This window comes from Chiloscyllium plagiosum, unplaced genomic scaffold (assembly GCF_037043375.1).
Source record: "Chiloscyllium plagiosum isolate Xiang-an unplaced genomic scaffold, Cpla_swu_hap1 HiC_scaffold_11, whole genome shotgun sequence".
NCBI lineage: Eukaryota > Metazoa > Chordata > Chondrichthyes > Orectolobiformes > Hemiscylliidae > Chiloscyllium > Chiloscyllium plagiosum.
Window position 1 is genome coordinate 19183463 of NW_028270149.1, and position 60948 is coordinate 19244410.

At 42.9% G+C, this 60948-nt stretch overlaps 1 protein-coding gene across 1 annotated transcript; it reads left to right on the plus strand.

The window, feature by feature from the left end:
* Positions 1–19197: 19197 nt before the first annotated feature.
* Positions 19198–60320, plus strand: zbtb33 (zinc finger and BTB domain containing 33). The gene is made up of 3 exons (XM_043705075.2): positions 19198–19267; positions 53877–53919; positions 56218–60320. Exon 3 carries the CDS (start codon positions 56220–56222, stop codon positions 58068–58070), a length of 1851 nt encoding a protein of 616 aa, XP_043561010.2. The 5' UTR covers positions 19198–19267; positions 53877–53919; positions 56218–56219; the 3' UTR covers positions 58071–60320.
* The last annotated feature ends 628 nt before the right edge of the window (positions 60321–60948 follow it).

Sequence of the window (60948 nt, forward strand, 5' to 3'; positions counted from 1 at the left end):
TTTCCATGCTGTACATCTCTATGACTCTATGTTGTGTTGTAAGATCTTTCTCTCCTTGCCTCATTCTGTTTGTTCTGATTTGTATCTGTGAACTGATTGAGTGAATCAGCTAGTCAGCGAATCAGATTGCTGCTCTGACTGCTACCTCAGGGGCATCAACATCTACTTGACCTCAGCTGGAAAAGCACAGCAGGTCAGTCAGCATCCGAGGAGCAGGAAAATCGACGTGAGAGCCTCAGGGTAGCTGGGAAGAGCGCTTCACAATTGGGAGACTGGACAACTTCTCACAGACTGCTTCAGAGAACATATCCGGGACACCCGCACGAATCAACCCCACCGCCTCGTGGCCGAACATTTCAACTCCCCCTCCCACTCTGCTGAGGACATGCAGGTTCTGGGCCTCCTTCATCGCCAGTCCCTCACCACTCGATGGATGGAGGAAGAATGCCTCATCTTTCGCCTTGGGACCCTTCAACCCCCGGCATCAATGTGGATTCACCAGTTTCCTCATTTCCCCTCCCCCGACCTTACCCCAGTTCCAACCTTCCAGCTCAGCACCGTCTTCATGACCTGTCCCACCTGTCCATCTTCCTTCCCACCTATCCGCTCCACCCTCCTCTCCAACCTATCACCTTTACTCCCACCTCCATCCACCTATTGCACTCTCAGCTACCTTCTCCCCAGCTCCACCCCGCTTCCATTTATCTCTCCACCACCAAGGCTTCCAGCCTCATTCCTGATGAAGGGCTTTTGCCCGAAACATCGATTTTTCTGTTCCTTGGATGCTGCCTGACCTGCTGTGCTTTTCTAGCACCACTCTAATCTTGACTCTAATCTCTAGCATCTGCAGTACCCACTCCAGCTACTTGACCTGTCAGCTGGGCAGTAAATATTCAGTATCTATTGACTTATTGCTTCATTGGTTCTTGGTCTGGCAAAGCTTTAGTTTTAGCATTTTTATTCTCATCCTTGTCTTCCACTCTTTCCCTGGTCCTTGCTGTTTTTTCTTTCTGTAACATCTTCATATTAAAATCTCTTCATGGCGTCATCTCTCCCTATGTCTGTCATTCACTGGTTCTTATCCTTGTGTTCAGATTTCTCCATGACACTCCTCCTACACCATTGGGGTGGCACGGTGGCTCAGTGGTGAGCACTGCAGCCTCACAGCGCCAGGGACCCGGTTTCGATTCCTGCCTCGGGTGACTGTCTGTGTGGAGTTTGCATGTTCTCCCTGTGTCTGCATGGGTTTCCTCCGGATGCTCCAGTTGCCTCCCACAATCCAAAGATGTGCAGGTCAGGTGAATTGGCAATGCTAAATTGCCCATAACCCCACCCCCACGCCAATCTCCCTCCCCGCCCCTACGCCCAACCCCGCCCCCACTCCCAGCTCCAGCCTCACACCAGGTCCTAGCTCCCAGCCCTGCCGTGTTTTCACCATCCCTCCAGAACTACCCCTTTCTGAGGATAATAGATCAATCCTCAGCAGAGGCCTCACCTTCATTCCCCTACGCTCTCGGATTAACGAGTTCAACACGTGGCGTGACATCGAACAATTCTTCCGCCGCCTTCGCCTCCGCGCCTATTTCTTCAACCAGGATTCTCGCCCATCCTCTGACAACCCCTTCTCCCACTTCCAACACACTCCATCCACCTGGACACCCCATGCTGGCCTCTTACCTGCCCTCGATCTCTTCATAGCCAACTGCCACTGCGACATTAATGCCTCAACCTCTCCATCCCTCTCACCCACTCCAACCTCTCACCCTCTGAACGTGCAGCCCTCCACTCCCTCCTTTCCAACCTCAACCTCACTATCAAACCAGCAGACAAGGGAGGCGCAGTAGTAGTTTGGCGCACCGACCTTTACACCGCTGAGGCTAAACGCCATCTCGCGGACACCTCCTCCTACTGCCCCCTTGACCATGACCCCACCTCCCACCACCAAACCATCATCTCCCAGACCATCCATAACCTCATCACCTCAGGGGATCTCCCATCCACCGCCTCCAACCTCATAGTCCCACATCCCCTCACCGCCCGTTTCTACCTCCTGCCCAAAATCCACAAACCTGACTGCCCCAGCCGACCCATTGTCTCAGCCTGCTCCTGCCCCACCGAACTCATCTCTGCATACCTCGACACGGTCCTGTCCCCCTTAGCCAAGAACTCCCCACCTACGGTCGGGACACCACCCACGCCCTCCACCGCCTCCATGATTTCCGCTTCCCTGGTCCCCAACGCCTTATCTTCACCATGGACATCCAGTCCCTGTATACCTCCATCCCCCATCACGAAGGACTCAAAGCCCTCCGCTTCTTCCTTTCCCGCCGTACCAACCAGTACCCTTCCACTGACACCCTCTTTCGACTGACTGAACTGGTCCTCACCCTGAACAACTTCTCTTTCCAATCCTCCCACTTCCTCCAAACCAAAGGAGTAGCCATAGGCACTGCATGGGCCCCAGTTATGCCTGCCTCTTCGTAGGATATGTGGAACAGTCCATTTTCTGCAGTTACACTGGCTCCACCCCCCACCTTTTCCTCCGCTACATCGATGACTGTATCGGCGCTGCCTCATGCTCCCACGAGGAGGTTGAACAGTTCATCCACTTTACCAACACCTTCCACCCCGACCTCAAAAACCGTCTCAGACTCCTCCCTCCCCTTCCTAGACCTTTCCATTTCTATCTCGGGCGACCAAATCAACACGGACATTTACTATAAACCGACCGACTCCCACAGCTACCTAGACTACACCTCCTCCCACCCTGCCCCCTGTAAAAACACCATCCCATATTCCCAATTCCTTTGTCTCCGCCGCATCTGCTCCCAGGAGGACCAGTTCCAATACCGTACAACTCAGATGGCCTCCTTCTTCAAAGACCGCAATTTCCGCCCAGACGTGATCGATGATGCCCTCCACCGCATCTCCTCCACTTCCCGCTCCTCCGCCCTTGAGCCCCGCCCCTCCAATCGCCACCAGGACAGAACCCCACTGGTCCTCACCTACCACCCCACCAACCTCCATATACATCGTATCATCCGTCGTTATTTCCGCCACCTCCAAACGGACCCCACCACCAGGGATATATTTCCCTCCCCTCCCCTATCAGCGTTCCGAAAAGACCACTCCCTCCGTGACTCCCTCATCAGGTCCACAACCCCACCAACCCAACATCCACTCCTGGCACCTTCCCCTGCAACCGCAAGAAATGCAAAACTTGAGCCCACACCTCCCCCCTTACTTCCCTCCAAGGCCCAAGGGATCTTTCCATATCCGCCCCAAATTCACCTGCACTTCCACACACGTCATTTACTGCATCCGCTGCACCTGATGTGGCCTCCTCTATATTGGGGAGACAGGCTGCCTACTTGCAGAACGTTTCAGAGAACACCTCTGGGACACCCGGACCAACCAACCCAACCACCCCGTGACTCAACACTTCAACTCCCCCTCCTACTCCACCAAGGATATGCAGGTCCATGGACTCCTCCATTGCCAGACCATAGCAACACGACGGCTGGAGGAAGAGCGCCTCATCTTCTGCCTAGGAACCCTCCAACCAGAAGGGATGAACTCAGATTTCACCAGTTTCCTCATTTCCCCTCCCCCCACCTTGTCTCAGTCCCAACCCTCAAACTCAGCACCGCCTTCCTAACCTGCAATCTTCTTCCTGACCTCTCCGCCCCCACCTCCACTCCAGCCTATCACCCTCACCTTGACCTCCTTCTACCTATCGCATTTCCAATGCCCCTCCCCCAAGTCATTCCTCCCTACCATTTATCTTGGCCTGCTGGACACACTTTCCTCATTCCTGAAGAAGGGCTCATGCCCGAAACGTCGATTCTCCTGCTCCTTGGATGCTGCCTGACCTGCTGCGCTTTTCCAGCAACACATTTTCAGCTCTAATCTCCAGCATCTGCAGTCCTAACTTTCTCCTCATAGTGTTGATGTGTTAGTCAGGGGTAAATTTAGGGTAGGGTAATGGGTCTGGATGGGTTACTGTTCGGAGGGTTGGTGTGGATTTGTTGGGCCGAAGGACCTGTTTCCATACTGTAAGTAATCTAATTTCTGCAACTCCTTACAGCCAGTTTCTGAAAAATATCAATTATGCCCTCTTTCACATCTTGAATTTCCAATGCTCCACCATTGGCAACTGTGTCTTCAGTCACCAGATCCCAAACACTTTAATTCATCTCTAAATCTCTCCTCCTTTATGACGTTCCCAAGCCTACCTTTCTGTCTAAACCTTTCTACTGATACCTCCTTTTGGAACCCTGTCACATTTTGTTTGATAATGCTCCCATGAAGTAGATTTCATTTCCTTTGTAACAAAGAAGTAGGAAGAGGCCATTCCAAGTGTCAAGACTGTTCCAACATTATATTAGATGCTGGCTGATCTGTACCCAATCACTCACTTAGTGATGTAAGTAACTAGTCATAGTCCACAAGGGATAATAGGCATCTCTCTCTCAGTTAGATAGAGAAGAATGAATATATGGGGAGACAAGCAGGCCTCTATGACCTATTACAGTTTTCAAAAGGATTGAACCTACCAATTTGTGCTTTCTTGTACTCTAACCATCTAGCCAACTGAGTTAACCCACACCTAAGTACCAACTTCATTCACCAACTTTGGTCTGTGATGCTTGATACCCTTACTAAGAAAGCCTTAAAGATCTTAGTCAAGAAAGCTTGAATTGACTCCACAGCTTCAGCATGTTGCAGGAGTTGACATATCAATTTCTCCTCTTGGTGTCATGTTTCACACCATCCATTTCAGGCAATTAAGACAGAATCAAGGAAGTAGCTTACAGAAGGTTGGTGTTGTGGTAAACCTCAATTAGTACGCATGGTGAAAATGAATGGAACACTGAAGTCTCCGCTTAAGAATTGCATCTTTCACAATGTGAATCATGGTTTCCACACACTTAGGCACTAATTCTTTCAAATCTGTTTTCTAGATAATACCATTTAAATTGGCTATTCAAACACAAAAGAGAGGACGAAAAGTTATTAAAAATCATTACAAAACCCTTTAATTGAGTTCTACATGATCAGTGGTGTAACAACCTAAATTGGTAAGTGGCGAAAATGACCACTTTACTCAACAACTGCAGTAGCACAGTTTGAAATGGTGATGGAATCCCAAAATACAGTTCTTACAATAGCTTCTTTATACACAGCTCTTACATATATTAAAATGCTATCACTGTGGTGTTACATTGTTTTATCTATTATACACAAAAGTTTGGGTGACTTCTGTCCTGGGGAAACTGGAGATGATTTAAACATTTGTTAAATGGTGGCTATTACTTCTGATGGGATTAGAATTTCTGTCTGGTCTGAGTTTGCATAATTAAGAGGTGTTAGTCTTTTTATCTTTTAAATTAGTAAGTATTAGTAAAAGTGCTAGGCCTAGTACTGAGTAAGATAAGGGCCCATGGTGTTAGAGGCAAGGTTCTAGCATGGATAGAAGCTTGGCTGTCTGGCAGAAAGCAGAGAGTGGAGATAAAAAGGGTCTTTCTTAGGATAGCAGCCGAATACAACTGGTGTTCAGCAAATGTTGGCACCACACCTTTGTACTTTATACATTAACGATTTAGATGAAGGAACTGAGGGCATTCTGGCTAAGTTTGCAAGCAAAACAAAGATAGGTGAAGGGACTGATAGCATTGAGGAGGCGAAGAGGCTGCAGAAGGATTTGGACAGGTGAAGAAAGTGGGCAAAGAAGTGACAGATGGAGTCCAACATGGGAAAGTGTGAGGTTATGCACTTTGGTAGGAAGAATAGAAGCATGGACTATTTTCTAAATGGGGAGAAAATTCAGAAGTCTGAAGTGCAGAGAAACTTAGGAGTTCTGGTCCAGGATTTTTTCAAGGTAAACTTGCAGGTTGAGTCAGTAGTTAGGAACGCAAATGCAATGATGGTGTTTATTTTGAGAGGACTTGAACATATAAGGAGGGATATACTTCTGAGGCTATATATGGCTCTGGTCTGATCACATTCGGAGTATTGTGTGCAGTTTTAGGCACCATATTCTCACAAAGGACTTTCTGGCCCTTGAGCATGTTCAGAGGAGGTTCACGAGAATGGTCCCAGGAAAGAAAAACGTAACGTATGAAGAACATTTGAGGACTCTGGGTCTATACTCGATGGCGTTTAGAAAGATTAGGGGGAATCTAATTGAAACACATACTGAATGGCCTGGACAGAGTAGATGTTGGGAAGATGTTTCCATTGGTAGGAGAGATGAGGACCCAAGGACACAGCCGTAGAGTAAAGGGAAGACCTTTTAGAATGGAGATAAGGAGATTCTTCTTCAGCTAGAAAGTGGTGAATCTATAGGCCAGGTCATTGAGTATATTTAAGACTGAGATAGATAGGTTAATGAGTATTAAGGGGATCAAGGGTAACGGGGAGAATGAGGTTGAGAAACCTATCAGTCAAAAGTGAGGACTGCAGATGCTGGAAACCAGAGTTTAGATCAGAGTGATGCTGGAAAAGTACAGCAGGTCAGGCACCATCTGAGGAGCAGGAAAATTGATATTTCGGGCAAAGGCCCTTCATCAGGAATAGAGGCAGGAAGCCTTCAGGGTGGAGAGATAGATTGGGGGGGGGGGGGGAAATGGGCTGGGGAGAAGGTAGCAAAGAGTATAATAGGTGAATGGGGGTGGGAATGGAGGTGATAGGTCAGAGGGGAGGGTGGAGCAGATAGTTGGGAAGGATGCCTTCACCTGCACATCCACCAATATCATTTATTGTATCCGTTGCTCCCGATGCGGTCTCCTCTACATTGGGGAGACTGGACGCCTTCTCACAGAGCGCTTCAGGGAACATCTCCAGGACACACGGACCAATCAACCCCACTGCCCCATGGCCCAACCTTTCAACTCCCCCTCCCACTCTGCCGAGGACATGTAGGTCCTGGACCTCCTCCACCGCCGCACCCTCACCACCGGACGCCTGGAGGAAGAACGCCTCATCTTCCGCCTCGGAACACTTCAACCCCAGGGCATCAATGTGGATTTCATTAGTTTCCTCATTTCTCCTCCCTCCACCTCACCCCAGTTCCAACCTTCCAGCTCAGCACTGTCCTACCTGCCAATCTCCATTCCCACCTATCCACTCCACCCTCCCCTCTGACCTATCACCTCCATCCCCACCCCCATTCACCTACTGTACTCTTTGCTACCTTCTCCCCAGGTCCTCCCCCCCCCCCACCACCACCACCAATTTATCTCTCCACCTTGGAGGCTCCCTGCCTCTATTCCTGATGAAGAACTTTTGCCTGAAACGTTGATTTTCCTGCTCCTCGGATGCTGCCTGATCTGTGCCTTTCCAGCACCACTCTGATCTAAAAACTGAGAAACCTATTAGCCATGATTGAATGGCAGAGCAGACTCGATGGGCTGAATGGCCTAATTTCTGCTCCTATGTGTTATGGTCTCATATGTTCTAAATAAATTAGACATTATACATGTACTTACTAAAAGAATAAAGGATATTAAACTGATTACTGCAGCTGGGTCATTAGATTTATTTACTATTTGCTGGTGTGTGTTTCATTCATTCATGCAGTTTCACAGAAGTGCTGTTTTAACAGTAAAGGGGATAGCGGCCCTGTTTATGTATTTAACAAGTACATATTAGTTGGGGAAACTGTTTGATCTGCAATGGATTCAGGTCCTGAGAGATGGTTGGTAAGGGCTGATTAATATTATAATCTTTCCATAGTTTCAGGTGGGTTGTGGAGACACTGTGGTGGTCAGGGTATTGTTTTTGAATAGGTTAGTAGTCTTTGATAGTTATTCAGAGGTAGCTTTTGATGTAAATGCAGACAAAAGTACTGCAGATGCTGGAATCCTAGGCGGACAACGAGGAGGCTGGAAGAACACAGCAAGCCAGACAGCTTCAGGAGATGGAGAAATTAACATTTTGGATGTAACCCGGTTGAAAGTGTGAAGGAACAGTAATGGGTTTAGAAAGAATGTTTTAATTTGACGGTATTAGGCAAGAACTTTTGAAAGCTGATTGGAGGCAGATGTTCGCAGGTAAAGAGATGGCAGGTAAATGGGAAGCCTTCAGAAATGAGATAACGAGAATCCAGAAAAAGTATATTCCTGTCAGGGTGAAAGGAAAGGCTGGTAGGTATAGGGAATGCTGGATGACTAAAGAAATTGAGGGTTTGGTTAAGAAAAAGAAGGACGCATATGTAAGGTATAGACAGGATAGATCGAGTGAATCCTTAGAAGAGTATAAAGGAAATAGGAGTATACTTAAGAGGGAAATCAGGAGGGCAAAACGGGGACATGAGATAGCTTTGGCAAATAGAATTAAAGAGAATCCAAAGGGTTGTTACAAATATATTAAGGACAAAAGGGTAACTAGGGAGAGAATAGGGCCCCTCGAAGATCAGCAAGGTAGCCTTTGTGTGGAGCCGCAGAAAATGGGGGAGATACTAAATGAGTATTTTGCATCAGTATTTACTGTGGAAAAGGATATGGAAGATATAGACTGTAGGGAAATAGATGGTGACATCTTGCAAAATGTCCAGATTTTACAGGAGGAAGTGCTGGATGTCTTGAAACGGTTAAAGGTGGATAAGTCCCCAGGACTTGATCAGGCGTACCCGAGATGTGATCTATATGGACTTCAGTAAGGCATTCGACAAGGTTCCCCATGGGAGACTGGTTAGCAAGGATGGATCTCATGGAATACAGGGAGAACTAGCCATTTGGATACAGAACTGGCTCAAAGAAGACAAGAGGATGGTGGTGGAGGGTTGTTTTTCAGACTGGAGGCCTGTGACCAATGGAATGCCCCAAGGATTGGTGCTGGGTCCTTTACTTTTTGTCATTCACATAAATGATTTGGATGCGAGCATAAGAGTACAGTTTGTAAGTTTGCAGATGACACCAAAATTGGAGGTATAGTGGACAGCGAAGAGGGTTACCTCAGATTACAACAGGATCTTGACCACATGGGCCAACGGGCTGAGAATTGGCAGATGGAGTTTAATTCAGATAAATGCGAGGTGCTGCATTTTGGGAAAGCAAATCTTAGCAGGACTTATACACTTAAGGTCCTAAGGAGTGTTGCTGGACAAAGAGACCTTGGAGTGCAGGTTCATAGCTCCTTGAAAGTGGAGTCGCAGGTAGAAAGGATAGTGAAGAAGGCGTTTGGTATTCTTTCCTTTATTGGTCAGAGTGTTGAGTATAGGAGTTGGGAGGTCATGTTGCGGCTGTACAGGACATTGGTTAGGCCACTGTTGGAATATTGCATGCAATTCTGGTTTCCTTCCTATTGGAAAGATGTTGTGAAACGTGAAACGGTTCAGAAAAGGTTTACAAGGATGTTGCCAGGGTTGAAGGATTTGAGCTATAGGGAGAGGCTGAACAGGCTGGGGCTGTTTTCCCTGGAGTGTCGGAGGCTGAGGGTTGACCTTATAGAGGTTTACAAATTATGAGGGGCATGGATAGGGTAAATAGGCAAAGTCTTTTCCCTGGGGTCGGGGAGTCCAGAATTAGAGGACATAGGTTTAGGGTGAGAGGGGAAAGATATAAATGAGTCCTAAGGGGTAACTTTTTTCACACAGAGGGTGGTACGTGTATGGAATGAGCTGCTAGAGGAAGTGGTGGAGGCTGGTACAATTGCAACATTTAAGAGGCATTTGGATGGGTATATGAATAGGAAGGATTTGGAGGGATATGGGCCAGGTGCTGGCAGGTGGGACTAGATTGGGTTGGGATATCCGGTCGGCATGGACAGATTGGACCAAAGGGTCTGTTTCCATGCTGTACATCCCTATGACTCTATCTTACAACAGTAAATTGCACCACAGAAATGCAGTTTTATGAATGAATGAACGAATGAAAATGCCTTATAGTAAATAACAGGTTAGTAAAGAGTTATAAATGAATGAATGGGAATGTGGTATCTATGAAAACGGCGAGTTAGAAAAGATACATATAACACAATACATATCTTACAGTGGTATCAAAACAATTGATATGTAGAAAATCTTGTATTGCCACTGACAATTATTCTCATATTCCTGCAAAATCATGCTCTAGATCAGAAATTGATTCTTTGAATGCACTGAGTAGAAACCCAACTGACTTTAAAAAAAACTAAAGTGATATTGCATTGATTTGGGATGGCTGTCAAAGATTGCTGCAATTTTGCATCACAGTACTTTGTACTTTCCAAAAGCTATTGAAATGGAGACAACCTACCTGCAGAGCCACACCTGGAACAATGATCTTGAAAGCTAGAGAATGTAGGCTGTCTGTTATTGCAAAAGCTTGTCACTTAGGTACTCAACTGGATGGAGACAAACTGTTAAAACATAACCACTTGGACAATGAGACTCTGGCTGATAGAAGAATTCCCAGTCAGAATTGAATTACTTTACCAGCGGAATAGACTAGCCATGATTTGGATCAGTTAGAGATCACATGAAAAATCAGCTCTTTGTGTGTTATAAGCTAACATATTTCTCTCCAGAACATAAAAAGTGACTGAGATGATGAAAAATAAGATCCTAATCCTTTTTGTTTTACTGGTCTCTATCCTACCCACTCAATAATCTATGTGTGTATATGTGTGCGAACTTTGAGTATGTATATGAAAGCTGATGTGTTTTTGAAATTATTATTTCACTTGGATTAAGTACAATGGAGGGATTCCTGATGGAGCGCTTTTGCCCGAAACGTTGATTTTCCTGCTCCTCGGATGATGCCTGACCTCGGATGCTGTGCTTTTCCAGCAACACTCTTCTAATCTAGACTCTGATCTCCAGCATCTGCAGTCCTCACTTTTGCCTACTTAAGTACAATGAAGACTATCTCCTTTTTGAAACATTCAAGAAATCCTATCTGCTTGTGTTTTTTATGATCACAGCACGTAAATAGTTAATTGCTTATTGAAAAAGCAAGCATACCTGTTGCGGTCAAATGAGAAGAGGGACTCGAAGGAAAAGATAGACATTTGACCTTGCCCTGCAAGCCTCTACACTCCGCCTCATTTGGTCATGATCAAGCTCTGATGGTAATACACTCAGAGTACTCTGCACACTGGGGGAAATCACATGCTCAGAATACACATGAAAATGTCAACGTTATGCTGCAGATAGGTGGTGCCATATTCTTACTATCATAACACTGCATGATTTGCACCATTAGAGCAGATCATTTGCCTGTAGTTAAAAATGATCTTTGGCTTTTGATACTTTATATGTTGTTCAAGAGCTTTAACTATCAGTGCCACACAATTAAACGCTACAAAATATCATGAAGGAAAATCTGCTCATCAGGTAAACATCATTAACCAGTCAGTCTTAGGCTCCCTGGATAGCTCCCAGTAGGAGATTGCATATGTCAGGAAAAATAAATTTGAGCACTGACTTACAAGGAGCTAAGGCACAAATCTATTCCAACAGGTCAGGGGTGATACAGAATGCCTTTTGGCACAGATCCAGTCCCATACACATCATTGGAACAAAAGCATAGTTTGGACAAAGTGTCCTCATGAACAATTAACAAACGTTTTGAATGTGGTACAAAGCACACTAGTCAATCACCAGTGATGGCCCTCAAGATTACTGTATGTTTGTTTTTTCTGCACATTTTTCAAAATACACTTTTAAACAATTATTGCCCTGTTGTTTAAAACAAGATGGACAAACACATCAAACCCTCAGAAATATTTCCCAATTGGGTGATATTGCACAAACTAATCTACTGCAAAGTGTTAAGAAGTCAGTAATTTCACTTAAAGACAAATCTGACAGACTTTGTTGACCTTGACCATTTCTTGCTCTTTCTCTCTGATTCATTCACAGAATGTGGATGTCATTGGCCAGGTCTACATTTATTACCCATCTCTAATTGCCCTACAGAGCTTGGTAGTGAGCTCCTTCTTGGACCATTGCCATCCATGTGACATAGGTATGCCCCCAGTTCTGTTAGAAAGAGAGTTCCAGGTTTGCATGCCACAAGTGGCAGGCAATGATTATCTTTGAGGGGAAAATTCAATCATCTCCCATTGACATTAAATGGTATCATCTTCGAGGAGAAAGAGAGGTCTGCAGATGCTGGAGATCAGAACTGAGAATGTGTTGCTGGAACAGCGCAGCAGGTCAGGCAGCATCCAGGGAACAGGAGAATCGACGTTTCGGGCATAAGCCCTTCTTCCTGAAGAAGGGTTTATGCCCGAAACGTCGATTCTCCAGTTCCCTGGATGCTGCCTGACCTGCTGCGCTGTTCCAGCAACACATTCTCAGATTAAATGGTATCAACCATGCTAAATCCTCCATTATGAAAGGCATGGGTGCTATGATGAATCGAAAGTGAACCGGACCAACCAAGTTAATATTGTGGCAACAACATAACTCACCTTTTGACTCACAAAAGCTTGTCCACCATTTGCAAGACGTGTCAGGAGTGTGATGAAATACACTCCACTTGACTCAATGTGTGTAGCTCCAATAACACTCAACAAGCTCAAAATCAAGAACACAGCAGCTTGCTTCATTGTCCACCACCCTCAGCATTAACTCTCTCCACCACTGATACACAGTGGCAGCATCTATGTACATTCATCACCACCTTCTCCAGGGAAATTAGAGATGGACAACAATTACTGGCTTAGCTAGCAATGCACACATCTCAACAATGTATTCAAAAAAATTCAGTGATGTACAGCGAGAGATACATAATCACCATTAACTGTACTTTGACTCAAGATGATGACTTCTCGAGGTTACAAGTTTCTTCATTGTGACTAAACATGCTGATTCACAAACTGCAGGTTATTGGGCATGTGGGGCAGGGTAACCCATGAAATAGTGAGGTCCAGAGTAAAGGCTTTGCTTCCTCTTCTTTCCTTCCCTGGCGCTTCTGTGCTTCCTCATTGAGCCATTGTGACTTAGTGTGGTGTAGCCTGATCGACAACTTCTTGCCAGTTTCAGCATCTGGTAGCAAGTTCTTCCTCATCATTAATGTAAATGTACACCTTAAGGACTGCTTCAGAATGTGGATTTAGCTTTGTCAACTTTCAAGGATTGTCCAAATTTCTTGTATGAAGAATTGAAGAGTGAGTTGAAAATCTGGTGCAGAGTAAGCAACAACATTGCAATTATCCATTAACTTTAGATCATGTATGTCTCTGTATATATTTCTTTCTCTATATATACCTTTTTATCTCTGTCCTTATGTCTATGTTCTGTTCTCTATCTGTTTATCTTTGTAACTGTCTCTATATATGTCTCTATCTCTATATCCCTTTATGTATATTTGTATTTGTTTTGTCTGAATCTCTATTTATATATCTTGTACATCTCTATCTGTCTCTACATATATATATACATATATATATCTTTGTATCTCTCTATATATCTCTAACTATGCTAGAAATCACATGACACTGGGTTGTAGTCCAACAGGTTTATTTGAAACCGCAAGCTTTTGGAGCCCCCACTGACTGAGGAAGGAGCGGGGGCTATGAAAGATTGCGGTTTCAAATAAACCTGTTGGACTATAATCCAGTGTCATGTGATTTTTCTACTTTGTCCACCCCAGTCAAACGCCAGCACTTCCACAGCATATCTCTAAATATATATAAGTATCTTTGTAGCTCTCTATCCAGATATTTTTGTATTTTTTTCTGTAACTATCTCTTTGTAACTCTGCCTCCCTGGGTATATGCACTGTTTATATCTGTACTTCCCTATTTGTACATCTTCAGAGTCATAGAGTCATAGAGATGTACAGCATGGAAACAGACCCGTTGGTCCAACCTGTCCATGCCGACCAGCTATCCCAACCCAATCTAATCCCATCAGCCAGCACCTGGCCCATATCCCTCCAAACCCTTCCTATTCATATTCCCATCAGATACCTTTTAAATGTTGCAATTGTACTAGCCTCCATCACTTCCTCTGGCAGCTCATTCCATACACGTACCACCCTCCACGTGAAAACATTGCCTCTTAGGTCTCTTTTATATCTTTTCCTTCTCACCCTAAACCTATGCTTGTCAACTTATCCTATCCATGCCCCTCATGATTTTATAAACCTCCATAAGGTCACCCCTCAGCCTACGACGCTCCAGTGAAAACAGCGCCAGTCTATTCAACCTCTCCCTATAGCTCAAATCCCCCAACCCTGGTAACATCCTTGTAAATCTTTTCTGAACCCTTTCGAGTTTCACAACATCTTTCCAATAGGAAGGAGACCCCAGAATTGTACGCAAGATTCTATAAGTGGCTTAACCAATGTCCTGTACAGAGCAACATGACCTTCCAACTCCTGTACTCAGTACTCTGACCAATAAAGGAAAGCATACCAAACATATTCTTCACTATCCTATCTACCTGTGACTCCACTTTCAAGGAGCAGTGAACCTGCACTCCAAGGTCTATTTGTTCAGCAACACTCCTTAAAACCTTACCATTAAGTGTATAAGTGCTGCTAAGATTTGCTTTCTCAAAATGCAGCACCTCTCATTTATCTAAATTAAACTCCATGTGCCACTTCTCAGCCCATAGGTCCATCTGATCAAGATCCGGTTGTAATCTGAGGTACCCCTCTCTTTCACTATATTTCAATCTGTGTACTTTTGTATTTCTCTATAATTCTATTTTGAGCTCTCTCTATATACATATCTATCTCTCTGTCTTTGGATCTCTGTATATCTCTATCTCTGGTACTATTTATATATGATGTGGAGATTCCAGTGTTGGACTGGGGTGGACAAAGTTAAAAATAACACAACACCACAGGTTATAGTCCTAAAGGTTTGTTTGGAAGTACCTGTATTAGCTATCTTTGAAGGATAGTACTTCCAAATAAACCTGTTGGACTATAACTTGGTGTTATGTGATTTTTAACTGTTTATACAGGTATCTGGATCTCTCTCTCTCTTTCTCTCTCTCTGTATCTCACCTTATATCTCCCTCTCTCTGTATATTAAATGTGTGCATGTGTAATTTCTATGATTCTGAACCTCTTTGAATATATGTGTATCTTGCTGTATTTATCTGCATCTCTATTTCTGAATCTGTGTCTTTGTATATCTGTATGTGTCTGCATATCTCAGTTTATATCTCTGGTTCACTCTGTAGCTTTCAGTCTTTGGGTCTCTTGCTCTGTCTGTCTGTATAACTCTACTGCTGTACATATCTGTGTCTCTCTTTGTATATATCACTCTGTGTGTCTCTCTGTAAATCCTTTCATGATATGGATCTGTAATTCTGTCTCTCCACATATATATCCTTATATGTCTCTGTATATCTCCCCTTTGTGTATGTCAGAATTTCTCTGTCTCTGGATCGTTCATTCTTTGTATGTCTCTGTCTCTCTGTATAGTATTCTATATATCTCCCCTTGGGATGTATCTCTATTTCTCTATCCTTTTTTATATCTGTCTGTATATACCTGCACTTCTGTATATGTCCATATTCTCTATGTCTGCATCTCTCTGTCTCACTTTCTCTGTGTATATCTCCACTTGTATGGTATCTTTCTGTCTCTGACTCTTTGTGTATATATTTCTGTATTTCTCCCTTTCTGTATATTTGCATCTCTCTGTGTCTGGATCTCTCTCTCTGTATATCACTGTGTTTCTCTCACCCTCTCTTTCTATATTATCTCTCTGGATTTCTCTCCCTTTGTATATCTCCCACTCCCCTGTGTATATTTCTCTTTCCATCTCTCTATATCTCCTCCCTTTGTATATATTTGTATCTGTCCGTCTCAAGATTGCTCCTTTTCTTGATATATGTCCCTTCAGTATATATCTGTATCTTTGTCTCTGTATATATCTCCCCCTGTATATATCTATCTGTCTCTAGATCCTCACTTTGTATATATCTCCCACTCTATATGTCCATATCTCCCTTTCTGTGTATATCTATATATATCTGTATCAGGCTCTGGATCTCTCTCTCTTTGTGTATATCTTTCAATCCATATATCTGTATTTCCTTCTCTCTGTGTGTCTATATATACCTGTATCTGTCTGTCTCTGGATTGCTCCCTCTTTTTGTAGACATCTCCTTTTGTGTATGTCTGTATCGCCTTCTCTTTATATATCTCCCTCTCTGTGTACATCTGTCTCCAGATCTCTCCCTTCCTTGGTACATATGTTCTTCTCTATATGACTGTATCTCCCTCTGTGTGTATATCAGTAAGTGCCTGTCTCTAGACCACTCATTCTGTATATGTCTGTACCTCCCTCTCTGTATACATCTTCCTGTCTGTGTGCATCTGCATGTTTCTAGATATGTCTACATATATTCCCTGCTGCATATGTCCGTATCTCCTCAGTGTGTATCTGTATCTATCTTCCATTCTTGTTCTCTTTGCACACCTCCTTCTGTATATGTCTGTATCTTCCTTGCTGTGTATGTTTGTATCTATTTGCAGTTCTGTTTCTCCTTCATAGTCCGGGAACCCCGCACTGCCCGGTTCTACCTCCTTCCCAAGATTCACAAGCCTGACCACCCTGGCCGACCCATTGTCTCAGCATGCTCCTGCCCCAGTGAACTCATCTCTACCTACCTTGACACTGTCCTATCCCCCCCAGTCCAGGAACTCCCCACATATATTCAAGACACCACCCATGCCCTCCACCTCCTCCAAGACTTCCATTTCCCATGTCCTCAACACCTCATCTTCACCATGGATATCCAATCCCTCTACACCTTCATCCGCCATGACCAGGGCCTCCAAGCCCTCTGTTTCTTCCTCTCCCAACGTCCCCAACAGTACCCTTCAACTGACACTCTAATTTGTTTGGCTGAACTGGTCCTCATCCTTAACAATTTCTCCTTCGAATCCTCCCACTTCCTCCAGACCAAAGGGGTAGCCATGGGCACCCGTATGGGCCCCAGCTATGCCTGTCTCTTTGTTGGCTACGTAGAACAGTCCATCTTCCGTAGTTACACCGGCACCAGTCCCACCTCTTCCTCCGCTACACTGATGACTGCATTGGCACACCTCGTGCTTCCGCGAGGAGGTTGAGCAATTCATCAACTTCACCAACACATTCCACCCTGACCTTCAATTTACCTGGACCATCTCTAACACCTCCCTCCTCTTCCTGGATCTCTCCATCTCCATTAATGACGACCAACATGACACCGACATTTTTTACAAACCCACCTACTCCCACAGCTACCTGGATTACACCTCTTCCCACCCTTCCTCCTTCAAAAATGCCATCCCGTATTCCCAATTCCTCCGCCTCCACAGTATCTGCTCCCAGGAGGACCAGTTCCACCACAGAATACACCAGATGGCCTCCTTCTTTAGAGACCGCAATTTCCCTTCCCACGTGGTTAAAGATGCCCTCCAACGCATCTCATCCACATCCCGCACCTCTGCCCTCAGACCCCACCCCTCCAACCATAACAAGGACAGAACCCTCACTGGTGCTCACCTTTCACCCTACCAACCTTTGCATAAACCAAATCATCCGCTGACATTTCCGCTACCTCCAAACGGACCCCACCACCAGGGATATATTTCCCTCCCCACCCCTTTACGCCTTCCACAAAGACCGTTCCCTCCGTGACTACCTGGTCAGGTCCACGCCCCCAACAACCCATCTGCTCCCGCCCTCGCACCTTTCCCTGTCACCGCAGGAGTTGCAAAACCTGCGCCCACACCTCCCCCCAAGGCCCCAAAGGAACCTTTCACATCCATCAAAGTTTTACCTGCACAGTAACCAATATCATTTATTGTATCTGTTGCTCCCGATGCAGTCTCCTCTACACTGGGGAGACTGGACGCCTCCTAGCAGAGCGCTTTAGGGAACATCTCTGGGACACCCGCACCAATCAACCATACCGCCCTGTAGCCTAACATTTCAACTCCCCCTCCCACTCAGCCGAGGACATGGAGGTCCTGGGCCATCTTCACCGCCACTCCCTCACCACCCGACGCCTGGAGGAAGAACGCCTCAGCTTCTGCCTCGGATCACTTCAACCCCAGGGCATCAATGTGGACTTCATCAGTTTTCTTATTTCCCCTTACCCCACCTCACCCCAGTTCCAAACTTCCAGCTCCGCACCGTCCCCATGACCTGTCCTACCGGCCTATCTTCTTTTCCACCTATCCACTCCACCCTCCTGTCTGACCTATCACCTTCATCCCACCCCAATCCACCATTGTACTCTTTGCTACCTTCCCCCACCCTCCTCCCTGACCTATCACCTTCATCCCCACCCCCACTCACCTATTGTATTCTATGCTACTTTCTCCCCACCCCCACCCTCCTCTCATTTATCTCTCCACCCTTCAGGCACTCTGCCTGTATTCCTGATAAAGGGCTTTTGCCCGAAACATTTTCCTGCTCCTCGGATGCTGCCTGAACTGCTGTGCTTTTCCAGCACCACTCTACTCCAGGATCTGGTGTCCAGCATTGGTGTCATTGTTTTTACCTATATCCCCCTCTGTATATGTCTGCATATATCCCCCTCTAGTGTATATCTGTATTTCTCTCCAATTTGCTATATATATCACCCTCTGTGTCTGTATCCTTGATTAGATTAGATTCCCTACAGTGTGGAATCAGGCCCTTCGGCCCAACACGTCCACACTGACCCTCCAAAGAGTAACCCACCCCCCCCCTGACAAATGCTCCTAACAACTATGGGCAATTTAGCACGGCCAATTTACCTGACCTGCACATCTTTGGACTGTGGGAGGAAACCGGAGCACCCAGAGGAAATCCACGCAGACACGTGGAGAACGTGCAAACTCCACACAGACAGTCACCCGAGGCTGGAATCAAACCTGGGACCCTGGCGCTGTGAGGCAGCAGTGCTAACCACTGAGCCACCATACCACCCCAGGGCATCAATGTGGACTTCACCAGTGGAGGAGCTGGTGTTGGACTGGGCTGGACAAAGTTAAAAACCACACAACATCAGGCTATAACCCAACAGGTTTATTTGGAAACAGTAGCTTTTGAAAGCTAGTGCCCCCAAATAAACCTGTAGGACTGTAACCTGGTATTGTGTGATTTTTAACTATGCCTGTATCTACCTCTAAGTCTCTCTTTCCCTCTCTGTGCATATCTCCCTCTCTCTCTGTATATCTGCCCTCAGTGTGTACTGTATATGCTGTGGGGTTCCTGCGGGGGAGGGGCATGCCAGAGCCGCCTCATCTGCGCCCTCTGCAGACCCCGGGCGGCGTTGCGGGCAGCACGGGCTCTTTCTTCTTTTCTTCAGCTCGCTTGTCAAGGCCCAGGAGGAACCGTGAGTACAGTCAGAGAGAAAAATAACAAATTAAATTACCAGGAACTTCCTGCCTTCTTTTGTGAGATTGTAAACGGGTTTTTACAACACTCGACCTGAGGCGGGGAGGGAAAATAAAGTGGCTTTGAGTCGGAAATCGGCGCGACGACGCCACCTTTAATGAACCAGGAAGAGGAAAGCCTGTCACTCTTGTCATTATTTGCTTCTTGGCATTTTATAAACACATCTAAATATTTGTTTTCTGAGGTGATGTATTTGTGGACCGGGTAATTCCCCATCTCCCTCCCTTTCCCTTCCTCCCTGGCTGGAGAGCTGTATCTTCAGATGAATGGTTGTTTCCCCCTTTAAAGAAAATGACTGGTGAGTCAGTAGGTAGACAGCACAAGAAGTAAGAAAAAAGGCAAGAGTTTTTAAAAAATACAGCACTAGAGTCCTCTTTTTGTTTATATGTTTACATTGTGATGATAAATGTTGGTGGGATGTTTCCATGCAGGCCTCTCTAGGCCTTTACTCTGAAAGGCACAACTGTCCTGTGGGCGTTTAAAATACTTAGTCTGAATGCAGGCATGCAGTTTTAGGGTTCGTTTATTGCACAGTTTTGATTTTCTTTCTTCATTACCCTGTTCCTTCATGATTAGTGTAGGGAAAAAAGGAACCTTAGTTATAGCAGGATGAATGTTACCTTCAGATGCATGACCCCTGAAGCGTGCCAGAAGTATCCTTGATGTGCTTGCGGAATACCAACTGTGTATTGTCCGCTGTTTAGATTTGTACATTTTGCTTTTTTGTTGCAAAACTTTTGAGGAAAGTGTCCTAAAATGTCATTTTTGAAAAACACACAAAATCCTACTTGATTTTTATCATGTTTATTTAATTGGTATAAATTTTATTTTCAAATAGATAGCTGCCAAGCCATACCATAAAATTATATTAGTGTCAAAACCTTTACAGTGGAACAAAATGTAATCTGAATTTAAGCATTCACAAAAATTGCAGTTTCTGATCTATACTTTGCTAAAGTATTGTTTTACATATGCTGATTGCTGTAACTTTGAGGATGCCTTTCATGTCATTCTTTCTGTATATATCTTTCACATCTTACAGCCATAGAGTCATAGATGTACAGCATGGAAACAGACCCTTCGGTCCAACTAGTCCATGCCGACCAGATATCCTAACCTAATCTAGTCCCATTTACCAGCACTTGGCTCATATCCCTTTAAACCCATCCAGATGCCTTTTAAATGCTGTAATTGTACCAGCCTCCACCACTTCCTTTGACAACTCATTCCATACATGCACCACCCTCTGTGTGGAAAAGTTGCTCCTTAGATCCTTTTTAAACCTTTCCCCTCTCACCCTAAACCTATGCCCTCTAATTCTGTACTTCCCCCACCCCAGGGAAAAGACCTTATCTATTTATCCAATCCATGCTCCTCATGATTTTATAAACCTCTACAAGGTCACCCCTCAGCCTCCGACATTCCAGGGAAAACAGCCCAGCCTATTCAACCTCTCCCTATAGCTTAAATCCTCCAACCCTGGCAACATCCTTGTCAATCTTTTCTGAACCCTTTCAAGTTTCACAGCATCCTTCTGATACGAAGGAGACCAGAATTGCATGCAATTTTCCAAAAGTGGCCTAACCAATGTCCTGTACAGCTGCAACATGACTTCCCAATGCTCTGACCAGTAAAGGAAAGCAAACCAAACACCACCTTCCCAGAAAGTGAACTATCTTAAGGCATGGAGTTCTTCATGACCTTGACCATTTTCCATTTCTGTGGCACAAGACTGTTAGTTTGTGTTCCTCCCAATGGTTTGGGTATCAGTAAAACCTGGGTTAGCTCAAATTTCACTTAAGATTGGAATTTGGGTTGGAATAAATTGAGAGCTGGAGAGAGAAAAAGTAGTTTTTATCTTTCCTCAGACATCCGTGGTCATTTGGTCAAGTTGAGTGACAGAGAGAGTAGTAAATGATTTAAGTTTATTAATTTAAATAAGATAACATTAATGCTACTATAGTAAGAGACTGTAAGAAATGTCAAGTGGTCTCTTACTGGATTGTTGCAAGAAAGGGAGACCTGGAATGGGCCTGGCTATCTTTACTATGAAGAGCTGAATAACTGATCAGCACTTTGCCACATTTATTTTCCCTGGATGGACAAGCAGTTCAAACTGCAAAGGAGCCAGTGTACCTCTTCGATTTTGTAGTTCCAGGGTGTTGAGTCCACACAGCATTCTGAGAGGAATAGTACTTAAGTAACCTGGTCACTTATGCACAGTGATAAGGAGAGGAGAGAGGGAAGGTGAGAAGGAGGGTGCAGAAATGGGAAGTAAGGAGCATTATCTTTTGTATGGTGGTCGAACTATGGGGCGGCACAGTGGTTAGCACTGCTGCCTCACAGCGCCAGAGACCCGGGTTCAATTCCCACCTCAGGCAACTGTCTTGTGGAGTTTGCACATTCTCCCCGTGTCTGCATGGGTTTCCTCCGAGAGCTCCGGTTTCCTCCCACAGCCCAAAAAAAAAATGTGCAGGCTAGGTGAATTGGCCATGCTAAATTGTCCGTAGTGTTAGGCGAAGGGGTAAATGTAGGGGAATGTGTCTGGGTGGGTTGCTCTTCGGAGGGTCGGTGTGGACTTGTTGGGCCGAAGGGCCTGTTTCCACACTGTAAGTAATCTAAAAAAAACTTTTGTGACTACTCGGATATGAATGGTGGTGAAATTTGAGTTAAATAAAATCTTGAATTAAAAACTAATGGTAACAATTAACCATTGACTACCACCAGCTTCACTAATGTCCTTTTGGAAGGAAAATCTGCCATTCTCATGTGGCCTAGCCTATATGCGACTTCAGGCCCATAATTAGCTGTCCTGTAAAATAGGCTAGCAACCCACTAAGTTGTTTCTAATTGCAACAAAGTTTGATAATAGTTTTGAAATTGGAACAATTACCACCTTCACCTGGTATTGACCAAGACATCAGACATGACAATAACACACAGCCCAGTTAACCCTGTAGAGTCCTCCTTATAAACTTTTAGGAGCTTGTGTCAAAATTAGGAGATGACGTATTACAGATAATACACCAGACGTCAACATTCCTAGGTGTGTCCTCTTTCACCAGCAGGACAGATCCAACAGAGGTGACGAAGCAGTGGGAAACAGTCACATGGGAGTTGCCATCATAATACTAAACAGTGACTCCAGACATGGTGTCAGATGAAACAGGGACGCTTGCTGATTATCACCAACCCCAACCTCTGCCCTCAGCTGATAAATTGGTTTCATAAGGCCAAAAGATATAAGACCAAAGTTAGACCATTTGGCCCATCGAGTCCACTCCACCTTTTGATCATGGCTGATATGTTTCTCAACCTCAGTCTCCTGCTTTCTCCCTGTAACCTTTGACCTCTTATTAGTCAAGAATCTATCTCTGTCTTAAATATGCTTAGTGACTGGCCTCCATAGCCTTTTGTGGCAATGAGTTCCACAGAATCATCAGCCTCTGACTGAAGAAATTCCTCCTCATCTCAATTCCAAAGGAACATCTCTTCACTCTGAGACTGTGCTCTAGGGCTCTAGTCTCTCCTACTAGTGAAAACATCTTCTCCACTTACACTCCATCCAGGCCTTTCAGTATTCTATAAGTTTGAATGTGATCACCCTGCATCCTTTTAAATTCCATTGAGTCCTCAACCACTCCCCGGATGACAAGCCATTCATTCATTCTTGTTAACCTCCTCTGGACCCCCTTCAACGCCATCACATCCTTCCTAAGATATGAGGTCACAGCTGCTCACAATATTCCAAAAGCGATCTGACCAGAGCCTCATACAGTTCCCGCAGTACATCTTATGTTCTAGCCTTGTCAAAATGAATGCTAACATTGTATTTGCCTTCCTAACTGCCAAATGAACCTTCATTTTCAGAGAATCCTGAGTGAAGACTCCTAAATCACTTCATGTTTTAGATTTCTGAAGTTTTCCCCATTTAGAAAATATTTTTTCACAGAAGGCTATTCTTCCTAACAATGTGCATGATGTCACACATTACCACACTGTATTCCATCTACCACTTCTTTATCCACTCTCCTAGCCTGCCTATGTTCTTCTACAACCTCCCTACATCCTCAACACCACCTGTCCCTTCCCTACCTTGAGTCATCTGCAAACTTAGCAACAATGTCCTCAGTTCTTTTCTCCAGATCGTTAATGTGTAACATGAATTATGGAAATTATGGTCCCAAACTGACCCTGTGGAACTCCACTAATCACAGGCTGCTATCCTGAAAAACAGACTGTTTATCCTCACTCCCTGCCTTCTGCCAGTCAGCCATTCCTCTGTCCATACCAGCACCTTGCCTCTAACATCATGGGCTGTTATTTAGCAGCCCCCTATGCGACACTTCGTCAAAGGCCTTCTAGAAATCCAAATAAGTCGCGTCCACTAACTCTCCTTTGTCTAATTTATTCATTACCTTATTGAAAATTTCAGTCAGATTTGTCAGACATGACCTGCCCTTGATGAAACCGTGCAGACTACACCCTGTTTTATCATAAACTTCCTATATGCCGCAATCTCATCCTTAATAATAGACTCTAAAATCTCTAAGCCAAGTAAATCAAACAATGTAAGCAACATGCGATCCCACAATCAATGAATCAGATGTAGGTTCTATAGTCCTACCACATCTGGTTGTGAGTGATGTTGAACAATTAAACAACTCGCTGGAAGAGGAAGCTCCACAGACATCCTCATACTAAATGATGGGGGAAGCCCAGGATATCAGTGCAAATGAGAAGGCTGAAGCATTTACATGCTGCTTCAGTCAGAAAGGCTGAATCTTGGTCGCCTCCTGAGGTCCTCACCATCATAGATGCCAGTCTTGAGTCAATTTGATTCAGTACACTTGATATCAAGAAATGTCTGAAAGCACTGAATATGGAAAGTCTATGGGCCCTGACAATATTCTGACAACTGTACTGAAGACTTTAGGCAGAACCAGTCGCACCACTAGCCAAGCTGTTCCAGTACAGTTTGAACACTGTCCTCTACCCAGCAATGTAAAAAAATGACCAAGTATGTTCTATCCACAAAAAGCAGGACAAATCTGATTTGGCAAATACCACCCCCTTCATCTATCTTGATCATAGCAAAGCAATGGAAACTTTAATTGACAATCTATCCAGTGACATTTAGTCAATAATAATCTCATGACCAATGCTCAGTTTGGGTTATGTGAGACCTACTCATCTCTTGACCTTGTTACAACTTTTGTCCAAGTATGGACAAAACTTTAAGTAAAGGTGACTGTCCTTGACCTCAACTTGATTCAGCAGTTGACTGAGTATGGCACCAACCAGCCTTAGCAAAATTGGCATCAGTGGAAATCAAGAAAAAAAACCTGTTGTTTGAAGTCATATTAACACAAAGAAAGATGGTTGTAGTTGTTGGAGATCAATCATCTCAGTGTCAAGGGGTCACTCAGAGTAGTGCCTTAATGCATCTTCAGCTGCATTGTCAATGATCTTTGCTCCTTCAGATCAAAAGTGGGTATTTTCACTGATGATTGTCATTTTGACTGAGCCAGATACTGAAGCAATCCATGTCCCAATGCAGTTTGAACTTGAAACTGTATCACCATTTCTTCACTGTTATGAATCAAAATCTTGACACTCCCTTCCAAATAGCACTGTGGGTATTTCTACACCCCAAAGAGTTTAGCAATTCAAGAAAGCAGTTCACCACCACTTTCACCAGGGCAATTAGAGATGGGCAATAAATGCTCACCCCATCAGCAACACCCACATAGAACATAGAAAAGTACAGCACAGAACAGGCCCTTTGGCCCACGCTGTTGTGTCAAGGATTAATCCTAATATAAAATAAAATAACCTAACCTACGCACCCCTCAGTTCACTGTTGTCCATGTGCATGTTTAGCAGTCGCTTAAATGCCCCTAATGACTTTGCTTCCACCCATCACCACTGGCATCGCATTCCATACATTCACAACTCTCTGCATAAAGAATAGACGTCCCCTCTATACCTTTCTCCTAATATCTTAAAACTATGACCCCTTGTGCCAGTCAGTCTTGCCCTGGGGAAAAGTCTCTGGCTATTGACTCTATCCATTCCTCTCATTACCTTGTATACCTCGATCAGGTCACCTCCCTTCCTCCTCTCAAGAGAGAAAAGTCCGAGATTAGTCAACCTCTCTTCATAAGGCAAGGCCTCCAGTCCAGGCAGCATCTTGGTAAACCTTTGCACCCTCTCCAAAGCCTCTGTATCTTTCCTATAGTAGGGCGACTAGACCTGGACACAATATTCCAAGTGTTGTCTCACCAGGGACTTGTAGAGCTGTAGCAAAACCTCACGGCTGTTAAACTCGATCCCCCTGTTAATGAAAGCCATAATACCATATGCTTTCTTAACAATTCTAGCAACTTGGGTGGCAACTTTGAGGGGTCTATGTATTTGAACACTAAGATCCCTCTGTTCCTCCACACTTCCAAGAATCCTGTCTTTAATCCTATATTCAGCATTCGAGTTTGACCTTCCAAATGCATCACTTCGCATTTATCCAGATTGAACTCCATCTGCCATTTCTCAGCCTAGCTCTGCATCCTGTCTATATCGCATTGCAGCCTGCAATAGCCCTCGATACTATCGACGGCACTTCCAACCTTTGTGTCATCTGCAAATTTACTAACTCGCCCCTCAACCTCCTCATCCAAGTCATTTATAAAAACTGCAAAGAGCAGAGGCCCAAGATCAGAGCCCTGCGGGACCCCGCTCAACACTGACCTCCAGGGAGAATACTTTCCATCCACAATCACTCTCTGCCTCCTGTCAGCCAACCAATTCTGAATCCAGATAGCCAAATCTCCCTGTATCCCATACCTCCTGACTTTATGAATGAGCCTACCATGGGGAACCTTATCAAATGCCTTGCTGAAGCCCATATACACCACATCCACTGCTCAACCTTCATTAAACTGTCTTGTCACCTCCTCAAAGAACTCAATAAGATTAGTGAGGCATGGCCTGCCCCTCACAAAACCATGCTGACCGTCTTTAATCTCATGAAAGAATTTTTTAAAAACCACTGGAATGTCATCAAATGCTTATCTTCTGAATTTTGTTGTACAATCCTTGCCCAGTAATATACAGGAGGCACTAAAGTAGGACCACAGCCTTTGAACTTTCAATATTTCTCAGAGTTTTATGAATCCCTTTTAAATATTTTGTTTGGTAGTCTTGCAGTGACACATCACACCAAATCTTGAAATTCATCCTTTCATTTAATTAGTAATAGTACATTTTTAAGCAGGTTTGAGCTGCAGTTGTGTTTAAACACGACGGCTATCACATATTGTTTACTGTTATAAGCAGCTGATGAGAATTGATACTTGCATGTGACTGTATTACTCTGACATGTTAACACCTGTGAGGATGGGCTAGTAAGCATAGATCTGTTATTGTTTATTTTTAACTCAAATCAACCATTTTTACACTGAGTAGTAAATCTACACTGAAGCCTGACCAGAAAATGGTGTTGGACTTCAAATCTTTCTCAAAGAAAGCCCACGTTGGTTCAACTGGAGCAAACTGACATGTAAATTGGCTACAGTGTGGTGATCCAAATCAATGTATGCTTCCAGATCAATTGCTTTGTCTCCATTCACACCAACACTTGTTTATTTCAGGTTTAAAAAAAGACAGTCTGTGTCAATTAATTTTTTCAATTAATTATTTTTGTAATATGCGTGGCTAATGTACTACTTTGTCTCTGCTAACACAACAGCGCAGTTCCATTAAATGTTTGTATGGGTGATTACTGGACCTTGTGTACTGAACTGAGTGAAAGTTAGATAGCAACAGAGTCTTTTTTTTGGGGTGAACCAAAAGCACTGAGATCAGTTTTGACTTGTACTTCCACGCTGATTGAATCCATGTTTAATGTTGAATTTGAAAGACAGACTTGAAAATCGTATTGAATCTCTATGGAGATGCAATGATGATTCTACATTCTCAATAGGATACCAACAGTAGGTGTTAGTTTGCAAATGTAAAAGAAAGATTAATTGAAGCAAGAACAAAGGCTGATCGTCAGATCACTGAGAGGGCATGGGCCAATAGTGAGAGTCCAGATTCGAGGTGATTCAGCTTCAAGTCTGCAGGATTATAGTGGTATGTGTCCAAATTTGTGCTGGTGGGAAGCCAAACCCTGCAATGAATTCTGTTTATGCCAGCACCAATTTGGAATACAGCAGCATTCATTAGTAATGAGCTCCACACATGCCAGTAAAGATTTGGAGCACTTAACATGGAGGAGAAGTGAGGTACCCAGCAAGAAGGAAAAGTACGAAATTTATAACATTGGGGTGGATGAGGAGATCAAAGACATGGCAGAATTAAGGAGGTAAGTTTTTTTGGGGGCTTTTCGCAGCAAGAAGCAAATTAACAGGGCAAAGTGATTTAGGGAAATGTTCCAAAAAGGATAAGTGATTGAATAATTAACATCTAATCACAGATTTTAGGGGTAGAGAACAAATGAAAAGGGTGAACAAGGAAATACAGATGGTAATTCAGATGGAGCAATGTTTTGAAGAATTTTAAAAAAGATGCAGTGATCTTAAAGCAGATTCCCTGTGGCATAGGGAACTAGTAGGTATTATTATTAAGGGATTGATAATTGGATGTGGAGAAGGGAAGGTTCTAGATCTTATGCTGAAGAGAATATGAAAATTATGTTTTAGTTTTGCTGCAGTATTGGAAGAAGGCATATGAGGACAATGTTGGAAAATATTATCCTCTTATGTAGTAAGACTTGGACAACATTCAGATTTAAGATGAATAATGGCAAATAACATTCACATCACACAAATGCCAGGGAATGACTGTGTTCAACAAGAGAGAAGCTAACAATCTCCGCAAAATTTTAAATGGCATTAACGTTGCTGAATTTTCCACCATCAACATCCTGAAATTGCCATTCACTAGAAACTGAACTAGACCAGTCATGTAAGTACTGTGCCTGTTGGAGTAGGACAGAGTCTAGCAAATCTGTCGTGAATAACTCCTCCCTTAACTCCCTAAAACCTAGCCACCTGTTTCAAAGCATAAGCAAAGAGTGTGATGGAATACTTTTCATTTGTCTGAATTAGTGTGGCTTGACCAAAATTCATCAAGCTTGACACCATCCTGGATGAAGCAGCTTGCTTGATTGCATCCTACCTACCATTTTATATTGCTAATTCTGTCTGTAACTGGCACATAGTGGCAGTAGTGTGTATCATCTACAAGATGCAATATGACAATTCATGAAACATTCTTTAGCAGCACCATCTAAACCCACAACCTGTACTACCCAGAAGGATAGTAGCAGCAGGCCCGTGGGAACATTGTGAACAACAAGATCCCCTCCATGCTGCACACTATCTTGTCTGGAAACTGTTTGTTTCCTGTTGTGGGTCAAAACCTGGAATTTTATCCTTAACAGCATGTGAGTGTGCCGACATCATCTGGACTGCAGCTGTTAAAGAAGTGAGTTTAGTATACCTCTCAAGGGCAAGTAGGGAGAGGGAATAAATTCTGACCTACTCAGCAAGCCCATATTCTATGAAAGATTGAAAAAAAGAGTTAAATCAGCAGTGGAGAGTGGTAGGAAATTTGGCAGGCAGGCAGTGTTCAAGAGTTGGAAGACAGTGGATTTAATGATAGGGATGTGGGATGAAAGGTTCAAGTAGACAAAGCATGATTTCAAATATATGCACCACTAGTGAAAATGAGAACCTAGTATGGAAGGTGGATGCAAGTAACCTACAAAGTAACATGGATGCCCCCAGAGATGTAAGATTGGTTTGATTGTGTTCAGTGTTGACCTAATGAAAATATTCACACCTTCACCTCAAAGCAACAGAAGATGCAGCAGCTGCGTCAGAGATGAAGGTGGACGACGGCAGTAAGTTTGGGAGCTGATTATGTCACTGTGGAACACATAGGTGATAAGTACCTAAATTTACCTGACCAGACTGCTTATTAGGAAGGTGAGGTTCTGGCACTGCAATATGAATAACAGAAAAAGAAAAGTAGGCTGAATAAATGTTGCTAATAGTGTACACCATTATTAAAGAGTAAATCAGACAGGAAATTCCAGCAGCTGTACACATGTTAATTAGGAAGTAGCAATTCTAAATGCTTTGCTCTGTCAGATGTGGGAGTTTAAAGAGAGTTTAAGGGTTCCTGTGGATTATATCTGCCATAAATGCTGTTGGATGCGAATCTTATCAGATCGAGTGGATCAGTTGGAGAGACAGATAGAAGCGATGAGGAATTTGCAACAGCAACAGTATGTGATGGATGGCAGTTATAGGAAGGGGGGGATGTCTCAGATACAGTCGCATAGATGGGTTAACTCCAGGAAGGGTAAGGGAGGTCGGCACTTAGGGCAGGAGTCTTTTGTGGATATACCCATTTCAAACAGGTATGCTGTTTTGGAAAATGTAGGGGGTGATGGATTCTCAGGGGAACGGAGCACAAACAGCCAAGTTTCTGGTATTGAGACTGGCTCTAATGCAATGAGGGGTATGTTGGCTTCCAAGAGATCAATTGTGTTAGGCGATTCTGTAGTCTGAGGTACAGACAGACGTTTCTGTGCCCAGCAGCGAAAAAGCAGAATGATGTGTTGTTTCCCTGGTGCCAGGATCAAGGATGTCTCAGAGGGGAGAGGGGCCAGCAAGAGGTCATTGTCCACATTGGAACCAACGATATAGGAAGGGAAAAGGTTGAGATTCTGAAGGGAGGTTACAGAGAGTTAGGCAGAAATTTAAAAAGGAGGTCCTCAAGGGTAGTAATATCCGGATTACACCTAGTGCTACGAGCTAGTGAGGGCAGGAATAGGTGGATAGAGCAGATGACTGCATGGCTGAGGAGCTGGTGTATGGGAGAAGGATTCATGTTTTTGGATCATTGGAATCTCTTTTGGGGTAGAAGTGACCTGTACAAGAAGGACGGATTGCACCTAAATTGGAAGGGGACTAATATACTGGTAGGTAAATTTGCTAGAACTGCTTGGGAGGATTTAAACTAGTAAGGTGGGAGGGGTGGGACCCAGGGAGATACTGAGGAAAGAGATCAACCTGAGACTGGTACAGTGATTCATTTCTGTTCTCAAAACGGTCAGGGCAGGCAGGGACAAGGTAGGAATAATAAATTAAACTGCATTTATTTCAATGCAAGGGGACTAACAGGGAAGGCAGATGAACTCAGGGCATGGTAAGGAACATGGGACTGGGATATCATAGCAATTACATAAACATGGCTCAGGAATGGGCAGGACTGGCAGCTTAATGTTCCAGGATACAAATGCTACAGGAAGGATAGAAACGGAGGCAAGAGTGGAGGGGGAGTGGCATTTTTGATAAGGGACAGCATTACAGCTGTGCTAAGGGAGGATATTCCCGGAAATACATCCAGGGAAGTTATTTGGGTGGAACTGAGAAATAAGAAAGGGATGATCACCTTATTGGGATTGTATTATAGACCCTGTATTGGTCAGAGGGAAATTGAGAAAGAAACTTGTAAGAAGATCTCAGCTATCTGTAAGAATAATAGGGTAGTTATGGTTGGGGATTTTAACTTTCCAAACATCGATTAAGACTGCCATAGTGTTAAAGATTTAGATGGAGAGGAATGTCTTAAGTGCGTACAAGACAATTTTCTGATTCAGTATGTGGACGTACCTACTAGAGAAGGTGCAAAACTTGACCTACTCTTAGAAAATAAGGCAGGGCAGGTGACTGAGGTGTAGTGGGGGAGCACTTTGGGGCCAGCAACCATAATTCTATTAGTTATAAAATCGTGATGGAAAAGGATAGACCAGATCTAAAAGTTGAAGTTCTAAATTGGAGAAAGGCCAATTTTGACGGTATTAGGCAAGAACTTTCAAAAGCTGATTGGAGGCAGATGTTTGCAGGTAAAGGGACGGCTGGAAAATGGGAAACCTTCAGAAATGAGATAACGAGGGTCCAGAGAAAGTATATTCCTGTTAGGGTGAAATGGAAGGCTGGTAGGTATAGGGAATGCTGGATGACTAAAGAAGTTGAGGGTTTGGTTAAGAAAAAGGAAGCATATGTCAGGTATAGACAGGATAGATCGAATGAATCCTTAGAAGAGTATGAAGGCAGTAGTACACTTAAGAGGGAAATCAGGGCAAAACGGGGACATGAGATAGCGTTGGCAAATAGAATTAAGGAGAATCCAAAGAGTTTTTACAAATATATTAAGGAAAAAAGGGTAACTAGGGAGAGAATAGGGCCTGACCTGCTGCGCTTTTCCAGCAACACATTTTCAGTTCTGAACTCCAGCATCTGCAGTCCTCACTTTCCCCTCAAAGATCAGCAAGGTAGCCTTTGTGTGGAGCCACAGAAAATGGGGGAGGTATTAAATGAATATTTTGCGTCAGTATTTACTGTGGAAAAGGATATGGAAGATATAGACTGTAGGGAAATAGATGGTGACATCTTGCAAAATGTCCAGATTTTACAGGAGGAAGTGCTGGATGTCTTGAAACGGTTAAAGGTGGATACATCCCCAGAACCTGATCAGGTGTACCTGAGAACTCTGAGGGAAGCTAGAGAAGTGATTGCTGGGCCTCTTGCTGAGATATTTGTATCATCGATAGTCACAGGTAAGGTGCCGGAAGACTGGAGGTTGGCAAGCGTGATGCCGCTGTTTAAGAAGGGTGGTAAAGACAAGCCAGGGAACTATAGACCGGTGAGCCTGACCTCAGTGGTGGGCAAGTTGTTGGAGGGAATCCTGGAGGACAGGATGTACATTTTTTTGGAAAGGCAAGGGCAGATTCGGGATAGTCAACATGGCTTTGTGAGTGGGAAATCATGTCTCACAAACCTGACTGAGTTTTTTGAAGAAGTAACAAAGAAGATTGATGAGGGCAGAGCAGTAGATGTGATCCATATGGACTTTAGTAAGGCGTTCGACAAGGTTCCCCATGGGAGACTGATTAGCAAGGTTAGATCTCATGGAATAAAGGGAGAAGTTGCCATTTGGATACAGAACTGGCTCAAAGGTATAAGACAGAGGGTGGTGGTGGAGGGTTGTTTTTCAGACTGGAGGCCTGTGACCAGTGGGGTGCTGTTTTAAAAAATTCTCAAGGTCAGGTTCGTAGGAGAGTAGTCTGACACAGAACAAACGACCAAGAGGCGAGTCTGCTAGAATATGAGCATTTTATTCCCCGCAGCGTCGCCACAACCAGGTCTCATACTTACAACGGGTCTGGCTTATACTCACTCTACATGTTACCGGAACTGGGAGCCGTCAGTTCTCGTAGAGCGTTTGCCAACAACCCACGCTCGGCGGTTAAACGTAACCCCGGAGCAGACTCCCGGGTCTGGCTTATACTCACTCTACATGTTACCGGAACTGGGAGCCGTCAGTTCTCGTAGAGCGGTTGCCAACAACCCACGCTCGGCGGTTAAACGTAACCCCGGAGCAGACTCACCGAACTGGAGACTTTTCCAGCTGATATACTCTTTTCCAGATATAAACATTCATGTGAACAGCAGAGCAAGGCTAAAAAACACATTCCATTCTGGTTACATACAGATAAGAAGATTCACACGGGGAGGTGTGTAATAAGATTCACACGGGACTAAGCAACACCTCCATTCCGGTTAGATTCACACATGTATTGGGACACAATTTTAACCCTTTCACCACATTCCACTGCTTGGCCCAATACATGTGTTACATTATGATTCACACATGTATTGGGACATAATTTTACACCACAGGTGCCACAAGGATCGGTGCTGGGTCCTCTACTTTTTGTCATTTGCATAAATGATTTGCATGTGAGCATAAGAGGTACAGTTAGTAAGTTTGCAGATGACCCCAAAATTGGAGGTGTAGTGGACAGCGAAGAGGGTTACCTCAGATTACAACAGGATCTGGACCAGATGGGCAAATGGGCTGAGAAGTGGCAGATGGAATTTAATTCAGATAAATTCGAGGTGCTGCATTTTGGGAAAGCAAATCTTAGCAAGACTTATGCACTTAATGGTAAGGTCCTCGGGAGTGTTGCTGAACAAAGACACCTTGGAGTGCAGGTTCATAGCTCCTTGAAAGTGGAGTCGCAGGTAGATAGGATAATGAAGAAGGCGTTTGGTATTCTTTCCTTTATTGGTCAGAGTAATGAGTAGTCGGGAGGTCATGTTGCAGCTGTACAGGACATTGGTTAGGCCACAGTTGGAATACGGTGTGCAATTCTGGTCTCCTTCCTATCGGAAAGATGTTGTGAAACTTGAAAGGGTTCAGAAAAGATTTACAAGAATGTGCCAGAGTTGGAGGATTTGAGCTATAGGGAGAGGCTGAACAGGCTGGGGCTGTTTTCCCTGGAGCGTCGGAGGCTGAGGGGTGACCTGGAGGTTTATAAAATTATGAGGGGCATGGATAGGATAAATAGGCAAAGTCTTTTCCCTGGAATCAGGGAGTCCAGAACTAGAAGACATGGGTTTAGGGTGAGAGGGGAAAGATATAAAAGAGACCTAAGGCGCAACTGTTTCACACAGAGGGTGGTATGTGTATGGAATGAGCTGCCAGACGATGTGATGGAGGCTGTTACAGTTGCAACATTTAAGAGGCATTTGGATGGGTATATGAATAGGAAGGGTTTGGAGGGATATGGGCCAGGTGCTGGCAGGTGGGACTAGATTGGGTTGGGATATCTGGTTGGCATGGACAGGTTGGACCGAAGGGTCTGTTTCCATGCTGTACACCTCTATGACTCTATGATTCTATGCTCCTCTTGAAGTTTTACTATAATAGTAACTTACTGAGAGGTTTGCTGTTGTTGCATATGGCAGAGTATGAAGTTGCCACTACATACCCAATAAACTTGTCAGAAAAAAAGATGTTTTGACCATTCAAATATAAATGAATTTGAAACACCCTTTTAAGTCTTAATTACTGCTGAACACCCACTCTTGCACAGCAAGTTAACTTGTACAGGTTTTGATGTGGAGGAGCTGGTGTTGGATTAGGGTGGAGAAAGTTAAAAAATCACACAATACCAGGTTATAGTCCAACAGGTTTATTTGGAAGCTGTGGTGAAAGGGTTAAAATTATGTCCCAATACATGTGTGAATCATAATGTAACACATGTATTGGGCCAAGCAGTGGAATGTGGTGAAAGGGTTAAAATTGTGTCCCAATACATGTGTGAATCTAACCGAAAATGGAAGGTGTCGCTTAGTCCCGTGTGAATCTTATTACACACCTTCCCGTGTGAATCTTCTTATCTGTATGTGACCAGAATGGAATGTGTTTTTCAGCCTTGCTCTGCTGTTCACATGAATGTTTAGATCTCGAAAAGAGTATATCAGCTGGAAAAGTCTCCAGTTCGGTAGAGTCTGCTCCGGGGTTGCGTTTAACCGCCGAGCGTGGGTTGTTGGCAACCGCTCTACGAGAACTGACGGCTCCCAGTTCCGGTAACACGTAGAGTGAGCATAAACCAGACCCGTTGTAAGTACGAGACCTGGTTGTGGCGACGCTGCGGGGAATAAAACACTTATATTCTAGCAGACTCGCCTCTTGGCTGTTTGTTCTGTGTCAGACTACTTTCCTGCGAGCCTGGTCCTTGACCTTGAGAATTTTTTTAAAACAGAAGCACTAATTTTCAGAGTGCTGTTCTTCATCAGCTGATCTGCGTCCAAATGAATTTAATTTTTAACTTTTTACAATTGTGTATAGGTTATCTTATTTCTATAGAATTTAGTTTAATTTAGATGATTGTATATAATATTAAGTTTCAGTTTTACTTATTTTTATCTCTCTCTCAATCCAGTTTTACTTCCTTCCCCTTATTTCATTTTATGAACATACTTGGGTATTGAATTAAATATTTGAACATGAACTCCATCATGTTGATATTGTACAGCTCATTAAAAGCTATTTAATCTGATTATTTAGGGGGTGCACAGTTGCTCGCCCAATTCATTAATATTCCATATCTCCTGTAAGAACCTTGCAGAAAAATGGGTTTCTAGTTATTGCAAGTTCTTATTGTTATGATGCCACACTGATGTTACCATTGGACAAGTCAGATTTCTGAATTAAATCTGACTTGATTGATCTTTTTCTTAGGTTACAGTCTTCCTCTGAAAATAAGCACATAAGGCTGCAGATTTGGTTTTAACAATAAAATAGAAGTTTACTACACTTAAAAGAAATAAAAATAAAAGTAACCAAACAAAGCTATATGAATGTAAAGCAGTTTGAAAGGTTTTAAAATACGTGGTAAAATAAAATTCTATCTGCTGCCCAGTGACATAATTTACACACATATCCAGAGAAATTCCTTTCCTTACAAATCTTTATATTTGACTTAATTAATTCTCAGTTCTGGTCCTGTGAACTATGAGGCCTTTTCTCTGACCACTCCTATAACTGAGATCCTAGACCACCTCAGTCTTTCAATAATCTGCATAGTTCCAACCAAACAGTCCAGGTCTGGAAGTTTCACAAACTACCCTCTTTCACTGCTCTGAACATCCCCTTTTGTGGGAGATGCTATACTTGCTTCTGACCTCAGTCAGGTCTTTTCCTGTTCAAAACCTTTTGAACGAAATTAAAAGATAAACTTGCTTGACCCAGCTTCCACTAAGCTAATGGTTTAATGCTAATTTGGTCATAAACCCCCATAGTATGAGCAAACATTCATTAACACCTCAGGAAGTGGATACAGGTATAAAATCATGTTTCGAACATCGTTTATTTTTACACCCCTTTTCATAGGAATAAACAACACCCAGAAATCACTAATTTAAAATCAATACAGTTAAACTTTTTGTGATTATCAGTATGATTTGTTTTTAATCACACTATGCAAAAGATGGTGGTCTGTGGGCAAGTGGATTAACAATGAATGGATTGGATTAGTTGCCATTGGATTGCTGCTGACTGCAAAATTGTTTGTGTCATTGTTACTGTCACATCTCTGTTGACTTTCGCATGGTTAAATGACTGTCTCTGGAGTGTTTTTAGCCTGAAGTTTGAAGCGAGGAATTTTGAAATATATTGGTTTGTTTAAAGGCCAGAAAAATATAGCTTTGGAATTGGCATATTTGAAACAGGACTGTTCACTGATTCAGTTATCCTGTTTTTGTGGATTTTGGTAGAGGAGTTTTTTATTTGTGATGTTGAGGATTTACTGATATAGATGAGGAAATTATTATTATTGTGGGACAATAGTGTATTCTTGAGCATTGATACAAAGGACTGATGGTGAAAAGAATAAATTGAAAGACACTTCAAATTCCAAGACATAATTGATAGATAAAAGTCTGCCATCCCAAAGTTGTTAATTAAGAAATCTCATGTAAATACAGGTCATTCTCCTCTAACGGGTGTTTTGTTAACACAAATTCACTATAATACGATTGACGAATGGAGGCACTGTTTCTAAAGTGTGATTTTTGTATAACACGGGTTGCACAAAAACGCAACCATCGCGTTATAGAAGAACTAACTATAGGACAGTTATTCCAATAATTACATACTTTCTTAAGCATCTATTAAAGAATATAGGAAGTATCTTTCCATTTACATACTAAGTCCAAAAGTAGGAGAGAGAACTGTGCGCTTTGGTTGGCTGTGGAATCCCTCTGGATCTTTAGCCATCTGGTGGCTTTCTACTAGTATTAGGACCCTGTCTGCCAAAAGCATTTCCCATCGTCATGGTACACACCATAGCTTCTGCCAGTGCAACAGTCCCAGGATTGCCATGTTAGAGGGGTGACTACAGAATAGATGAGTTTGTTGGGAGTAGAGATCTCGTGAGGTGAGATTCATAGGGAAAAGAGGGCAAGGTGGGTAGCACTCAGTGGGCATCTCTCTTCCCTGTGTCAAAAATCTCAGAGGTTTCACAGATCCCTACACCAACAACCACTGACAGCCTGCCTGCCCTAGTTAACCAGTCATGTCGGCTGACTTCTTTTTATGTCTTGCTTCAAGTTGAGATCATTGCAGCCCAGGTCGGAATCGGCCCTGAAATGGTCATTAATTGACTAACAGGCGTAAGGATGAAGGGCTTATGCCTGAAATGTCGACTCTCCTGCTCCTCGGATGCTGCCTAACCTACTGTGCTTTTCCAGTGCCACACATTTTGATGCTGATCTCCAGCATCTGCACTCTTCACTTTCTCCTAACTAAGGGTCTCAGTTTGCAGTTGAGCTCGGATGTTCTTACCCAGAACTAAATTCTGGTGGAGATGGGTGCGTAGCAGTCTTCTGGTTTGCAATCATCCTGGCTAATTAAAATTCCTTCCTGATGCCATGTCCTCTGGTTCTGGGACCAGAAGATTCCATGCTGAACATTATTGTCTTATGATTTTTGATCATGTTTGGTTCTAGCCATTATTTCTTGGTTTGAATCCCTCATCACAAATCTGAGCTGATACTTCAGTATTCGCCAAGTTGTTGCTCTTTGAATGCGGCATTAAACTGAACTGCCTGTTCAGTTAAATATTAAATATTCCATGGAATTGGAAGAAAAGTAGGTAGACTTCTTAGTGTCCTGATCAATGGTTTCTCCCTCTGAAGGTAGTAATTCAATTAATTGTTGATTGCAAAAAAAATTGGTTGTGGATTTATTTACTTACATGCTTAGTCATAATTCATTGAATGTGAAATGTTTTGACAACATATGGTAACTGATATGGTAATATCATTGGATATAGTAATATATTAAATAAATCCAAATCATCTTTTGAGTGTATATGTATCCACATGTGTAACTGCTGTTCAGACTCAAATCATTTGCATGTAATCTAAGCTTTGTTGATTATGCTTTGGAAGATTCAAACTACTGTTCAAACACCATAATGAGTATTGGGGCAATCTGTCTTGTGTGAACCTCCATTAAGAGGCAAATGATACGAATTCAAATGTAACCATTTGGAAACTTTACGGCTGGATTCAGGCTGGGCAAATGTGAGTCATCTTGTTTTCTAAGATTAGTGATTTATCATTCGAAAGATGGGATGGCATGGGAAACATGAGATGTAATAGTATGGAAGAGATAGAATTACATGCAAGGGATGGATCAGATGATGAAGTTGCTTAAGTTAAATTTGACTGTCTCTGCTAGTTGCATAATGATGATTGGACTAAGTCTGAAAGTGGGAGAGCTCTTGAGTAGGAAACCAACAGCCTAATGAAGTGAGAAAGCCCGTTAGTTCTTCCAGCAGTCAGGCAGCTGATTGGGCGGCAGCTCCATGCCAATGAGAGGCCAACAGCTCCAGAATTTGGAAGATTGAAGGCAGAGGCTGTGGCTATTGTGGGACAACGTTTTCTGAACTCTCAGGACAAAGGCTCACCAAGGGGAAAAGAAAGTGCTGGGCTCACGGGGGTAGGGGGTACAGTTGAATTAGAAGTGAGGCTGGGGATTGGTTCTCAGTTGTCAGTCTCTGCTGTAAGTAGAATTCAGTGCAGATTGAGAGGGCACAAATGCGCACATGCGCACACACATTTCCAACAAAAAGCACTCACTGGCATTACCAGTAGTGAACTCTCCCTTTGTTGACATCATGGAGGTTACCTTTGATGAGAAACTGAACTGAACCAATTATATAAATACTGACTGCAAGTGCAGGTTAGAAGATTGGCATCCAGCAGCAAGTAACTTCCATTATTATTTCTGTGAGCCTAATCATCATCAACAAGGCATGTGTCAGGGGTGTCTTGAATGAGTACAACTCTGATCACACTCAACACTATTCAGTACAAGAGTCCGCTTGTTTGGCACTCCAGCTACCAGTTGAACATTCGCTCTGTCCATCACTGATGCACAGTTGCAGCTCTATGCAACATCTACAAGCTATACTTTAGCTTCTTGCCACGGCTGCTTTGACAGGACTGGTGGTGAGGGAGCGGCGGTGAAGGAGGCACAGGACCTCCATGCCCTCGGCAGAGTGGGAGGGGGAGTTGAAATGTTGGGGCACAGGGCGGTGTGGTTGATGGTGTGAGTGTCCCAGAGATGTTCCCTAAAGCACTCTGCTAGGAGGCGCCCAGTCTCCCCAATGTAGAGGAGATAGCATCGGGAGCAACGGATACAATAAATGATATTAGTGGATGTGCAAGTAAAACTTTGGATGTGGAAGGCTCCTTTAGGGCCTTGGATAGAGGTGAGGGAGGAGGTGTGGGTGCAGGTTTTACAGTTCCTGCGGTGGCAGGGGAAGGTGCCAGGATGGGAGGGTGGGTTGTAGGGGGGGCGTGGACCTGACCAGGTAGTCACGGAGGGAACGGTCTTTGCGGAAGGTGGAAAGGGGTGGGGAGGGAAATATATTCCTGGTGGTAGGGTCTTTTTGGAGGTGGCGGAAATGTCGGCGGATGATTTGGTTTATGCGAAGGTTGGTAGGGTGGAAGGTGAGCACCAGGGGCGTTCAGTCCTTGTTACGGTTTGTGGTGAAACGGTTAAAAATTATGTCCCAATACATGTGTGAATCTAACCGGAATGGAGGTGTTGCTTAGTCCCGTGTGAATCTTATTACACACCTCCCCGTGTGAATCTTCTTATCTGTATGTAACCAGAATGGAATGTGTTTTTTAGCCTTGCTCTGCTGTTCACATGAATGTTTATATCTGGAAAAGAGTATATCAGCTGGAAAAGTCTCCAGTTCGGTGAGTCTGCTCCGGGGTTACGTTTAACCGCCGAGCGTGGGTTGTTGGCAACCGCTCTACGAGAACTGACGGCTCCCAGTTCCGGTAACATGTAGAGTGAGTATAAGCCAGACCCGTTGGTTGTGGCGACGCTGCGGGGAATAAAATGCTCATATTCTAGCAGACTCGCCTCTTGGTCGTTTGTTCTGTGTCAGACTACTCTCCTACGAACCTGACCTTGAGAATTTTTTAAAACACGGTTGGAGGGGTGGGATCTGAGGGCGGAGGTGCGGGATGTGGACGAGATGCGTTGGAGGGCCACCTCCTCCAAGACACCACCCACGCCCTCCACCTCCTCCAAGACTTCCGTTTCCCTGGCCCTAACGCCTCATCTTCACCATGGATATCCAATCCCTCTACACCTCCATCCGCCATGACCAGGGCCACCGAGCCCTCCGTTTTTCCTCTCCAGACGTCCCCAACAGTACCCTTCCACCGACACTCTTATTCGTTTGGCCGAACTGGTCCTCACCTTCGAATTTCTCCTTCGAATCCTCCCACTTCCTCCAGACGAAAGGGGTAGCCATGGGCACATGTATGGGCCCCAGCTATGCCTGTCTCTTTGTTGGCTACGTAGAACAGTTGATCTTCCGTAATTACACCGGCATCAGTCCCCACCTCTTCCTCTGCTACATTGATGACTGCATTGGCGCCACCTCGTGCTCCCGCGAGAAGGTTGAGCAATTCATCAACTTCGCCAACACACTCTACCCTGACCTTAAATTTACCTGGACCATCTCTGACACCTCCCTCCCCTTCCTGGACCTCTCCATCTCCAATAATGACGATCAACTTAACACTGACATTTTTTACAAACCCACCGACTCCCACAGCTACCTGGATTACATCTCTTCCCACCCTACCACTTGCAAAAATGCCATCCCGTATTCCCAATTCTTCCGCCTCCGCCGTATCTGCTCCCAGGAGGACCAGTTCCATCACAGAACACACCAGATGGCCTCCTTCTTTAGAGACCGCAATTTCTCTTCCCATGTGGTTAAAGATGCCCTTCAACGCTCTTCCAGCACCACTAATCCAGAATGCCTTTTTAGTATTTGGTGTGTTGCAGTTGGGAAATTAGATAAATAAATAGAGGGGATTCTTGGGTGATAGAAATCTGCTATAAACTCCATTGGGCAAATTTCACTGATTTATTTTAGTAGAGGAGATGCGTAGGGTCAAGGAGGAAGATGTGCATACCTAGGATCTGAAAAGTGGCGAAGGTGAAACTGTCAACAAGTGAAACCGTGCGTTAGATTACATGTCTCTGTGATTAGACTGATGTGAAGGTTTGCGGTCTTGACTCCACCTTCTGCCATTTAGAACATTGTGCTTTAGGACTCCGATGTTTTATGTCTGAATCTTTGAAAAGTAAATCATTTCATTTGTGATGAGGTAATATGTTACAAAGGTTGTGCCATAAAATGGTAATCCCTAATCACTCGCAGTTGGGTTGCCAAGGTGAGGCATTGAGAGAAATCAAAAACAGCGATGGAGTTAATCCAGGATGTTTGCCCATCTCTTACCCCACCATTTGTCTTTATGATTGAATAATTTACAAAATAAATTGGATTGTCATTGTTTTCTCAGTTAATTTTTCAGTGAAGCTTTGATCTTGATGCTTATAATAATACTTCAAACTCCCTGCCCTCAACCACATTCCCCATCCCCCCAACCACTCCACAACTGCGTTTAATTTTTTAAAAATCACTGCAGCATAGCAAATATAGTTCTGTTAAACAAAAGCATAAATCTTGTGTTCAGCTTTCAGTCAGAACGACCTACTTCTTCATTGTTGGCAGTCATGGCTGAAAATTCTTGACTATTTTCTGGCCAGTTGAATCAAATTATTAACATATAGTAATAAAGAACATGAGTCAGAACCACAGAAACGATGTGTTTCAGCCAAACCCCTTGCCAGTCCACAAGTATCCAGGCAACAGGCCATGAAGGAGTCTTATTACAATGAAGACAAAACAGATCTCATTCTTTTGTATTGAAAAACTAAAATTAATAGTCATGATGTTTTGTATTGACTAGGATGTATGTATTTTCATGTCAGATATCATTTATAGTCACTTTCCAGACTTTTTAATGTGACTCAGCTGAGATCTCAGTCTCACTCATTACAAATGACTGAGGTCCTATTTCGTTAAGATTTGGCAGCATCTTTCAAAATGGTGAGCAGCTCTTTGTTTTAATGAAGAAAAAGTGGGTTTTGGTATATTCTTTAACTCTTTCATTTACTCCACTGCATTGCCAAAAATAGAGCGTAAGTATACTTTCTGCCGTCTGCCTGATGACCAATGCCCATCTCGATGAGTCACAGCAAGATATCACACTGAACCTAATCAAGTTTCTTCTTCACAGTGGAGCTAGTGTGTTTGTGGTTAGGAATGGCTCTCAAACCTGAAATACTAATGCCATCCGTAGGCCCTTTCCAGCTTTGGCTGGAATCAACGTAGCATTATATTCCCAAGGCTCAATACCATATGAGGTGGTGGCTTTAAATATTGAATGTTTTTTTCAGATTTCTATCTCTGATGTGAAATATGTAAAATGCCACACCTTTATTGCTGGCATTTCAAAGCACTCCTGACTGGTCTCCCATCTTTCACCCTGTATAAACTTTAGCTCGTATTAAACTTTTGAGGGGCTGCAGAAAATATTTACAAAGATGCTGGGGCTGGAGGGTTTGAATTATCGGGAGAGACTGAATAGGCTCGGGCTTTTATCCCTGGAGCAGCGGAGGCTGAGGGGCAACATTAAAGAGGTGCATAAAATCATGAGGGGCATGGATAGGGTGAATAACATGGTCTTTTTCCTTGGATGAGGGAGTCCAAAACCAGAGGGACATAGGTTTAAGGTGAGAGAGGAAAGATTTGAGAAGGACCTGAGGGGTAACTTTTTCGTGCAGAGGATGGTCTGCATATGGAATCAACTGCCAGAGGAAGTGGTGGAGGCTGGTACAATTACAGCATTTTAAAAGGCATCTGGATGGGTATATGAATAGGAAGGATTTAGAAGGATATGGGCCAAATGCTGGCAAATGGGATGAGGTCAGATTGGGATGTCTGGACAGTGTCGATGAGTTGGACTGAAGGGCCTGTTTCTGTGCTGTATGATTCTATGACTCTGTAAGCTGTCTGCCAACTTCATGTTCCACTTACCAACATCTTTGTGCTCACGGGCCTACATTTGCACTTAGATCAGCAACACCTTAAATTTATTCTCATACTTGTGTTCAAATTCCTTCATGGGTTTGCTACACCCTATTTTGTAACCTACCTTGGCCCCAAAGCCCTACAAGAACTGTGTTCCTCTAATACTTTTGGACTGTCTTGGTTTCCTTTGCTTCATTATTTAAAAAGGTTGTGCCCTTTCTCCATCTTTCTTGAAGACTCCTTTTAAACCTACCTCTGACCAAGCTGTTGGTCACGTCCAACTAGCTCATTATGTGACTCAATATAATTTGTTTCTGATAACACTATTATGGGATACTTTACTGGATGGAGAATGCTATGTAAATTCAAGTTTTGTTGTTTATTAGATCAACCACTGTTGCTAACTCTGTTGCTCTGATTAGCCTGTCTTAAGTGATTCCATTATTACTAGCTTTTACTCAATAAAAAACATGTTAACTGGCAACTTTCAGTGGCTAGTTGCAGGAGGGGATTTGTACTTAACGGATCAATGAAGGCACTTTATTCATTTCCTTAAGTGCTGTAAGGAAGGCACCACAGAGTGCTAAATCATTTGAAAATGGTCAGTATTTTGAGATGGTAATGATGACAAAACTCTCATTGTTCACCTTCATTCCTGCATTGAAACTAACAGCAACTTCATGTTACCACACAAACACAGAATGACCAAAAACTCCAGAAGTTGAGATCTCCTTGGAATACAATCCCTAAGCAAACATTGATTTAACACTTTTGTACTGTTAGTTTTGCAATTAAAAAAAAACTCTTGATAAAGTTGTCACTTGTTAAATAAGCTGAAAGCAAGTTTTTAATAGAAAAATAATGTCATAAGTACTGCTAAGCACCTTCACTGACAATCTTAAAGCTAATTTTATACTTGCAACTGTCACATTTCTGCAATGTGAAAATAAATCTCCACATTCTACTTTTCAAAAATAGCTTTGTTTATATTGATATTTATTTTAATCTTTTACACAATCATTTATTTTGTGATTAGCAAAGAGATTGTATGCTGTCTGCAATAATATTTTAATGTAATTGGCTGCATATTTTGCTTGCTGATGCATGCTTAGAGATCCTTTGATTTGGCACCAGTTTTAGACTGTTATCGGGAAAGAAGAAAATCACACCAGAGAGATCATGAGATTTTTGGGCTTTTGCCTTGAGGTCAATGATGAACATTATTACTTCACTGCTGACCAGAAATTCGTTTCCAGTCATGGAGGTCTACAGCACAGAGAAAAACTCTTCAGCTCACCAAGTCTGCACTGATCATGTACAACCACCTAACTATTCTAATTCCAATTTCCAGCGCTTGGCCCATAGCCTTGAATGCCTTGGTACCATTAGAGCACAACTGAATAGTTCTTAAATGTTATGAGAATTTCTGCCTCTACCACTCTTACAGGCAGAGTTCAGATGCTTATCACCCTCTGGATGAGAAAAAGTTCCTCCTATCCCTCTAATACACCTGCCCCTTACCTTAAAGCTATGTCCCCAGGTCATTGACCCATCCACCAAAGGGAAAAGTTTCTTCCTGTCCACCGTTTGTTCCTCATAATTTTATACATCTCAATCATGTCCCCCCTCAGTCTCCTCTGCTCCAAGGAAAACAAAACCATTCTATCCAATCTCTCTTCATAGCTAAAACTCTCCAACCCAAACAGCATTCTTGGTATTATTTGATTAATCAGCTCAATAATATTTTCTAAGTAAGTGAAGGTATCTCATAACACAGTAGCCTCAGTGCAGAAATGAACAGCCTAAAGTATTTTTGCCAGGTTATAAAAATTGTAAAACAAAAAATTTTTGCTTCTCCGGATCCATTTTTGCAAGTAGTGGCAATGATGAATCAGATTACATGAGCCAAACTGGTTCGAGTGTTGGCATTGTGGACAGGTAGCCCAAGGCCTGAAGGCTAGGTCTGAAATCAAAATGGGCAATCTTTAAGCAGCCAGGCCCAATGGACTTTCATGATAGGCCGAGCACAAAGTATTCGCACAAGATAAAGGCAAACTAGGATAAGCTGGACTTGCCCTGGAAAATGAGACTGGTTTGTGTATTGGAGTAAGGTAAGCAAATTCACTGGTGCCCTGGGTTCCTGTCATGACCACATATGGAGAAGGGGAAAGTACCCTTGACATATTGGGATCCCATTGGCTGCCACGACTTTGACCTGGAAGATGATTGGCTGAGGGCCAGAGAATTTTCTGGAAGAATGTAGCAGGGAAGACTAAGAAGCTATTCCTTCAATGAATTGTGACAAAGACTTAACGTTGCAATTGGTAGAGTAATTAATTTAAAAATTCGGAATTTTGTTGCTGAAGAACAGGGATATTCAATGGTACAGAGAACATCAGACGGAGAATTCACTACAAGAGTATACAGGAAAGCCACACACACAGACCAAGTCCTAAACTATGAAAGTAACCACCCCAACACACACAAACGAAGCTGCATCAGGACACTATTCAAAAGAGCCACAACACACTGCAGTACACCAGGACTGCAAAAAGAAGAAGAGGAACACCTATACAAGGTATTCGCCAAAAACGGATACCCGTGCAACTTCATCAGCAGATGCCTAAGAGAAAGACCACGGAACGAGGACATACCACAACCAAAAGGACTAGCCACACTACCATACATCAGGAGCATCTCGGAACTGACTGCCAGACTACTGCAACCCCTAGGACTCATAACGGCACACAAACCAACAGCCACGCTCAGACAACAACTCACCAGAACGAAGGACCCGATACCCAACATGAGCAAGACGAATGTAGTGTACAAAATACCATGCAAGGACTGCACTAAACACTATATAGGACAAACAGGAAGACAGCTAACAATCCGCATACATGAACATCAACTAGCCACGAAACAACACGACCAGCTATCCTTAGTAGCCACACACACAGACAACAAGCAACATGAATTCGATTGGGACAACACTACTATCATAGGGCAAGCCAGACAGAGAACAGCCAGGGAATTCCTAGAGGCATGGCATTCATCCACAAACTCCATCAACAAACACGTCGACCTGGACCCAATATACCAACCACTACAGCGGACAGCTGAAACTGACAACCGGAAGCGGCAGGGACAGACCACTATAAACACCGGAGGAAACATCAAAGAAGCGCTTCGCAGGAGGCTCCCAAGCACTGATGATGTCGCCTAGCCAGGGGACGAAACGTTTGCAACAAAAACTTCCAGCTCGGCGAACAGAACCACAACAACGAGCACCCGAGCTACAAATCTTCGCACAAACTTTGAATATTCAATTATATTTAGATAATATATATATTTAAATAGTAATCAGTCATACAACCCCTGTTGTAACTTCAGTGTATGTTGTGAATAAAATTGTGTTGAATTGTAAGTTAAGTACCTTTCTGTTTGTCTCAAGTTTAGCACCAGGTATGGTCAAGTAACCAGGGGCCCAAAATTGGGCATTCTAAATCAGCCCACAGCTGGAAGAATCAGGCATGACAGAAAATTGGCCAACTAAACAGCAGCTACCAGATATCGGCTACAGAGAACAGCAGAAACCAAGGTCAGAAGTTCAGGGGATCCAGCTACAACCAGCCCGAATATTGTGTTTTGGAGAAGTTTCAATCAGACTTCTGGCACCTTGACTTCCAGCCAGCACCTGTGGATGTGCACTTTACACCATCCTGGCATGGCAACAGTGGAGGGTGTTGGCATGACCAATTGGACGCTTTGAAGCTCTGTTCATGCCTCTATTTGGCCAAAGGACACAAAATATATGGGAAAGTCCGGTGTAAGGGCAATACAAACATACGTTAGAAGTCATCCTTTCAGTAAAGGCTTGGGGCAAGACTCATGGCAGAAGACCATGCAGCAACCCAAAAAGATCCAAGAGAAAATCTATCCTGACCTGTGAGACCCACCTTTGTAGAAGAGAGCCAGCCCTACATCAGAGAGAAGATTATTGTGGGTAATATTCTTTCTCAGGCAGGTAGAGCAAGAAGACAGGAAATATTGTGGGAATTTGAGACATTCTCACATGGTGTTTTTCATAAGGAGTATTTAGTTAATAAAATCAAGTTGAACCACAAACTGAATTCTGTTTTGCTTTGACCACCTCTGCGTCAAGAGAGCTTGGATAAAGGGTTTTTAATACATAAACTAGTTGAACTGTCCAAAGCATGGACAATATGAGTAAAACAAATTTACGTCAAAACTGGTCAAAGTGACAAAGCGTAGACAACAGCTTTGATGGAAAGAACATTTATTTTATATCATTTTCACCTGTTAAAACTAACTGGAAATTTGTATGAGGAGTGAGGGGCATACTAGAGGCTGTCTGAGAGGCACAAATGGTACAACCCAGTTGTTTTAAGGTAGGCTTTAAACCAATTGATTAAAAAAGATGGATTTACCCCACAAATTTTGAGGGTATCACATAGAGGTGGTGTTGTTGGCGGAGTACAGAAAGTTGCCTATAAGTCCAAGGTTAGAAATTCCTCACTCATTAGTTTTGGTTAAGCTTTTATGTCAAGTGCATTATTTTCACAAATTCATTAATCCATGCATTGAGGAAAAAATGTTGAAATTCCTTCCTTTTGCTATTGTTAGCGCAGTAGTTAACACTTGCATGTCAAATTCTTCTGTGCAATGTTCAGAGAAAACATTTAGAAAGTACTGAATAATTTAAGTACAATACTGCACACAGGAATTGGACATAATTACATTAACCGCTGTAGTAAAAATACCATGTGGAGGAATTTCAAAGCTGTTGTTTCATTTCTTCAATTCTTAACTGCTAGTTATTCTCTTTGTTAAGGTAACTGGACTACAGCTCACCACCACCTTCTCAAGGGCAACTAGAGATGGGCAGCAAGTGCTAATTCAGCTAGCGATGCCCATGTCAAATAAGTGAATTTAAAAAACCAAAAAAACCGCAGCTTCTGGTTATTTTGTTGATGAAAGTCAATGTGCAACAGATTTGTTTTAATCCAGTGTTTTCAAGTCCTATACCTTGCATTGCCAAATCTTCATGTTTTGCTTTTAACTGTGTGATATAACGATTTTGAATTTGTACTGAAATGGCTACTGATACTTACTAGTTCCAGGCATTTTTTGTTTGTTTTGTGAATTTAGTTACATGCTTTATATTTTTAATTTGGTACATTGTAGCCTAAACTGAAAAGGGAATTTTGATTCAAAATTCCCAATGTTACTAATTATGTAGTGTATAGAATTTGATTTTATATAGGAATACATTGATGGCACATGGCAAGATGTATTGCCTGGTATTCTACAGAGCCAGAAAAGTTGGATTTGATCCTGATCCTATTGGGTTAGGTGGTTTCAACCAGAGCAATGCTGTTGTTGACAATGAGGGGAAAATGTTTAGATTAGATTAGATTAGATTAGATTAGATTAGATTAGATTAGATTAGATTACTTACAGTGTGAAAACAGGCCCTTCGGCCCAACAAGTCCACGCCGACCTGCCAAAGCGCAACCCATCCAGCCCCATTCCCCTACACTTACCCCTCCACCATTCTCATTCATGCAGTGCTCCTGCCATTAGAACTGAAAGTGGAAAATGTATGTAAATTTTGAATGAGGGTGTAACTGGGGTTGGTGTGATACTGTCTTTTCATGTCTTATAGTAAGCAGTCACAATTGAGGTTCACCGAGAAAATGGCCACTTGATGTTGAGAGTGGCTGTGTATGTGTTCTGCCATACTGAGGCTTCCGTAAATAATGAACATTTGTACAATGTTATTTGCTGCCTATGAAAACATACCTCAGTAAACAGTTGAGCCCTTCAAATATAAGGAGTGGAGAGGAAAATCAAAGCAGTTTATATTACTCTTTAAGCTCTATATGTGCTCTGTGGTGAAAGGGTTAAAATTGTGTCCCAATACATGTGTGAATCTAACCGAAAATGGAAGGTGTCGCTTAGTCCCGTGTGAATCTTATTACACACCTTCCCGTGTGAATCTTCTTATCTGTATGTGACCAGAATGGAATGTGTTTTTCAGCCTTGCTCTGCTGTTCACATGAATGTTTAGATCTCGAAAAGAGTATATCAGCTGGAAAAGTCTCCAGTTCGGTAGAGTCTGCTCCGGGGTTGCGTTTAACCGCCGAGCGTGGGTTGTTGGCAACCGCTCTACGAGAACTGACGGCTCCCAGTTCCGGTAACACGTAGAGTGAGTATAAACCAGACCCGTTGTAAGTACGAGACCTGGTTGTGGCGACGCTGCGGGGAATAAAACACTTATATTCTAGCAGACTCGCCTCTTGGCTGTTTGTTCTGTGTCAGACTACTTTCCTGCGAGCCTGGTCCTTGACCTTGAGAATTTTTCAAAACATTTTGGCATAGTCGGCAGGATCAATCGCAATTGAGGAAAGATTTTGATACAGAACAATGTTTTGGAAAAAGGCTAAGAAACCAGAGGAACAAACTGTGGAGGTCCCGACCGTCCCGGGATGGCATGGACCGTGGCATGGCGTGGCAGTTTGTTTGAGAAATGGTGGGGGGCGACCGGAGAACTGGGAGGCCGAGGGCGTAGGAACCCCAGGGTCGCTGCTGTCCACCCTTGAGAGGATCCCAGTCCTGCCGAAGAACCCCTTGCCTGGGGTACAGCGGAGGATGTGGGCCTGTGCGGCGGCTTGTAGACAACAGTCAGACAAGCGCCAAAAAGCTGAAGCAGAATTAGCCCTCCTGAAACATGAGCAGGGACTCAGTTCGGGAGATGCCTCTATGTTGAGGCAGGAAATTATGAAGTTAAAAGCTGAATTGACAGCATTAACTGAACTAGCAGGACGAACTATTATGTATCTGTCTGCTAAGAAACGGAAAGAGAAAAGGAAGGTCCCTCGAACCCCGGACCCAGTACAAGTACGGGCGTTTGTAGCCCAGTTAAATAACGGGGATCGGTGGGATATCGATCATTGGGATGGGAACATTTGGGGAGATTCAGATGATCAGTACGAAGAGGACCTACCCGTACTCCAAGCTAAACCAGTGGTTAGGAGAAAGCAGGTTCAGAGACGTCTCCCAGTGCAACGGGAGGTAATGTTAGATGAGGAAGGAAACCCTATACGGAATGAACAAGGGGAGGCAATTATGCATGAATTACCGCGGGCTCAGCCTCCTGCAGAATTCTCTGAATTAACGGAAGATTTCACTACCGATGAGGTGCTGTTTATCACCCAGAAAACCCGACGTAACCCTGGGGAGCCGTTAGAGCTATGGCTAATTCGGCTCCTCGAGGAAGGGGGGCAACAAGTGCAGGTAGACTATCAGGATGCTCCCAAGTTTGGTGGATTAGCAAAGGATGCTGCCATAGACCTGGGGTACCGCAGACAAGCCAAGGATATGGTAATAGATCGCAGTATGGGGACCTTATTTGGGATGTATGCCAGGGCAGTGGCCGAACAGTATCCCTTCCCGTCCGATTGGCCCCCCTTGGAAGGAACTTGGACAACAATTAAGGAAGGGGTTCAGAGGCTAACCCGTTTGTGTGTGCGGGATGCCCTGTTGCTGGGAGTGCTGGACGAGGTAGATAACACAAATGTTAGTAGACAGACTAGAGACCACCTAGTGAAGACTGCCCCCCCCCATTATAAACCACTGTTATTAACCATAATGTTGAGTGGACGGGGAGAAACCCTAGGAGATGCCCGTAGTATGATGAGGGAGATGGGTGGTTTGGGGGATTGGGGACCCACAACCCGTGCTTCTCAGGGGGGCACGGAGGGGCGTCGCCCTGAGGCTCGGGCAGGGGGAAAAGTAAACCCTAATCAAGGAAGTAACCAAGGCCCCTCACGGCGTGCTTTGTGGCAAGCTTTGATACGGGCGCAGGTCCCAGCATCGGAGATTGATGGCCTACCTACACGGAATTAAAAGACTTATGCAGACGAAAGGGACTGAAGGTGTCCCGGGTAGAGACGGAGTCCCGACCCACTATGGAAGACCTAGTGGAATTACTAACACAAAAATGTCAGACACGGGGTCCGGTTGTTAATGAGCCTCGAAGGGGTAGAACTTCCACTTCCCAGCGGTGGGAATCCTCGGAGGACGAGGAGGAGGAGGAGGTACGGCCTCCCCTCCGAGAGTGTTATAAAGTGGATAGGCGTGGCCGGAAACCTAGTAAGAAAGGCAAGAACAAAGAAGGGCGAGGCAAACGTCTTTACCCAGTGCTGTCTGGGGAAGATGAATGGGAGGAACAATAGGAATCGGGCCAAGCCCCAAGGGTTTGCCCACGAACGAGCCAATGGTCAGCAGACGACATTCGACCTCATGTATCATTGACTATCTATTGGCGCAAATCCGTCCAAACCGTTATGGCTCTAGTGGACACAGGGGCGGAGGCCACCTTAATCTATGGGACGCCCCATAAGTTTAAAGGAACCCCAGTCACGCTGGTTGGGCTGGGAGGTAATCTGATTGAAGGAAAAACAGTACAATTGCCCCTAAAGATAGGTACAATGCCCATTAAAACTTATTCAATTATCTAACACGGGACAGGCCACCTCACAAGGACTACATACTATTGGACGGTGGATGCCATCCGTAATGATGACTCAAGGAGAGACAGCTGAAATAATGATACGATCTCTGCAATGGGAACTGGATGTCTGGGGTGCCACTCAGGAACTGTTTGAGAACATTACGGCTCAGTTAAATTGGACTGCCTGTCATATTCAAATGTTGCATGCTCAAATACAGAAAGAACGCTTTTTGCGTGTGGTAACATCCCCCAATGTACAAGCGTGGAGGGGAATATGGAATGTATCTGAGAAATTGTGGATGATAACCCATCCAGAACGAACATGGTGTAACGCAACTATGTGTAACGGATACTTTGTTACCATGAATGTAACCCACACTGTTACGGTCTGTCGATATTATGTATTACCAGTGATTACATCTTCTGGATATTATTTTCTGAAGACAAGGGGACAGTGGTTTAGCCCAGATACCAATATTACCTATGATCTGTCCGCTTGTGAACAGACTGATCAGGGGAAAACTTGCCTACTGATGGACAGGTATCGGGACCCTTGCTTGACTAAGGGAACGGCCCTGTGCGAATGGACTGTTGAAACTCCAAGGGACATGATGTGGCAGATTGGGCCACACACGCTCTGTGTGGCTACCAATAATCCACATCCTATGCTTCCCTCAGCACCGTTCTCTGGATGCCTCTCAAATGTCTATCAGTGGCACTGGCAGAATCAGACCTGTTGACCACTTATAGCAGTGCTCGCCACTTTACCAAGGTGCAGTGGAAAGTGCTGATGAATCCTTGGAACATTTCCCTGGATCGGTTTAAGCGAGCATTGGACCGATCCGAGGAGCTTAAGCAGATATTACGAAAGCATCAGACCAATGTCACCAAGGTTACGGTGTCTACCTTTATACATGGACAGGAGGTAGTACATGCTGCCCGTGTAGTGGACGTGGAGTCAGCTCATCATTGGTGGGACATATTGAGTGGTATGTCCTCCACTGCGGGGACATTCCTGTTCCCACCCTTGTCGATCCTGGTAGCGGTCCTGGTGATTTTAACATGCTGTAATGTCCTGACTTGCTTGTATATTTGGCGTGTACGTAGGCGCTTGTTAGAAAGAATACATATGGGCATAATGTAACACATGTATTGGGCCAGGCAGTGGAATGTGGTGTGTCCCAATACATGTGTGCTCATAATGTAACACATGTATTGGGCCAAGATTATGTCCCAATACATGTGTGAATCATAATGTAACACATGTATTGGGCCAAGCAGTGGAATGTGGTGAAAGGGTTAAAATTGTGTCCCAATACATGTGTGAATCTAACCGAAAATGGAGGTGTCGCTTAGTCCCGTGTGAATCTTATTACACACCTTCCCGTGTGAATCTTCTTATCTGTATGTGACCAGAATGGAATGTGTTTTTCAGCCTTGCTCTGCTGTTCACATGAATGTTTAGATCTCGAAAAGAGTATATCAGCTGGAAAAGTCTCCAGTTCGGTAGAGTCTGCTCCGGGGTTGCGTTTAACCGCCGAGCGTGGGTTGTTGGCAACCGCTCTACGAGAACTGACGGCTCCCAGTTCCGGTAACACGTAGAGTGAGTATAAACCAGACCCGTTGTAAGTACGAGACCTGGTTGTGGCGACGCTGCGGGGAATAAAACACTTATATTCTAGCAGACTCGCCTCTTGGCTGTTTGTTCTGTGTCAGACTACTTTCCTGCGAGCCTGGTCCTTGACCTTGAGAATTTTTCAAAACATGCTCTCAGCCTTTGAGCTTCAGTTCTGAAGCAGAGGGACAGTGAAATAACTATGATATTTAGTTGTTCAGATATTGCTTGGAACCATGAAGGTCATAGAAGTACAAGAATATACATAAACCTAGGGCAGAAATCAATATTAATATGGTTAGTAAGATGTGAAAGGCTTGCAAAAATTGGAACTGAAATGTGAAAATATTTTTGGCATAATAAAAATAGTGTATTTTTGTAATGTGTTTCACATTGCAAATAAGTTGAAGGCGAATAAACTTGACTGCATCGATCTTCAGACAGCTAGTCAATGATAGCATGTTTTTTGTTTTAAATGCTGTCTGGATTTTTATTATTTTCTAGAAGCTTTCATTTAAAACTAAAATTATATGTTTTTGGTTTTGCAGATCATTGCAAAGAAATCGTGACCTTTGAAAATAATTAATAAAGGTAAACGTAGAACTTAAGAAATATTTACTAAAGTAATATTATCATTCATTTACATGAATAGAAATTATACACAGCACAAAATTTTAGCTAGTTTTCTCGATAATACCTTTAATTATATAATAAACACTGAAAGTGCTGGTGCAACACAGCAGGTTTGGTGGCATCTGTGGAGAGTGAAAGGGGAGTTAATGTTTCAAGCCCAATAACTCAGTCAAAACATTTGACTCTTTCATTGAACTCAGTTGCTCTCTCCATAGATGTTGCCAGACTTGCTGAGTTTCTCCAGCACTTCCTGTTTTTTGATTTCAGATCTCCAGTTTAAGTGATGATTTAAGTGATCCATATTTGATTTTAAGTCTTGCTTCCAGTGTGCCTCATCTTGAAATCATACATAAAATCAGTCCTCAAAAGTGGCATTTGTGCATTTTAAAAAATTGATTTGTGAGATGTGATCATCACTGGTCAAGCCAGCATCCCTAATTGCCCAGAGGGCAGTTAAGAGTCAACCACATTGCTGTTGGTCTGGAGTCACATTTCCCCAGGGCCCCAGAACATTATCTGGGTCTCTGTTTTAATAGTCTAGCAATAATACCACTAGGCCATTGCCTCCCCGTGTGAATAATGATTAGCTAAAATAAAGACCTAGTAAAATTATTATCTAATTTATTAAACATGAATGAATTAAAAATAGTTAAATTCAGTTGTTAAGTATGAATGAAGAGCACTCAGCAGCAGAAAACTGAGCAATCAAATGCTCAATATTTTCCCAAACCCAGTTATCCCGAACTACGAAGAGGCAGAATCTAACAAAATAAATTTATGACCTAGGGGTCAGACATTCAAAACTGAAATGAGGAGGACGTTCTTCTCTCAGGGTAACAAATCTGTGGAATTCTTTACTGCGAAGGCTGTTGAGGCTGGATCTTTAAGTATATTCAGGGCTGAGATATACAGACTTTTAATCAGTAAGAGAATTGAGGGTTCCGAGGAGAAAGCAGGAAAGTGGATTTGAGAGTTATCAGATCAGCCATGATCTTGTTGAATGGCAGAGCAGACTGGATGGGTAGACCAGCCTACTTCTTTCTGCTCCTGTGTCTTATGGTCCTATCACCTTAGTTTGAGCTGTTCTCTTGATTTTTCATTTAATTGAAATATGTTAATATACGTAACACAAGAAGCCCATGAACAATTAAACTAAATGTGAAAAAGAATCTTGTACTCCTTGTACATCACTAGAAAATATTTTCTGGTACAAGGTTACTCTTTAATTCAGAGCTCTCAGCAGTTATCTAGAACTGGAATTATTGAACTTGGCTCTGTGGCTGGTGTTTTGTTTCTGTTAACTTGCGACAGTTAGGATCCATCCAATCTTCAATTTGGCTCCACTGCTTATGTAGATTCCTGTGTTCCGTTGAACCAAACAACTTTTCATTTTAGTGACTGATTCAGTGCTGAAGAGAAGATGAACAACAAGTTGGCAGAGGCCACTTGATGGAGCTCAGGGACCAGAAGAAGGGGTCTAGCTGCTATATAAATGAACTGAAACAGGCCTGGCCTACTTTTATTTTGTTTGCACATGGGATTTGGGAGTCAGTGTCTGGGTTAGCATTTCTTGTCTTTTCCTATTACCTTCTCTAAAGCATGAACTGCGTAACCCCCAAACCAAGAATTTCCTGTGTCCTATATTAATGTTACTTTGCTGAAAGTACAGCTTGGTCTACCTACCCATTTCAAATACTGAGGTGGCCACCAAGCATTGAGAATATCACTGGAGAAACAACTTAAAAGCTGTTTTAGCTAAAGTTAAAGTGGGAGATTGGAAGAGTCCTTGCCAAATTTCATTGCCCAAGTTTTAACAAAACAAAATGTATGCTGTAAGAGCTCTCTTCAGGTGAATTATTTTAAATTAATTTCTTAACTCCAAAATCATTTAGATTTAATTGTGAAAAAATATTACTGCATGGATTTGTTGTAAATCTTTATTCTGCAGTGTTTCTGTGGGATTATACACTGTACTCAAAATTATATGTGATGTGTTATAAATTGGATTCAGTCACATTCAGTATAGTAGAGAGATGCATCAAGTCTTTACTGTTTCATAGAATTAAATAAAATAAATACTACTGTTTTTAACTAAAACTGTAGCAATGATCAGTGTTCTTAGGGAATCTGATAAGTCATTGCTGTTGGTGTAATTGTAAGATGTTTGGAGTAATTTTTCTTTTTACTTAACAAGATTTGATCATCTAGCCAGCTGGCTTTCTCTCATTGGAAATGTTATCTTTATTTTTGATCTAGTTATGGAGAGCAAAAAACTTATTAGTGCAACGGACATTCATCATTCAGGAACATTGTTGCAGTCTCTAAATGAGCAGCGTGCCCGAGGACTATTCTGTGATATTACTATAATCGTGGAAGATCGCAAATTTCGTGCACATAAGAATGTCTTGTCATCAGCCAGTAGCTACTTCCGTCAACTTTTCACTCTCGATGTCACTAGCAACATATATGGACAAGTCCTTGAATTGAACTTTGTCAGAGCAGAAGTATTTGCAGAAGTCCTGAATTTTATCTACAGCTCCAAATTGGTGCGTGTAAATGCTGAACTTGTGAGTGAGTTAATTCAGTCTGGGCAGGCCCTGGGGCTAAAGTTCCTTGCTGACTTAGGGGAATCTCTTTCAAAGTTAAAACCAGTAGCACCTGCTACAGACAGTGCAACTTCTATGACAGATTCCAAGAGTGACACTTCACAGAAAAATGCTGCTGATCCAGCAGCAGAACCTGAATGCTTGATTGTGCATGTAGAAGAAGGAGGTCTGGGACCACGAATAACTGATGCTTTCTCTTTGTCTAGTGAAGAGTTTAGGGATTCTAAAGGTAACGGTAAAGACTTGGCCAGCGGTGAAGACTCAGAAGATAACGATGATGTCATTTTCTGCAGTGAAATTGCACCACCTAAACAATCTTCCAAAGTAGCTACTAACAATTTATTGCAAACAAATATTATTCCCAATATATCAGTGAGTTCTGACAACTTAGTTCAAACAAAACAAGTTACTCTGTTGCCAGAGGCATCCTTGAAAGTTGGTGATTTTAAGGTCAAAAGCTCAGACACTGGCACAGGAAGCGGGCAGAACACTGTAATTAACCAGCAAAGCACGAAGATTCTAGATACAAAGTATATTCAAGATGGTAAACAGCCTGTAACCATAGTTAAAACAGCTGCCATTGATACTTTGTCCAAAGGTTGCAGAGTCTATGCAAATATTGACACAAACCCCAACACTTATCATATTGTGGTACCAAACAAAGATGACTTAACCAGCCGTGAACCCAAACAAATAAAGGAACCGAGATCCCCTGAAAAAAAGTTACTGCTAATTGGAGACAAGGTATCTGGTGATGAAGGCCAGTCAAGTATTCAAATCATGCCTGAAAATTCTGCTAATCATATAAATAACTCAAGACCTGTATTCATTAATGATCAGCACTTTCCAGATGCAAAACGAATGAAAAGGGAACAAGATCATTACGAGTTAATTGTGGATGGACGAGTCTTTTATGTTTGTATTGTTTGTAAGCGATCATATGCCTGCCTGACTAGCCTGAGAAGGCACTTCAATGTTCATTCCTGGGAGAAGAAATACCCTTGCCATTACTGTGAGAAAGTGTTCCCTCTGGCAGAATATCGTACTAAGCATGAAATTCTCCACACTGGTGAACGGCGATACCAGTGCTTAACCTGTGGCGAAACCTTCATCAACTACCAGGTGATGGCATCACACATAAGGTCAGTCCATAGCAAAAAGACCGGCAAGAGTGCAGCTGAGGATGAGACTGTCTCCGATTCCAAACTTTACCGCTTACTGCCGTGCAAAACCTTACAGATTAGGCAGTATGGATTCTTGACTGCAAGTGAATCAGGTCCCATGGCTGACATTAATGAAGATGGAATTGTATATCATGTTGATGATGATGATGATGTTACAGTAACTCCACAGCAGACTCCCCAGACCATAGGAAGCAACAAGTCAACAAGTTGGGATGATATTTTTCCTCAGGAAGGCACTCCTGTTTATAGGTACAATTCCTTAGATGGCAATTCCGAATTAGAGTTTGTCATACCAGAGTCCTTCAGAGAACTGGCATAAATTAATTCAAACTATGATGGAACTGAACATAGTAAGAAAGTGGACTGTGATACCTGCTAAACAGTTGACAGACGGCCATTGGTGATATTAATGTACTAACAGACCAGGTTGTGTTTCAGGCAAACAAAAGATTCAGTGGCTGGACCATTGTATAGGTAACTTGCAGTCTTTTTTTACTGTTAAATGTAATGATGTCAGTGTAGTATACATCATGATTATTAAACAGAATCTAGTCATGGTTTTGAACTAAAATCCAGTTTCTATAGGAGCTTCATTGGAGGTGGCCAGAAGCCAGCGGACATTTATATCTGATGTATAGTATTGAAAGAGTTTTCAATTTCTTTTGCTGATCAAACAGCCTTTACCCAGATGTTTATTTTTTACATACTTCTGGTCAGAAACTGAATTTGTGAAATTTTGTGTATTAGCACTTTTCATTTTACATTATAGGGCTGGAATAAAAGGCTGCTGTTGATTTCTTTTTCTGGTGAATCCACAAAAAATCATCTTCCTAAAGTAGCAAATCACTTTACCCTCCAATATTTATCAATCTTTAATTAATCACTATGTCCTCCTTCCTAAAGTGACACCTCACTGTCTTTAAGACATGAAGCCTAGAGGGTCACTGGAGAGCAATCAAAAGTACTGGAGAGTGTCATGCTTAATTTTGGTAGCAATGCCATTAAACAAAGCTTCACAATGGTAGAAAGCTTAGTTCTAGCCTTTATCGATATAGTGATGGACAGGTGTAAATGCTGCTGTAAGTAGCTCTGTCACGAACACCACAAAATGGAAGAGTAACGATAGGAGGTTCACATCCTCATTAAACAACCATAGTTCAATCCCAAAAGATTGTTTTCATTTGATTCCATGATCATTCATCTTGCAGTTTTAATCACTCTTTTACAACTTTATCGTAATAATGTATACATTTGATTTTTAAAACATGTGCCTAACTAAACTAGATTAAATAAATATAGAATCAATGATGGGACGAGATGTGTTAGAAAAAAACTAATCTAACGTGCGAGAGTGGTGCTTAGTCCATAATACAAGGTGACTTATTTTGGATGACGCAATACCAAGCTGACTCCTCACTGGCCATTGTCTTGTTATTTGTTATATTGATTATATCTATCGAGGTAGATGCTAATGCAGTACTTTGGGATGAAAGCTTTTAAATCTAGCAGTTCGAAAAATGAACGGTTATTTACAATATTTACAATGCCTGGCTTACCTGAGATATGCATGTTAAGTGATATTTTCTTGCCAGTTTTCAATTTCTCAAATATTTTTCTCATTTGTTTTTCTACTGTGAAATGGGTAGTCGGTATGATTTTAAAGAGCAATATCTAGCTTTCCATCTTCATAGTGGAATAGCTCCATAATTGTATTTTTAATAAATGCTTAGGGACTTAATTTATCATTTTATAGCTCCAATGATTGTACTGCTAAAGTAATTTTTGGGCTCATAGCCATTCAGAAGGCTTTATTAATCAGGTGGTTGATGCAGTTTAAGATGCCTTTTCACCCAAAATGATTTTAAGATTTTTAAATTGAAATCGTCCCAACTGAGAAAAAACTGAAAATGTTTTGTTAGCTTAAATGCCGCAGCTGTGGTTTACATCATTAACCCGGTCTATCATTACCGTGGTATACATTGTTAAAAACAAAATGATTATGCTATCATGTCAAGTACCGTATGCTTACAATATTGGAAATGTGTTTCGTAGCAAACTCCTGTTTAGTACCTATGCAGGTGTAAACTCTTAGCAAAATGATTTTTTTGTAAATGCACCACTGTATGGATCAACTGTACATATGCTTCACTTTGAGAAGAAAATTGGTCCTTCAAGTAAGTCTTCAAAATTGTAGAAAAGTAATAAAAAAGGAATAGCCTATCATTTTGTTTGTAACAGTTTTGCATGCATAGATTAGAACAAAACTGCAGAATAGCAAATCTTTTTACAATTGCATTACAGTAATTTTTTTCTAATTATCTGCAGATTGGAAAAATTATGTTGGTCTGTTTAATACTGTTACGTCCTATTGTGCAAGCAAGATTAATGCTTTTGTACCAGTGAAAATAATAAAACTACTAAAATGTACATAGAGTTGTAACAAAGCTTCTTCCTTAGTATAGGTTATTATTGTCACTTTTCTAGTTTCTTTAAGTTTGAGCCTTAGAATGTAAGTTTATTTATTGTATTTGCTCTCTTTTAATGATAAAAATAAAACTTACAGAATGTGTTCACTTGTATCTGTCCATACTGTATATGTTTTGTTTGATCAGGTTACTAATTACCAACAAAATATGGAATCCCTTGGCATTCTCCAAAAGGTGTACCTTTTATATTGGACTTGAAATTTCTCTGAAAATGCGGTAAAATGTACTTTTGCTTAAAAAAAGTAAGTTTACAGGTTTTGTGTCTAAAATGTTCTCCCCTTTTCTGAAGGGCTATGCAACTGTTGGGACAAGATTCCATGGATAGTTGCTAAAACTCTGCCTCTTCGTTAAATGGTATTGCCAAGAGTTAGCATGCCTTTTTTAAAAAAATCATTAATGGATTGTGAGTGTTTCTGGCAAGGTCAGAATTCATTTCTCATCCCTAATTGTCCTTGAGAAGGTGATGGTGAGCACTTTCTTTATCCTCTGTAATCTATGTGTTATAGATATAGTTCCAAGTTAAAATGTTGTGCGATTTGGAGGGAAACTTGCAATTAGTAATGTTCTTTTGCAGCCACTTGTTCCTCTAGGCAATAGCTGTAAGGGCTTGAAAGGTGCTGTGGAAGAACCCTTGACACCTTGTAGATGGGACGCAATTCAAGCCTGCTACCCCATTGATGGAAGGGTAAATGTTCAATGTGGTGAATGGGA

What these genes read in the sequence shown, in the direction of transcription:
- zbtb33 (XM_043705075.2), top strand. Translation starts at nt 56,220, where the DNA reads ATGGAGAGCAAAAAACTTATTAGTGCAACGGACATTCATCATTCAGGA.